Source organism: Abrus precatorius, unplaced genomic scaffold, assembly GCF_003935025.1.
Source record: "Abrus precatorius isolate BTA unplaced genomic scaffold, Abrus_2018 Scaffold5, whole genome shotgun sequence".
Lineage (NCBI taxonomy): Eukaryota > Viridiplantae > Streptophyta > Magnoliopsida > Fabales > Fabaceae > Abrus > Abrus precatorius.
Genome location: NW_020874395.1, coordinates 4,971,805 through 5,043,175, shown reverse-complemented (window position 1 = coordinate 5,043,175; position 71,371 = coordinate 4,971,805). Strand labels below are relative to the sequence as shown.

General features: G+C 31.3%; 8 protein-coding genes across 10 annotated transcripts in view; 6 read left to right on the top strand and 2 right to left on the bottom strand.

Annotated features, from left to right (window-relative positions):
- LOC113867059 (AUGMIN subunit 6) overlaps positions 1–12,777 on the top strand; it is a 14,352-nt gene extending 1,575 nt beyond the window's left edge. Inside the window, exons 4-13 of the mRNA XM_027502013.1 lie at positions 175–325; positions 698–823; positions 969–1,125; positions 1,529–1,589; positions 1,673–1,940; positions 4,021–4,146; positions 10,054–10,212; positions 10,322–10,568; positions 10,942–11,415; positions 12,042–12,777. Coding sequence (XP_027357814.1) covers positions 175–325; positions 698–823; positions 969–1,125; positions 1,529–1,589; positions 1,673–1,940; positions 4,021–4,146; positions 10,054–10,212; positions 10,322–10,568; positions 10,942–11,415; positions 12,042–12,082 — 1,810 coding nt within the window. The 3' untranslated portion in view covers positions 12,083–12,777. The remainder of the gene's footprint in view (positions 1–174; positions 326–697; positions 824–968; positions 1,126–1,528; positions 1,590–1,672; positions 1,941–4,020; positions 4,147–10,053; positions 10,213–10,321; positions 10,569–10,941; positions 11,416–12,041) is intronic.
- A 2,910-nt stretch (positions 12,778–15,687) lies between these two features.
- LOC113866544 lies at positions 15,688–16,167 on the bottom strand. The gene has a single exon (XM_027501371.1). The coding sequence runs from the start codon at positions 16,165–16,167 to the stop codon at positions 15,688–15,690; it is 480 nt and encodes a 159-aa protein (XP_027357172.1).
- A 45-nt stretch (positions 16,168–16,212) lies between these two features.
- On the bottom strand, positions 16,213–18,266 carry LOC113866543. The gene is made up of 2 exons (XM_027501370.1): positions 17,529–18,266; positions 16,213–17,298 (listed from the first exon to the last, which is right to left on the bottom strand). The coding sequence occupies exons 1-2, from the start codon at positions 18,264–18,266 to the stop codon at positions 16,213–16,215; spliced, it is 1,824 nt and encodes a 607-aa protein (XP_027357171.1).
- Positions 18,267–31,979: 13,713 nt separating this feature from the next.
- Positions 31,980–37,816, top strand: LOC113867430 (serine/threonine protein phosphatase 2A 57 kDa regulatory subunit B' theta isoform-like). The gene is made up of 3 exons (XM_027502751.1): positions 31,980–32,388; positions 32,664–34,196; positions 37,067–37,816. Exons 2-3 carry the CDS (start codon positions 32,973–32,975, stop codon positions 37,442–37,444), a joined length of 1,602 nt encoding a protein of 533 aa, XP_027358552.1. The 5' UTR covers positions 31,980–32,388; positions 32,664–32,972; the 3' UTR covers positions 37,445–37,816.
- A 3,818-nt stretch (positions 37,817–41,634) lies between these two features.
- Positions 41,635–46,491, top strand: LOC113867642 (probable carboxylesterase 11). Of its 2 annotated transcripts, XM_027503054.1 has the most exons (3): positions 41,723–42,193; positions 42,281–42,721; positions 44,889–46,491. In XM_027503054.1, exons 1-3 carry the CDS (start codon positions 41,916–41,918, stop codon positions 45,424–45,426), a joined length of 1,257 nt encoding a protein of 418 aa, XP_027358855.1. In that variant the 5' UTR covers positions 41,723–41,915; the 3' UTR covers positions 45,427–46,491. The 2 variants fall into 2 exon arrangements, with proteins under 2 accessions (XP_027358854.1, XP_027358855.1); XM_027503053.1 differs by having other exon boundaries at positions 41,635–42,721.
- A 2,122-nt stretch (positions 46,492–48,613) lies between these two features.
- On the top strand, positions 48,614–51,837 carry LOC113867643 (glyceraldehyde-3-phosphate dehydrogenase, cytosolic-like). The gene is made up of 11 exons (XM_027503055.1): positions 48,614–48,644; positions 49,090–49,190; positions 49,563–49,678; positions 49,785–49,884; positions 49,981–50,127; positions 50,231–50,291; positions 50,376–50,473; positions 50,824–50,966; positions 51,076–51,159; positions 51,386–51,475; positions 51,795–51,837. The coding sequence occupies exons 1-11, from the start codon at positions 48,614–48,616 to the stop codon at positions 51,835–51,837; spliced, it is 1,014 nt and encodes a 337-aa protein (XP_027358856.1).
- A 3,609-nt stretch (positions 51,838–55,446) lies between these two features.
- On the top strand, positions 55,447–56,511 carry LOC113866542 (myb-related protein 315-like). Its single transcript, XM_027501369.1, has 3 exons — positions 55,447–55,579; positions 55,665–55,794; positions 55,953–56,511. The coding sequence occupies exons 1-3, from the start codon at positions 55,447–55,449 to the stop codon at positions 56,509–56,511; spliced, it is 822 nt and encodes a 273-aa protein (XP_027357170.1).
- A 3,037-nt stretch (positions 56,512–59,548) lies between these two features.
- Positions 59,549–68,672, top strand: LOC113867472 (peptidyl serine alpha-galactosyltransferase-like). 2 transcript variants are annotated; one of them, XM_027502829.1, is made up of 9 exons: positions 59,593–59,636; positions 59,938–60,358; positions 60,583–60,753; positions 61,151–61,394; positions 61,583–61,783; positions 62,087–62,562; positions 63,250–63,414; positions 63,586–63,829; positions 67,482–68,655. In XM_027502829.1, exons 2-9 carry the CDS (start codon positions 60,060–60,062, stop codon positions 68,154–68,156), a joined length of 2,475 nt encoding a protein of 824 aa, XP_027358630.1. In that variant the 5' UTR covers positions 59,593–59,636; positions 59,938–60,059; the 3' UTR covers positions 68,157–68,655. The 2 variants fall into 2 exon arrangements, with proteins under 2 accessions (XP_027358629.1, XP_027358630.1); XM_027502828.1 differs by having other exon boundaries at positions 59,549–60,358; positions 67,482–68,672.
- Positions 68,673–71,371: the final 2,699 nt, after the last annotated feature.

The window sequence follows — 71,371 nt, the reverse complement described above, 5'->3', positions numbered from 1 at the left end:
GTTTTGACTATTTGATCCTTAGAGAGGAGACACTGCGGCCAAGTGGGAAAAGGCTTTCGTTGCTATGTTGTTATAATAGTCTTATATGCTAAGATGGTAATGGGAGCTCACTGTTAGTGTTTGGATTCTGTTAAAGACAGTTCTAAAGTTATTTAAATGTACATGTTGATGTAGGTTTGTTGAGCTTCTATGGCAACTTTCACTGCATGCTTTACGAGAGGTTCATCGACGGACATTTACTGCTGACATATCTTCTAACCCATTGCCTGCGCCATTGACTGATGTAGCATTCTCACATGCCGCTACTCTACTTCCTGTTACAAAGGTATTAGTGAAACTCCATACAAAGTTTTGGAAAGGATGAATTGACTGTCATTGTGTGCTTATGTGACTGTAATTGCTACAATTATGACTAGTTTGACATGTTTGCTGTAGAATGAAACATTGTCATTCCAAATATTTACAAAAGACTGTTGTCCTTTTGGTGTAACTGTTCTTGAATCTGATGTCCTTTAAAGTGCCAAAAGAATACCAATATTACTCTTTGTCTGTTTCCTTTGAATTCTGTAATTCATTGTCTTTTGCTCATACTGAAAAAAATGTTATATATATATATTATTATTTTTTTCCTTGTGTTCTTATGTCGATAATGTTACTTGGTCTTAATTAATGCAATTGAGTCTTTGGTCTTAAACAGGCAAGAATAGCCCTTGAAAGAAGAAAATTTCTGAAAAATGCAGAAATGGCTGTACAACGGCAAGCTATGTGGTCGAATTTGGCTCATGAAATGACTGCTGAATTTCGTGGCTTATGCGCTGAAGAGGTATATAATATAATATCTATAAGTGAAGGCTGTGTACAAAATATTGCATAGACATGTTCTTATAGTACATACCTCCTCTTCCCATCAAGAGAATTCCTTATTGATTTGTCTTTTAAGCAATTATAATGAGAAACCTGAATTTCAGGCTTATTTGCAACAAGAGCTGGAAAAACTCCATGACTTGAGGAATAAAGTGAAGCTGGAAGGAGAGCTCTGGGATGATCTCGTATCCAGTTCAAGTCAGAATTCCCATTTAGTATCAAAGGCTACACGCCTTTGGGAGTCTTTATTAGCTCGTAAAAGTAAGTGCAAAGGTTAATACTTTGCTTAGTCTTTGCATTTGTCTAATTGTTGGGGATATATTTTTACAATTGTATTCCTGTATTAATAAATTGAATAATAATAAATTTTTTCTTTCCTCATTATAGTCTAGCCTGCTCATGCCATTTGTCTGTGGTATAGCTGGGCAGAATTGCAGGCTTTCAATTTTTTTCCCTTTATCATTTATGATATGCCCCTTATGTTTTTGTTCCTAATGTGCGATGGTGATAAACCATTGGTATTGGAATCCTTTCACTTAAGGATATTAAGGTTCCACACTTTATCTCCCTACCACCTACAATTCTCATTTTTCTTTTCTTTTGTTTTTTTTTAAACTATTATATAAAAAAGATTAGCTGATAATGAATTGAGTTTTATGTACAGGTCAACATGAAGTTCTTGCATCTGGCCCTATTGAGGACTTGATAGCTCATCGAGAGCATAGGTAATGTAGTGATGTAGCTTGCCTTGCCTTTCCAATACCTTTAGACCAAATTTACTGCTTACTTGTTGATACAAAAATTGCAGGTATCGAATCTCTGGATCATCTTTGCTTGCGGCAATGGACCAGAGTTCTCAGGCTCCTTATTCAGATATATTATCTGGTCAGCCTGGGGATTTGCCTTCAATGCAAGTGGATAGCACAGAAGAGAATGATGGCTCACATTTTAGCAATGAGACATTGACTAGAGTGGATGACAGAACTGGGAGAGTCCACCAAACTGTTGACGTAGCAGAGGTTATACGGCGATGGACCCATGCCTTGCAACGTATCCACAAACAATCACTTCATCTGGTATGCTCTTCACAAGCTTTCCTTTATAGATGGTACCCTCTGCTCTTATGGTTCCTTTCTTTCATTGTTGTATAGAGTTTATGGTTGCTAATGGCAGAAAACATTCAAACTGCCAAAGAAACATGTTACTTTTTAAAAAAATCAAATTTATTAAAATGAATACATGAAATGTGAACAAGATGTATTGATATCTTAATTCATGAAAAATCATCAGAAAACTGTAATAAATTTCAGCTGAAACAAAGAGATGCACGAAGAAAGTCGTCAACAACGAACTCTATTTTACCAATAGTTAACTAACATTTCCTCAATTCAGATTAGTGCTTAACTTGACTGTGGCTAAACATCCCACTTTCTCCACATTCACACTATTCAGTCATTCTCTTAATAATTTTCAAATTGAGCTAAGCTGAGGCTTGAGCATTGTTTTTCTCGGTAAGACAAGGGTTCAATTTGAATTTGGTATTTTCTTGTTGAAGCCAAATCTGAACCCTGAAGCTGAGATTATTTTGGGTGTGTTAAATTGAATGAAATGAATCAATAAAACCACCCTGTTTACCCCCCCTCCCCCTCAGCATTATATTTTTTTTTGCTGATATGATACCTAAATGATCCTTAAAATGTCAAGCCCAGTGGTTGACTGAAAAAAATGGGGTAATCTTGTGGATTCCATTGTAGTACTAAAATTGTTGGCTGCCGTAGTCATGGTGGACACTGATGCTACCTGCCAGCCTGAAGACCCTGTATCATGCAGGTTTTAAGGCAGGGAATCAGGGATCCTCTTCACTGCTGTGCGTGTCATTCTACCATGGTGGATGACAACGGTTTTTGTATCCTGTCTGTTTTCTCTATATTTTGGTTCTTCCAGAGAAGAGAGAGTTAGGTTTAAATGTCTTGAGTTTAAAGTACTTCATCACATCTTGCTAATTGCCGCTATGTGTATTTTAAGAAACACTGTTACTGCATGCATACATTTATTTATTAATTTAAGTTGAGGCTTGACTCTTGAGGGTTTCATAAACTGCTTTTATGAGCAGTAAATCACTAGGTAATTTGAACTTTCTGAGTATGACTCCAAAACAAAAAACAGAACTTCTACAACTAAAATCAGATTAACATCTAGCTCTTCATAGTTGTATACTACTTTTCTTTTACATTTTTTTCCAGTTAACCTCTGAATATTTTGATACTGTGATATGTTTTGTTTGATAAATTAGATATCAACTTCATTTGATGAAATTTATTGATGTTACTTATGATCATTGTCTGTGTCTGACACCTCTATATGTACCTACCTATATCCTACAAGTTTTGCATTAACCAAGTGGCTTTATTTTTGGGATAAGAAGCCAAACAGCTTTGGCTATGTTCTTTGTTAAATATCTTCATTGATATTTGTAAATTCTTGGGTGCTGATCTTATATTATCAGTTAGCAATCTAGTATTTTACTTTGGTGAATGTTATATTTTGGTAATAATACAGACCTAGAGTAGAATTATAAAGCTATAAAATCATGATAAACTTCTTTTCTTTGCATGAGTTTGGTTTATGTTGAGTTATTCCTTGATATGATTTTGTAATAAAATCTGCATCAGAATCAGGTTGTAATCAAATCTGATTACTGCTCAGATTATAGCAAATTAGGTTTTTTTTTTTATTATTATGGATTCTATTCCTTATTTACAGCAGATTGGTTTACTTTTTAAAGACCAACTCTGCCTTTAAATTAGTACTTGTATTGCATGATTCAATCATCGAAGAATAATAAAATTATCTTTTCTGTTCTAGGTTAATAAGTGTGTTTGCCCCATTTTTAATGCATTTTAATACTGTATAATTGATGCCTGTTGTTTATAGTCCAAACTTTTGATAATTGACTTTTGTTGCTCCAAATACTTAGTGATTAAGTTTATTGATGCAATTATGTTTTAATTCTAATTTCTCTGCAATCATGCTTATTTTTATTATATTTTATTGAGAATCATAATGCGTAGTAGCAGTAAGTTGATTCATGTCATACGAATTATTCTCTCTTTTACATTACGTGTAGAAACTTCTAACCTTTACTATAATCTATAGGCAAAAGCTAATGATGGAGAAGGTCCAGATATATTGCGCAGTGCACAGGAAGGGGGTTCTAGTGGTCATGCCGAGTCATTAGCAGCAACCCTTGCTGAGCATCAGCAACATTTGGCTAGCTTCCAGGTAATGCAGTAATACATGTTTTAAAATGTGCAAGATTCCACCAAGATAGAAGTGCTTCCAAAGCTTCATTTTAGATATACCTTATGCTTTAAGGCCAAATGAAAAATAATGTCCTTCATGATTTTTGACTCTACTCAGTTGATTGACCTTTCTGGAACTTATTTTATGCAGAATGTTAGTATGTTACCATGATTTACTGGAAATTTTACTTTGCTTGGGGAGAATTGTTTGAGAGTGGGCAAATATTTCTGTTTTGAGATCTTTTTAGCACAGTAGTCGATAGCAGCAATAGCGGTTGCTATTGCGGAGGAGCGGAGTGGAGCAGCTCCTTGCTGCGAATCCAGGTTCATTGCATCGCGTTTCCTGTAGCAGCTGTCATGCTGGGAGCCTGGGAACAGTGTAAATTGCAGCCATCGCAGCCCCTATATCACACAGGGAAAAAAGTCAAGTTTTCCCTCTTTTTCTGAATGTTGGAATGCTTTTAAGGAGGCAATTTTGGGATTTCAACCCCCCCTTTTATGTTGCTGTTATCCGTGCTTCTCCTGTCTTTGACAAATCAAATCAAACCCTCGTGATTTCGCTTCGTCCTCCTGCTTGATTGCCTTGTCCTTCTCCTTTGTCCTCCATCTCTGACATTGTTTTCTGGTGCAAGTCACCATTTCTGTCCAAGTTCCAGTCGTCTTCTTTATCTCCAGCAAAACCCAAACTATTTCTAACATGATCCAGACATTTTTTGGTGAGACCAGATGCATTAGAGTTTTTTTCAGTGATTGACCACTCTAATTTCTATTTTGATTTTCTTCTATGTTCTATTCTGTTTTTCTTCTTTGAACCAAAATTTGAATATCTGAAACAGAGACTTAAATTTGTTTGGTTCCTTTATTTTGTTGTTATTGACATTTGACTTGTGTTCAATGTTATCAATGGCGGATGGCGGCGGGAAACTCAAAAAACTGCCATAAAGTTATGGCGGCCGCCGTGGCGGGTTATGGCAGATATAATAAAATATATAAAAAAATACTATAGGTCACAGAAAATAATAGAAAATAATTAACTCAAAATATATGTAACATAACCTCCAATCTAAAGTATAATTCAATACAAAATATACAATTATCAAATGTCAAGTTAACAATAAAAATAAAGATTATCAATTTAGTCCTCTTCTTCAACTCTAACGTAATCATCCACTTTTTTATCCACCAAGGCATATCCCTCCTCCTCTTCTCCTTCAGACTGTGGAAGATTAAATTTTAATTCATCTTCTGTTTCTTCCAACATCTCTTCATTTTCTAATTCTTTATCATCATCTTCAAGAACTATTTTCTCTTTTCCTTTTGCTGTTGAACATGCCTTGATCTTGGAAACTTTTGCAGCTTTGATAGTGATTCTACTTGATGAACTCTATGTTGTAGGCTCTCCAATTCCAGAAGCTTCATAAACAGTCGCCCAATTTAAAGTGTTATCACCATAAAAAATTAAGTCATTTCTAGCATCCTCATCTAGAGCATCATCATCTATTTCTCCAACCAACCACTCATTACACTCATCAATATCATTGAGTGTAATTGGATCAATTACATCTTTAAGATTGTAACGTTCTTTGAGTTGTTGGTTGTATTTCACATAAACTAAGTCATGTAATTTTTTGTGATCAAGCCTATTTTTCTTCTTTGAATGAATCTGCAACGTGAGCTTAATTATAAGAATATTAATTAGTTTCTTTCTAAGTTCTAAAAGAAAGTAGTAGGCTCGAGAAATAAGAAATTACTTGCTCAAAAACACTTCAGTTGCGTTCACATCCGGATGCACTACATGTTATGAAGCACGGGTACTCCAATTTTGTCAAAGTACCGGTACGGGGTACGAGTACGGGTACGCCTGGGTACGTACCCAAAAGATTTTGCAAACAAAAAAAATGGATACGTTGGTGGGTACGTGGGGTACATTAATGGGTACGAGAAAGGGAAATTTTTTGCAAAAAACCAGTTAAGGTTAGGTTTTATTTTGGGCCCAAAATCAACCCGACTTTCTCCCAACGTTTTTGCAGTTCACCCTCCACTTTCAGCCTCCAAACCGTGCTTCCCAACTTTTGCAAAACTCCTCCCATCCTCCATCAATCTTCCAACTTCAAGCTCCTCCATCATCTTCAACCTACAACAACTCTTCAATCCAACATCCAGCGTACAACATCCAAGTATCCAACACATCCAGCAGCTGCAGCAGCGGTGTTCAGGGCGGCATCCAGCGACGGCGGCGGCAGCGGCGTCCAGTAGCTCGGTAGCGTGTCCAAATATATCATATGTTAAAATTTGTGTTGTAAGATTTTTTATCTGTGGATAAATATATGCTTTTTTTATGTTATATAATATATATGTTAAAATTTGTGTGCTTTTATTTTATATATAATTTTTTATATTTTTTTAATCGACGTACCCGTACCTTACTTTTTCAAAAATGCCGTATCCCGTATCCGTACCCGGTACCAGTACCGTACCCGTATCCATGCAACATAGACTACATGTCAAGCTCAAAATTTTGATAGCTAGTCTCTAAAGATGAAGTATAACCTTAAAATTGAAATATTGAAGAATTTGATGAATTACAGGGAGCAATGCTTTTTCTGTGATTTTGCAAAGTCGGATCCAAAGAGACCACCACCGCTCTTATAAATTGGTAATTCAAGTAATATGCTTTGTTGCACATCTCGATTTGGCATCAACCTCTTGATACAATCATACAAACCATTTGTAACTTTCAAATCAAATTCAATTTGAGGGTTGTCATAGTAAAATTCTAGGTTTAAAATGTAACCAGCTGCATGTAATGGACGGTAAAGATGACAAGTCCATCTGTTACCAATGATTGCAAACACATCTTTGTATTTACTTTCATTATTTTTGAATGACTTTATAATAGCTTCTTTACTTTTTTCCATTGCTTCATAAATATACCCCATAGCTGGTCTTCTTTTCCTATCAACCAAACATAACACTCAGACAAGAGGAGCCATGATTTTCAAAGTATACACCACATTATTCCAAAATACAGGATTTAATAAAATTTTGGTTGCTTGCTTCCCTTTAGCTTCCTTTGATCACTTGTTTTTACACCATTCCTCAGAAGTAAACATCTTTTTAAGATTTGCTTTTTCTTGGTGAAGCCTTTCTAATGATAGAAAAGAAGTTGCAAATCGAGTAACTGCATGTCTTACCAATTCCCTCTTGTTTGTAAAATTTTTCAACAAACTCAAGGCACTTGAATAACTGTAGATAAAGCCAACAACCGATATTCCCCTTTGAATTGTCTTCTTTATCAAAGGAAGCTTTCCAATATCTTCAAGCATAAGATCTATGCAATGAGCTGCACGAGGAGTCCAATAAAGATGTTGTCTTTTCGCTTCCAACATCTTACCAGCTAAGACATAATTGCTTCCATTATCCGTTATCACTTGCACAACTCTATCTTCTCCAATCTTTTCCACAAAAGCATCAAGCATCTCAAATAATTTTTCACCGGTCTTCACAAAATTAGATCCATCAATAGACCTCACAAACATAGTACCAGCAGAAGAGTTGACTAAAAAATTAATCAAGCATCTTTGCTTTCGATCAGTCCATGCATCTAATATGATGGAACAGCCATGTTTGTTCCATTGCTCCTTATGATCTTTCACGAGGGAATCAGTATATTCTAGCTCTTTCTTTAGAAGTGAAATTCGAATATCATGATAACTTGAAGTTGGTAAATTTGGACCGAAAGCACCAACAGCTGTAAGCATTTCTTGAAAGCTCTTCATTTTAATGAGGTTAAAGGAAAGACCAGCTTGATACCAAAATCGAGCTATGTATTGATGGACCTTTGTTTTGGTTTCTTTGTCACAAACTTCTCTTATATCTGCTTGTCTCAATTTTAACTTTTTCCTTTTCAAAATTGCATTTTTTGGCTTTCTACAAAACAAATCCATTGGCCCTTTCTGATTACCCATGGCAATAGTATGTTTGGGTATCCTCCTCATCCTCACTTTCATCATAGCATATACTTTCAAAGCTTCTCACGTTTGGCATTTCAAAGTTGTTTTGACTCTTTTTATCCTTTTGATATGCCTCAATCTCTTTTCTAACTTCTTCAGGACACTTGGGACAAGCTCTCACGTTACCTTTCCTTTCAATCAAATGTTGTTTCACTCTAGTGATTTCAGCACTCATAACTTTTCCATAAAAGTTACATACAATGTTGTTTGTATTACCCTCTTTCAACGAATGAGCGTATTTCCATCCCGGGTCGGATCGATTAGAAGCTCTTAATGACGAAGATTCTTGTTGAGCCATGTTAAGAGAAGCTGAAATAAAGATAATGGGCTTTTTTGAGGATAAACAGAGAAAAAATAGAAAGGTGGCAAAGGAAAAATTGAACCATGGAAAGAGAAAAACAGAAATGAAGAAATAAAAAAAAAAACTGCAACAGAGAGGGAAAAACAAAAAAAGATGTCAACCAGAAAAAAGGGGTCGCCGGAGATGGAGGTTCAGGTCGCCGGAAATGGAAGTTCAGGTCGCCGGAGATGGAGGAGATGTCGTGCCGGTGAACAGAACAGAGCGGAGTGGAGAAATAAGGGTAGATCTACTTCGGAGAAGACAGATCGGCGAACAGAAATAAAAAAAGATGATGTTTGAGAGAGGGATGATCGAGCGAAGATGGGAGACGATCAGAGAAATGGGAGATGAGAGATGAGGTAGAAGGGTTTGAGTGAAGGAGAAGTGAGACATACCTTAGTTATGCGCGGGTCAGCCTTGGACGGGTCAGCCTTAAACAGGTCGGGTTTGGGCCCAAATAATGAAAATCGCCATTTTTCACAAATTTTCACGCGAAACTGCCATTTAATGGAGGCGGTGTAACGGCAGGGTTGAAATCTGCCACCGCAAACCGCCATGGCGCCGCCAAACCCGCCATTTAATAACACTGCTTGTGTTATGTTCTCAAACTTCCACTTCTGATCATTAATTATGCATGTCTTTAATTTGGATATTAATCTTGTATTTTTCAGCATATATATATATATATATATATATTTATATTTGTAGCATAATTTATATTAGGCATATTTTCAAACTTCAGAATAGTGGCCATCTCGCTATCGGCTATGCTGCTATAGCATTTTTGGGTTTAGCCGCTTCGTGCTGCTATCTTGGATTGACTACTATGCTTTTTAGCATACAGTGTATGTACTAGGTATTAGATTTATGTAAATTTTTTTGCCAATTTTTTAATCAGTGTTGGCTTGTATCTTTTGGGTGCAATAATGTGAAAAATTAGGTAAGGCATCAGTATGTTAAAAATTGAGATAAGGAAAAATGAGTATGTTAAAAATTAAATGAGTAAGGCTTTTGAGTAGTTTTACCGAAATCTTGAAACAAAAATTGGAGAATGAAAGGTATATTAGCTTGCCAAAAATAGGGAAAGAAAATCAAGAGGTTTAAATAAAGTAAGATGCATCAAAGCTAATGAAGGAAAAGTTTTGGCTACACATCAAGATATCAAAGAGACATGAAGGAGATATTTTTACAAACTTTTGGATGATAGGCATGGATTAATTGATAATATAGAAGGTTTAGAAACTTAAGTAGAGGATAAAAACATGGCATGTATCATGTCTGACAGCACTGGCATTATATATAGAAAGCAAGAGTTTTTTATGCTATAGAAGAGATGCATTCCTTTTATCACCTAGCTGCTAATTCTATGCATAAATATTGATATACAATGTTTTGAATCTGTCTTTGCATTATCTCTTCCCATTTTTTGCAGTAGGAGTCGAATACCTTATATAGAGTTGACCCGTAATTGCTGTTCCTGTACTAGAAAGAATTCTCCCTAGGAATTTCACATTGTTGCATTTTCCATTTCCAGGTACTAATTAACCAACTCAAGGACGTTGCTCCAACCATACAGAAGTCCATATCTGAGTGTACAGAAAAGGTTAACTGCATAGCCTCCAATCTACCTCCAATGAATAGACATCATGGTCGGTCAACGTCACCTATCCAAACACAGAGTAGTGGGAGGATGGTATTCTACTATTTTAGTATAATGCAATTGCTGCTTCTTTTATGTCTTAATAACATATCTGATCTTACCTCTACTTTGAATATCACATTGATATTGAATCATTGATCAGGACAATAACATTGATGATGTTAATGAGGTGACTTCAAGAATATCTAATATTCAGCTTGACAAAGTTTCCATTAGTCCTCCAACTTTAAAGCTTCCTCAATTATTTAGCTTGACCCCATCTTCTGGAAAAGCTGGAAATGTGCAACGGCGGCATGGTAATGCACCTCAAACCAGCCAAACAGAGAACCTCCCAGATAGGAAGTCTTTGGATCCTCCTTCAAATAATGAAGTAGCAAGCTCAGCAGAAGGTATGTTTTGTCTTCTAAAGCTTTTGTCTAAATATTCTGTTAGAGCTATAAAATCACCCTGGAGCCTCCATCCGATAGCCCAGTTTTAGGAGAGTTGGTCCTTGACATGGCATCAAAGCCTCTATGACCAAGGGGTAAGGAGTTTGACCCTTGCCTTGCTGACCCCCATTCTTCATAATTCAATTAAATTTCAGCACTGTCCATTCTCTAGCCTAAAAGAATTCTTGCTTGAGCTTGGTTATTAAGAGATATAAAATCATTCTTGGGCAGGGCCCACCTAATAGCATAAGCTTTTATTGAAGCTTATGGTTTTCTTGTGGGGATTTCATCAATGGTTTAGAAACAAAGTGGCTGATAATGCTCTATTTTGTAGATAGTGACAGTTCCTATGTCCAGAATTTGAAGAGGTCAGTAAGAGAAGCAGCACTGTCATTACGGTCGTGCAATTCAGAGTCATCACGGGATAGTCAATCTGATGGAAGTTCGGAGCACTTCTTTGCCCCTCTTTCAGAAACTGGCTTTTCTCATTTAGATGCAGAAAAAAGGGCAGCTTCATTGAGGAGCAAAAGATTATTTGTATCCCAAATGGATGATTCCTTGCTCGAGAGTCATGCTTCTGGTGGGCATGGGGAGAGCAAGTTTGATGAATTTCCAGATATGTTGAATGATTTGGAAAGGCTTTCTGATTATGACAATGTAAATGGGTTTCTCTCTTATACTGGTTCTAATGCAACATCTGATGCACAGCGGTCAATTTTTGACTTTGAGGACGCACAGGATCAAGTCTTCTCACCACCTCTGTTAATGGACTCATCACTTTTGACAGATCCATTTGAAGACTTGCTGGGTACGTTGAATTTTTTTACGAACTGTTTTAGTTATAGTAATTAGGGTTTTGAGCTAATGAGTTTTAAATGCTTTGCTAACTTAAAATATAACAGTGCAATTGGGTTTTGAGGGGGGAGAAGGGGGACCGTTTTACTTCAGTATTTAGGATGAAGTCCATAGACCCATCCAGTGTTCTCAAGATGAGGGAATCCATTTTTTAAGTTTGTTTCTTTATTTACCCCTTTCTATAGGGTTGTCCTCTCCATCTTTTGCAGAAGAAATTACCTTTGCCTATTTTTTATTGAGTAGGATTAATAGACATTCTCCTGATGTGTACATTCAAGGGCTAAACAAGAATAAGAATATTGGGTGGACTAAAGCTATATTACTTTTGCATGACTTATAGTCTGATAAAATGGGATAGTGAGAGACGCAAAAGAACCTTAGATGAAGTTATTAAAAGAAACTTTTTAATAAATCAGATTTTTGAAAACTTGGTTTATGACTGATAAGACGTGGTTGTTGTCATTGTTTGATGTGTGGTGCCCCATTCATACATTTATACCAGAAGCTTCTAAACTTAGCAACTCTTTGCGACCTCTTACATGTTGGTTAATTGATGAGTTAGGAATTTTGTTGTTACAGCTCCCCTCTCAGAGACTGAAACAGCCATGATAGATCATTGAAATTTTTCTGGGCAACCTCCAAAACTTCATTGAAGAAACGGCATTATCAATGTGGTGGATTGCTATTCTTTTGTGGGGATACTTACTCCCTTCACCTTTTATAACACGAAACTTGTATGATTTATGTTGTTCTTGTTTGATATATTTTCACCATTCTATTTACTCTGCTAATGCCCTACTACCGGGAGGGAACCATGAATGGCCTGTGTTCTTCGTTGTTGAATGATGATTTACTTTGGAATGAAGATGCTAAAATCCAAAATGCAAGCTGGATTGGAGGGTGAGGTTGTCTTCAACCAACACTTGAATTTACCTTCACATTTTCATCCACTTGGGTAGACTGACATCCCAATGGGCCTGTTAAAAAAATTTGGTGGATATAACAAATGCGGTTCTGGGTTTTCTGCCGCAACTCTGCATCCCTCTGGCATTCGTTTTTAGTCAATCGTGATCTATCTTTGGATTGCAATTAATTTATGTATTTTTACAGTTGTGTATCATGATTTAGGTCTTGTATCTTGGCAATATCAGGAATGAAAACCCAGTTATTTTAATTTCAGTGACATACAGTGTACTTTTGTTTTGCTTTCTTTTCCTTTAAATATGGTTTTGTGATTTGCTATACTTTGTGCACATGCCGTATTAGTGGAATATGATTCTTTGATTTAATTTTACTTCATCATTTGTTTGTTTAGCATATAATAGAATTTACAAGTCCAAGAACTGCGATTAGATGGTTTTTTATTTGTTGACACGACAGGGTTAAGAGAGGGTCTAGGAATTTCACATTTTTGGAGCTGTTCATGTGGAAATTTAAAATAATTTTAATCGCTATATTAGTTCTATCCATCCTTACAATTTGTTGATTTTGCCCAGTCAGTTATTGTTAATGGGCTAAGGGTCTTTGGAGATGGGTTATTTGTTAATGGGCCTAAAATATTTTTTTTCTCTTACTGCATTCATTTCCATTGTTGATGGTATGATACCTTGAGGAGTTATAAAGTATGTAATGAATGATATTTCAAATATAAAGATTATTATAATCGTAATTTTCCATCAAATAGCATGACTGTAACTTACAATCACAACAGTATAAACCTATATATTGTATTTATAGTTTTTTTGGTTTAATGAAGTTTTATCTGATGTTTTTCTCTTTTTAGACATTATTTTAATTTATTGATTTATATAACTACATACAAAATTACGGGAGGTTAGTGTTTATCGAAAAGAATAAGTGGTGTTATATTATATTATTATTATTATATAAATCAAAGGAGGTTTGTATACGATAAAAAAGGAGGATATGCAAGACAAGATTAATGCTTTATTTGCACGAAGGATGAATTTTTTTTTAAAAAAGTAATAAAATAGGATGATGAGAAAACATAAAAAAGATGTAATATTTGGATGAGCAAAAATAAGAAATAAAGAAGTGAAAAAAATCTATTTATTTGTTTGAATGAATGAAAAGAGTGAAAAATATTGCATCTTTTTATAATAATAAAAAATTTAATCCTTATAATATAATAATTTTTTTATACAGAAAAAATATTTTAAGTTTTATAGTTTTGTGACATTAAAAAATGATTTAACAATAAAATAAATTAAAAGTAATAAAATAGGATGATGAGAAAACATAAAAAAGATGTAATATTTGGATGAGCAAAAATAAGAAATAAAGAAGTGAAAAAAATCTATTTATTTGTTTGAATGAATGAAAAAAGAGTGAAAAATATTGCATCTTTTTATAATAATAAATTTTTTTATCCTTATAATATAATAATTTTTTTATACAGAAAAAATATTTTAAGTTTTATAGTTTTGTGACATTAAAAAATGATTTAACAATAAAATAAATTAAAAGTGCACAACCAACACACCCCCCCCCTCCCCATCCCCCCCCCCCCCCCCCCCCCCCAAAAAGCCTCTCATTTCTCCAGCTTTGGAAGATTATTTTAAATGGATTCCAAAAAGTGATCTATGTCAACCAATTTATTCAAACTAATCACAATCAATTTAATAATAAAGCAATGTCCAATCCTGCGAATTTGATGGTCGCAGGTGGCTTTGTGGGTGAGCTATTTTTTGTAAGGTGGGGTTACCCTCACTTTCTTTTCTTTTTTTTTCACGACAGTGCCCTTGTTAACATGTGTGAATTATCGGTGGGCTAGAATTTAAAAAGAAAATTAATTATATTTTTAGTCTTTATATTTTAATATATCTCTTGATTTTAAGTATTTATATTCAATTTTTAAATTATTATATGCATGATTTTGATTTCTTTAATTTTAAGTATTTATATTTAATTTCTTTTGTCTTTTAAATCTATAATTTTAGGTCCCTTTAATTATTTAAATGTAAGATTTTAGTCTTTTTTATTTTAATTATTCACATTTAATCTCTTTAATTTTTTTAAAGGTTCAAACTAAGTTCTTGATCTTAAAATTGTATTCAATAATTAATAAAAAATATAATTAAAGTAAGACATTTTATTGATTTATACAAATAAGTAAAAAAAGTGTCTAAAATATTTAAATAAAATTTATAAATATATGATAAAATTCTTAATAGAAAACTTAATTTAAACATTTAAAAAATTATGAGACTAAATATGAAGAACTAAAATTAGAAAAACCAAAATCACATATTTGAAGCGTTAAGAGAGATTAAATGTGAACAATTAAAACTAGATGAACTAAAATAATATATTTTAAAAATTTAAAGGATTAAATATGAACAATTAAAATTAAATAGACCAAAATTATATATTTAAAAAATTAAAAGGAATAAATATGAGCAATTCAAATTAAGAGAATCAAAATCACATATTTTATTACGTAAAAAAATATTTTATTTTTAAAATTATAAACATAAAATATTTTTAAAATTTAAAAATTATTTTCATTTTTCTAAAGCTATTCATTTAATTCTTTTTATTTTCATTTTGTATAAAATTAACTAAAATAAGTACTATTTTATAATTAAATTAAAGTAAGATTTAATAAAATTAAATATTAAATTGAGGCTTTTTTACATGTATGCAGCTTTTTTATTGTTAAATTACACATGTGACCCTTTTTTTTTTTCCCTTTACATAAATGTCTTGAAATATAATAACAGAAATCGATTATATACAATTTTTAAATAACATTGTTGCTTTTGAAGAAGCTGATTGAAGTCGACTTCTATTTTTTAAAGGAGTCAATTTTAATCGACTTTGCGCTAGATTCAAATAAGTCGATTAGAATCGACTTTCATATTACAATAAAAACGGTTAAAATCAACTTTTGTTGACGTTATTTAAATGACTACTGTATACTCTGATATGTATCGTTTTAATGATACACTTTTATCTTCTTTTTTTTTTATTCAAGCATAGTGATGTAAGACATTTATGTTTAACTTGCTGTAAGTTTTAATGTAATTTAAAATTTATCATTTTTATATATGATTAGTTTAGCTTGGTTAAATAAATCGATTTGTGGTAGACAATAAGCCCATAAAAAATATATATTCATTAGGAATCAAGGCGATAAATAACAGATATACTACAACTCATTAAACTTAACACCAAAGATTCTTTTACAACATAACACAGTAAATCAATTATTTTGGCTAAAGGATGGAGCATGTGGGCATGTCCGTTTAGTGTGACCGTTACCTCTACACAATCCACATCGTTTTCCTTGTCTCAAATCATTTTCATCCATTTTATTGTGAAACCTCGTTGAAACCGACCGACCCTCAAGACTTCGCTTAAGTGTAGGATTTGGTCGTATAGGAAGGCCAATGTATGGTGACCACATATCTTCATTAGGAATTGAAGAGAATTGTGCTTTGTACACATTGAACACAGACTTCATGGTGTAAACATCGTGAACAAAAGAGGTCCAATCCCTTCGAGCGTCAGAGCACGCAGCGAGTGCATGACAACATGGATAATGTAACTTTTGAAATTCTCCACAGTCACACAATCGCTCTGTTAAATGCACCCTAAATTCCCATTGACCACGACTTTCCATGTTATCTCTTTTAAACACCAAGTATTCTAACGCATCTCGGGTCACTTGAGTGGTACTCATATTCCCAAAGTGTTTCCTATGCTCCTCAATTGCATTTAACAATGTCTATGAAATTTTTTTGCCACTAGTAAGTTGCGTCTTTGCCTTTGTTCCTTCTTTTATGAACAACTCAATAAGACGATAATATGTTGACTTAACTATGGCTGTAATGAGAAGATTATGAGTACCTTTCATGACCGCATTCATACACTCTGATAGATTAGTAGTCATGTGCCTAAAGCGATGACCCTCATCAGCATATTGAGCCCACTTTGCATGCGGTATGTTGTTAGCCCATGCACACATCGCGGGATCTACTTCACTCAATGCTCTAAACCAATACAAGAAATAATGTTCAGTCTTTGCATATGTTGCATTCAACAACAATCGCTTTGCATCTTTGTTCTTGAACTTTACTGCAAAATTTGATACAATGTGTCGCGAACAATATGCATGATAGGCTGAAGGAGGATGCCACCCACTATCTGTTGCTTCTAGAGCTGCTTTGATAGCATGATGCCTATCAGATATGACAAGTATGCCCTCTTGTGGTGTCACATGCTGACAAACATTTCTTAGAAAAAAAGACCATGCTTCTTTTGTCTCTCCCTCCACCACTGCAAATGCTATTGGCAAGATATTTGAGTTGCCATCTTCGGCAATTGCCATCAATAATGTTCCACTATACTTGCCATACAAGTGTGTCCCATCAATTGAAATCAATTTTTTGCAATATTTGAATGCCTCTATGCATGGTGGATAAGTCCAGAAAAGACGATGAAACATAAAGCAACCATAATCTACAAAATCACCAATATGGTATGGTTCACTTTGCACTTGGACAATAGTACCTGACATATAAGACTGCAAGCCACCCAACCATCTTGAAAGTTCATTATACGATTCTTTCCAATCTCCATATTTCATAGCAATAGCTTTCTGTTTGGCGAGCCACACTTTTCTATATGTTGTCTTGAACCTCAACTCTGACTCGACTGATACTTGTAAAGCTTTGATTGGCGTCGTCGGATCTGCTTGGATCATCGAGTATATGTAAGCACAGATAATATTATAATCCATCTGAGCATGTTGATTCATAGACTCTGGAAAGACACATTTGTGTGGTCCTGTCAATTTTCGCACTTCCCATAACTGCAATTTCTAGCAAAAAGTGATACGTGTACTCCAATTATAGTCAATGTCAAACTTAACACACTTGCAATAAAATTTTATATGGTCAGATTCATAAACTTTATACTGAACACCTCTTCGGATGTTGTAATTTTTAATAGCAAACATCACTTCATTTTTAGAGCGAAATACTTGACAAGTGACAAATCACTATCTCGCCCTATGCTCGAACTTAAACTAGACTCACTCACGTTATAGTGCATTGCAGCTAAATCAATTATTGAGTAGTGACTAGGATGATGTCGACCTTGAGATTGGGATTGGAATTGAGATTGCGATATCAAATGTTCATCCAAATTCTGCACATTACGCAACTGTTCATCTTCATCATCATCAATGTCCTCTTCTTCATCATTCTCAGTATCCTGTTGTGTCACAACAAAATCAAAATCTCTGACCAAGCTACCTTGTCTCATTTCCTGTGAATTAAGAGATAATGGATTTTCAATGTCTCTAACAAAGTACTCAAAACTTGGAGAATCAACCTCATCATGTGAATTGTACATGTCATGGTGGGACATCTCAACTAATGGACTAGCATTTGATATAGAAGGTGATGGATCTGGGACTGAGCCTCCAGAGCTAAAATGATCACCTTGTAATTTGACAAAAAACTCTATTGTACGAGCTTCAGCAAATGAGTTAAAATAATTAAACAAGTGATCAATGTGCTCATATTTTCGTATTCGCCACCTTTTATATCGAATACCATGTGGCACAATATCAACCGACATCTTATAGAAAACCTTTGAGACTTTTATATTGTTTCCCTCATACTCCTCCAGTATTTGGCTCTCCAACTGTAGCAAAGTAATTGGGGGGCGGACAACTAACCAAGCCTGATAGTTGCTATGAAACGTCTCTCCCTCCACCATGTTTACAATCTCACCATTATAATATATAAGCACATGAACATCATTCTCTCCCATTTTACTGAAAATACACTCAATTGGTTGATTTTTTGAATAATTTGATGCGAACTCTGGAACCTCTGTGTTATTATAAGCGAAGACGAATGGAATTATAATGGAAAGTGATTGTCAAAATTGAAATCTATTAAAATCAACTTCTGTGTTAAAGAGAAATCTATTAAAATCGACTTCTGTGTAAAGGAGAAATCTATTAAAATTGACTTCTATGTTAAAGAGAAATCTATTAAAATTGACTTCTGTGTAAAAGAGAAATCTATTAAAATCGACTTCTATATGAAAGATAAATATGTTAAAATCGACTTCTGCACATATTGACAGTCGATTTAAATCAACTTCTATACTAAGTCTGAGCTAAATTCACATAAATCGATTAAAGTCGACTTATTAATAAGTCGAAAGTCGATTAAAATTGACTTCTGATTAAAAAAAATTCTAAATTTTAACCAAAGTCAAATTTTAATCGACTTCAACTATAATATTTTTAGGACAAAATTGTAAACTTTTTTAAAAGAGGACATTTATATAATTAATTTTTAAAATTATTTTATTTACGTAAAAAATCTATTAAATTGATTGACACTTTTAATTTTAAAGACTAAAATAAATATTTACTTGAATTTGAATCATTATTGAGTTGCAGTATAGAGTAAAATGACTTCATTATAATGCCACAACAAATGGTGTGGGATGCTATCCAATTTAAGTAGCTAAATACAGAACCTTGGGTTCGAAATTTAGGCCTTTTTTTTCTTTTCCTTTTCCGAAAGCATTTCGGTTGTGGTTTAGTTTGTAATTGTAATTTATAACTGAAACTTCACTTTGAATTTGCAGTGGTCTATTGAGACTCATCAATGCTGTCCTTTATGTTCATGACAAATATTGTTTGGAAAAAATTTTAAGTGCAATTTTATATGTATTTTAAATTCTATTTTTTTCTGACTTTTAGTGTTAACTTTCGTTGTAAAAATTATTGAAATAAATTATAGTTTTAATTAAAGAATAATATCTTAAATACTTATAATATATGATAAAATTTATGATATCTCTTATAATTGAGAGGGTTTAATACCCTGATATATGAAACAATTGTCATCATTAATCTTATATTAATAGATAGTAAAATTAGTAATTTAATTAAAAAAGGTGTTAATATCTTTTAATTCTTGAAATATTAGAGAAATATCTTTTCGAATTTACAGATATTATATCAAGCATCATAATATATACTTAAAGTTTTGTATATAAAAGATTTCTAAGTTGAAATTTGTAATGCAAAGAATTTGATTTCTCTTAGGTGTTTGAAGAATGATTGATTTGTTAATGCTAGTGTCATCAACTAATATCCTATCACTATAGTCTTAAATTCTTTATATCTGAAAACACTTTCTATACATAACAATTGACTTTGGTGATTGACTCAAAATAGTATTTATATACTGAATTAATTAAATTAAAAAATTACAGCAACATGTGCAGTTTAAAATTTATATATATAGTTTGTGATTTTTTATATCTTGTACATAATAATAATATAAACTGTAATAATTTTTGCTTAAAAGTTTATAAAGTAGTGCAATAATTGAGTATTAGAATTCAAGTTTTTAATGATACTGTTTATCGTGTAATTTCTTCAAAATGAGATTGGCTCAACTTTCATTATTTTTTTCTTTTTCTGGTAATGCGTGTTAAGTGATGATTGGAATTATTCAACCACACATTTCAACGTTGGTGTGATTTTTATATGAAAAATTATTGTGAAAGTAACCTTTAGCAGTTGCTCTTTATATATATAGTATTTCTCTTCGTTCACTCCCTAAATTTTTTATTGATTGTATCTGAAGGTTAAATAAATTTTTAGTTGTTTAAAATGTGATTTTCTAATTTCATTATTGCAATTTTTATTGATTTTTAATTTTTGGTGAGAATTTAAAATTAGTTTTTTATTAAATGTAGGAACTAAAAATAAAGAATTTATAAGATTAAAACCATATTTATGTCATGCTTTATAACAACAAAATTTTTAAAATATAATAAATATCTTAAAAATACTATTAAAAGAAATTTATTTAGTGTTTCTTTTTTCAAAATTGATAAGAATGAATTGAACGATGATCAATAAAGAATACTTACTGCGATAGTATTTTTAAAATAAAAGATATAACATTTATTGGAAAGATTCTTTGAGTTTTATTTAAAAGTTAGAAGAGAAACGAAGGGAAGAACTTAAAAGGTAGAGGAAGAAGTAGATAATTAATACAAAACTTTAAATTAAAATAACTTAAAAATATGAGACTAAGAAAATTTTAAAATATTTATAAATTTTTTTTAATTTAAAAGCTCTTATATATAGCTAAATATTAAATAAAATTTTTTCTCTTATTTTCTTTTTTCAAAAAATTAACTTCTAAAAAAATTTAATTCTCAAATCAAGCATTTGTTTAAAATGTCTTAATTTTAATTTTTATTATTTTAAATATTTAAAAATTTAAAAAATTATACATTCAAACACACTATTGAAGTATGAGAGTGAAACTATATGGCATGCTAGCACGGTCTTTTAATTAAAAAAACGTGAAATTTAATTTATTATTATTATAAATTTTTTTAATTTTAAAAATTATTCATCCAAACACATGATAAAATTTGATGCTTCTCATCGATACTAATAATGCTATCCTGAGTATGTTTAACAAGATATTTTAAATGGTTTAAAACTTATTTTGTTTGTTAAAAAATTTGTTTAATAAAAATAGTTCTGTTTGATGAGGTAGTTAATTATATAATTATCAGTTTTTTTAATATTAATTTAATTATTTTTTAAAATAACATTTTTCGATTACTAGTTAAAAGTGATTTAAAGGAATAGTCCGTATTAATTTATAATAATTCTTTCTTTTATCTCATTAATTTGTAAAACTTTACAATTTTTTTCTTTCATGTTCAATTTTTTTAAAACCACTTTCATGTATTAGAGATGTCCATTGAATCAAATAAATCAATAAATCCTGAGATCTAAATCAATCCAAACTGACATTTAATGGGTCTAATCTGATCCAAACTGAGTAAATTTAACATGGTTTGATTTGAATAACATATTAGTACTGTGCCAACCTGTAAATTCAATGATATATCTAATGGCTTTTTTATTAAAATATTATAAATTAAAAAACTATTTCTTAAAATATATATTTTCTGAAACTAATTTCCTGTTTGAAGTAAATTTTCCACGTCGGTTACGAATTTCGCCAAAATGGCGGGTGAAAAGAATAAATTTAATTATTTTTAATAAAGGTTTCACCAAAATAATAGCAAAAGTGGAGTATTTCGCATTCCTAATGGCGAAAATGCAGACTTTCACCATTTGCAAGGCGAAACTGGTGGTTTCGTCATTTGGTTGGCAAAATTTGTATCAACTTTCGCCAATAGCAGGGTGAAACTTGCATTACTTTTCGCCATTTGCAGTGCGAAACTTGCACAGCTCCACCCCACCCCCTCCTATAAATATGCCCCGTCCTCATACTACATACACCCCCACTTTCAGCTTTCTAGTTTCTTGACAACTAACATTTAAAAAGAAACAGATCGGTTTTTTATTTGGTTTCTTCATTTCATATAAATTTATGAATGTAGTTTTTTTTTTTTTGTAAATATAATTTCCTTGTATATTTTTTTTATGAGTGCGTATATTTTTATTTTATTGATATTAATTTAGAAAAAAATAGATATTAAATAAAATTTATTTGAAAAAATGCAGGATGAGTGGACATGTTATAATGATCTATTGGAATTGTAGAATCTATGAAGGGAATGAAGGTGTGAGTTTTGAAGGAAGAAAGAAAATGATTCCGATAAAGCGAGGAATAAGTTTTGAAGTCTTAAAAAGAAAAATTCATTTGAAACTCAATCTTAATCGTAATGAAGTTATTTCTAGATTAATTTCACGTTTTTTGATTGATAGAAATAATAGACAGTATACAGCCTTGGATATTTGTGATGATGAAGATATTGATTGTATGATTAGTACATTTCAACAACAATCTGGTAAAAGTGTTATAGAGTTGTATGTAGATATTGCTATTGGTGAAAGTTCCGTCGCAGATGATGAATTTAAATTTATCACTTTCACAGCAAAATAATGGGACGATTTCGAGTCATGATTACTATGTAGGTAATATGAATTACTTTATAATGAAATTTATTAATATATGTATTTGTTAGATAAAAATTAATATATTTGTTGCAATAAAGGAAATAGGATTGAAGTTGATAAAGTTGACGAAGATAATGAAGACCCAGATTATGATAGTTACAATGATGAAAGTGATGAAGGAGAAATTTTAATAGACAGTTCTTCTTCTACTGATATTGAAGGCGAGTTTGATTCTAACTTAAATATACAAAATAACAGATATGGTAGAAAATTTTTTGTTTTTCATGAGTAAATGTTGATAATAATTTTTCAAATTTTTGCAAATTATGATGCAGGAGATACTATAATTCCTTTTTGGAATACTACTCCACAATATAAGTATATTAATTGGGAACATGAAGAGATGACTGAAGAAAACTCTCAGGATGTAAATTCATGGGTTGAAGGAGATCCCTTATTCGTTGACTTGTTATTTGATGGTAAAGAAGATGTGAAAAATGCATTAAAACATTAGGCAATGAAAATTCATTAAAATTATTTTGTGGCTGAGTCTAAATCAATGTGTTTGTATGTGAAATGCTTGAACCATACTTCTGGTTGTCCATGGAGAGTGAGGGCTTCATTGTTAAAGAATTCAAACAAGTGAAAAATTACTAGATGGGACTGTTCACATACATGTGTGAATCTTAGAATTTCTCAAGATCATCAAAAGTTAGATTCAGACTTGATATGTTCATGCATTAAGACAAATGTTTTTTATATGTTCATAATTTTATGTTTGATTATCTATACAATTTGAATTGTTTTTAAGTAAATCAAATTAATTTGATGTAGGAATGGTGAACGAAGAAATGTCGGTACATATTTCATTCATATAAGAGCGAATAAGTGCACAGTTTGGATACAAAATTTCATATAAAAAAGCTTGGAAGGCGAAGCAAAAAGCCATTGTTAAAGTTTTTGGTGACTGGGATGAATCGTACGGTACGTTGCCACATTGGTTAGAATACATGCAATTACATGCTCCTAGATCTGTTTATAAATTTGAAACGAAAGAGTATGTGGTTGGTCATCAAATGGATAACAGGTTTAGAGTATTTGAAATGTTGTTTTGGTCTTTCAAACAATGTCATGAAGCCTTTAAATTCTGTAAACCTATTTTACAAGTAGATGGGACGTTCTTATATGGTAAGTATCGTCACACGTTGCTCATTGCAACAACTCAAGATGGAAACAATTATGTCCTTCCAGTAGCATTTACAATTATTGAAGGAGAAACTTTGTCAGCTTGAGAATGATTTTTGGCATTGATTCGTTTAGATGTTACTGATAGAACAGAAATTTGTTTGATATCAGATAGGCATCAAAGTATAAAAGCGGCAGTGTCAAATCCACACATTGGGTGGCAACCTCCAAATGCATATCATGTATATTGCATTCGTCATATTGCCAGCAACTTTAATCATCGATTTAAAAATATAGCATTGAAAAAAGAGCTGGTCAAATTGGGTATATATTATTATGTTAATATTTAGCTTATTTGAATTACAATCTTTAATGTGGTTGATGAATTGAATGTTGTGTATGTAGGTTATACACCATCGAAGGTCATATTTCAGCAACAACTCACTAAATTTCGTAATCATTCTAAAGATATACAAAGGTGGATTGATTGCATATCAAAAGAGAAATGGGCATTATCTTATGATGAGGAAGGGCGACGTTATGGACACATGATCACAAATCTTTCTGAAGCTATGAATAAGGTATTGAAAGGTGCTAGAAATTTACCCATAACTACACTGGTAAAAGCCACGTATGGACGGTTGGTTGAATATTTTGTTAAGCGTGGAGAAGAGGCTATGTCTGAGCTTCATAATGGAAGCATGTTTACTCGTAACGTTATGATACAGATGCAAAAAAATCAACAAGAAGCTTCATCACATATAGTTCGTCAGTATGACATACAAAGAACTAGTTTTGAAGTGGAAGAAGCGTTTAATCCAATAATACAAAGGGGTAGACAGAAATGGACAGTTATATTGTCTAGAAGATATTGTGAATGTGGACGATTTCAATCATATCGATTTCCTTGCTCGTATGTGATAGCTGCCTGTATAGCTATGAGTATTATTTTTGGCAATATGTTGACCCAGTTTATTCAATGGAATATGTAGTAAATGCATATTCTCCACAGTGGAACCCACTTGGAAATGATTGCAATATCGTTACGAATAGTGGATGGAAGTTGATGCCTGATGTCGAATGAGCAAGAGGTAAGGGACGACCAGAGTCAACTCGCATTAGGAATGAAATGGACTGCGTTGAGTCACAAAGTAGGCAAAGGTGTACCAAATGTAATGAAGTAGGTCATAATCGACGTCATTGTCCTCAACTTAATCATGGTAATTAAACATCCATTATGCTCCTGGAATGTACCCTTAGATTAGTAAATGTTTAACATTTGCATTTGGATTTGTGTTTATTTGCCATTGTTAATTAGAGGTGGAAGTTTATTTACCAACTGGGTCCAAGGTGTAAATGGTATAAAGCTCGTAATAAAAACATATAAGATACCATGATGTACAATACTAAATTAGAGGTGGAAGTATAAGTGATCTATAACTAAAATGTTTAATCAAAACATAACATATAGCACTAAGTCATTGTTGATCCCCCCTATGTGGTTGATGATCGTGATATGATGGAGTCAAGATGCATTGCCTCAGCCTATCTCGAGCTCCTCGATGAGGGTTACGACGAACCTCTCCTACATCTACGACATTACCAAAATCGGCGTTAAGATCAATACCTGACTCAATGGGATGCATGAATGAAGGTATAGGATGGGGCTGGATGTATGGGGCTGGAGGTGTCAAAAGGGAATGACTGTCATGAGGAGGTGTCATAAAAAAATCAGGTTGTGGGCTGTATGCTTCAGACCCTGTAAATGGTGAGGTGGGGGGTTGTGCCTGCTCTTAGGTACTCTGGGATGAATGGAAATAAGTGGGGCCTGCAAGCAAATGAGATGGATGAAATGGGAACTATGATGGTACAGGGAGTACACCATCAGGGTGCTCTGGCATAGCCGGGACAACCCACTCTATTGTCTGCACTTGTCTTCGTTGACGTGTTAAACTTCTACCCTCCCTTCGTTGTCTGGGCTGATCAAACTATAAGTTTGGATCTTCAGGATTACCATTTTGCACTGGAGGATCAGAGGCTGAAATCGGCTCTAATATGCGATCTTGCTCCTTCTTTAGTGATAGCATCATCTCAGATAAGTCCTTTAATTCGTCAAAGGTAAATGAGTCCTGACCATTAGTGCTTAAGTAGTTGACTCTCTTAAGTGCATCACCCTAAACAGACGAAAATGATAACATCAAAATTTATTGCCATTAACTAAGGTTCACAATATTCATTATGGAATTATAACAACATACCAATAATGTCGCAACAGTTGCGTCCTTGGTCATCCAACGACGAGTTTGACTAACATACCAACGCATGTACTCTGAATTTAAATTCAATAAACCATACTGGGGCTCATTAGTCATCACTCATAGTCTTTTATTCTCCCAGATTTCTAATATAGCACTAAATTTGGCTGACCAATTTTCTCCAGCCTTTCCTCTAAGTGTAAGGTCATGTAGCTGGTCAGGTTGGTAAGGAACCTTAGGTATATGCTGCATCATACCAAATTGACGCATCACTAGACCAGGTTGGTGCCATTCACATACCTGAAAACATACCAGGGGCACCACTGCCCTCCATAAGTCCATACTGTCTCTACAGATAGGTGGCAACATGTTGATGAGCTCCATGCTATATGGCACCCATACAATATGTAAAAAAACATTCACAACAATTAATTAAAATATGGTGTACCAATAAGTGTTTAATAACTTAAGTTTTTTTAATACTAAATATATGTGCCCTAGCTGAAAATTATTTATTACCTCATCACGTGTTAAACAATCTAATATATATCTGTATGACTGGACATCCTTCTTTCCTTTCCTTGTACCATGTGATAACCATCTGCAAGAGAAGTTTTAATACAAACATATATTATTAACACAACATAGGTTGAAGGGTAAAATCATAATAAATGCGTACAAAATGAATTCTAACTTACCTCACACCATATGGAAGATTGAGACGTGTATGAGGGGGATTACTAGGTGTTAGATGGGGAAATCTATCCCAAGCCCACATCACAATCAACGCAGCAAGTTCTCCAATAGCAACACGATCAATATTGGTGGCCATGCATAGCTCTCGGTACAAATAACTTAGAGCTGCAGATCCCCAACTATATTGACCCGTCAACTCAAAGTCATCAAGTAAAGTTAAGTACCTCACAGAGACTCTACTGATAGAATGATCAGGAAGCATGAACCCTCCAATCAGCCTCAATATATATGCCATAGCAAACCAAGTAATCTGTAGAGCATTCTCATTATGCATCCCAATATGATTAAAGTGCTCATCCAACCAGCTCATCTTCAAAAAACTCCCAACAAAAGCCTCTGGCCCTGGTCTGATACCTAGGTGGTCTTCAATAATCTGAGCCCAATCACCTACAGTAGGTGCTATAACTGGTCTCTCATCTATGCGTAACCCAAATAGGATAGCAACATCCTGAAGAGTAATAGTACACTCTCCAGGAGGCAAGTGGAAAGTGTGCGTCTCAAGCCTCCACCTCTCAACTAGTGCATTAATCAATCCCACGTCCAGAGGAAATTGGGATAAGTTAGCCACTTCAATAAAACTGGCTAACTTTAAATGCGGAATAATTTTCTGAGGAACACTTTCTAAACCACCAGGAATATTTTGACCCTTTCTGACCCTTAACATTGGGTGATCACGTCTATCCCAAATATGTTCAGAGACATGAAAACTCTGAAATCGAAGGAGTGATGGATCCTCTGGCCCGGGATTAATAACCCTATTATGTCCCGAAGATGATGCCATCTATAAAAAAAATAAAAATAAAAACAACATATAAATAGAAATATCAACTTCATTCGTTAATAAAATTATTAGTATTTCTTGTTTAATGAAAATATGAACCTAACATAATTCTATAAAATGCTTATTATTATGCACAAATCATTATCACATTTAACAAAAATACCTAACATGTCTAATTAGAACTTTTTTTAATTTATTATAAAATTTTAATCACATTCTAATTAGACAAAAATTCTAACAAATATGTCCTACCTTTGTATAAGCATAATTTTATTCTAACAAATATGTACATACAAATATTTAAATTACAACAACTTAATTAAAAGCATAAATTTAACTAACATAACTAACAGTAATTATTTCTATCATTACATATCAAATATAATTTTATTCAAATTAAAATTTAAACATATAACTAACGTAATATCATAATTTATTTTTTATATTCACATACAAATTAGTAACTTAATTATAATATATTTAATTAATCTTATTTAATTTTAATAATTTAATCAAACATAATTTCATTTATATTTAAAAATTAAATTAAATTAAATATTTTACGTAATATAATAATTTTTTGTTTACATACAAATTACTAACATATTTATCATAATGTATAAAAAATATTTTATTAGGTTTAAAAATTCCCATAATTGAAATTTATTTAGGTATCAAAAATATTTTTTACAATTAAACCAAATATTTCTTATTATTGTTATTAAATTATTTTATTTAACTAATTTTGTATTATTCTCTAAATAAATATATAACAAATATATTATACAACATCATATTAATAATCTTTTACAAACATTTAATTAACAAATATTATTATATTATTCTTTGACTACAAAAAATATTTATAATTTAACATAATCAGTCAAACTTTATTTTTTAACCTATTAATCTAAACATAAATTAATGAAATATAATTAAAAATTAACTAAATCAATTTTACTAACCTTTGTTAAGCTTCTCTTAATTCTTTTACTACTCCCTAAACTTATAATAACCTGCAAAATAAAAGACGTTTTAAATCTTTCAGCATTTTAAAATAATAAACATAATATATAATTATATATAAATATAAATAATATCATTATCTTAAAATAAATATTTAAAAACTATAAAATCTTACTCAAAATTATGAACACCTTGCAAGCTTTTAGCAATGGAGGAGAGGAGAGACGTCGGAGGGAAGAAGAAGAAATGAAAGAACAAAGGGAAACCAAAGAGGAAGAAGGGGCAGGGACGATTACTGTGCTGCCTGCCATGTGTCTCTGCCACTGATAATGCGCAACACATACAATCTCGCCACGTGTCTCTGTCACTCCCCATCTGTTCATTTTAAATTTTATTTATTTTTATTTTGCATTTTTCGCGTTTTTAGTGGCTAAACAATTGAGTCAGATCCACGTGTCAATTCTCCATTAGTTGCGCGGCGGTGGTGGCGAAACTTCACATTTATTTCACCATTTAAATGGCAAAACCGTTGATGCTCTGACACGTGCTGCAATCTGATTAATTTTGCGTCATCAGTGACAAAAATTATTATTTAAAAAATTGAAAAAATTAATTTTGCCAACTGTTTTAGTAAAATTCGTAGTCGACGTGGCAAATTTACCCCAGACAGAGAATTAGTTTTAAAAAATATATAATGTAAGAAATAATTTTTTAATTTACAATATTTTAATAAAAAAGCCATATCCAATTAACCATGCGTTGATTGATTTTTTTTTTTTTTATATATATAAAAACACCTTCACATGCAGAGAAGTGTATTGAGACCTTCCACTCAGTATACGAAATTTGTTTTGAATTTGTATATTTATGTTAAAATGATATGTAATTATGTTAAAATTATGTATAAAAAAATATTTGAATATTTTTTTTTATCTTATACATTTTTTATTTTAAGTTATTTAATCAGATAATCCAATAATTCAAGCCCACTAACCTATTCATCTTTGGTTCAAAATTTCAAATTTTTTGCACAAATACAAATCAAATTGGCCCATTGAAACCTCTAATTAATATTGGATGAAAAAAAATTAGGAGAGAGGAAAGGAAATGGAAGAAAAATTACTATTTTTTTTTTGTAGTTTAGATGACTTGAAAGAGAAAAGAGGGAATTTTTTTTTAAGAATATTAAAATAATAAAAATAAAAATTAACTTTTTAAAGATAAAACATTATAATAAAAATAAAATTTTTTAGAATCGTTTTATTGTTTCATGATTTTTTTTTTACTTTTTTCTTATTTTTCTATTTTTTTATTCTTTATTTCATCACTCATATAAATAAAGCCTAAATTTTTTTAAAATGTAACTAAATTAAGTAAAATATATAGTTATTAAATTTTAAATATGTCCTTTTGGGCTTCCACAGAACTCAAACTGAAATCATGTTATAATTTGAGCTACACTCTTAATATAATTTAATTAAATATATTTTAAATAATAATTTTTTATTATTCAATTTTAATTAATATTTGAGAACATTCGTAAATAAGAAAAATTTATGAATAATAAAAGGTGTTGACGACGATATGAAATTATTATCGAAAATAGGGCTTATCCCAATCACACTTAAACTCATTTTCATGGCATCTTTTTCAAAGTATCTTAATCTTAAGGTTTGAGATGGGACCCACCAACTTATGGCCCACAAATGTCTGCTGCCGAACCCCAACTGAGAATTCTTTTTAACTTTTCGTAAAATTCAATTGTCTCTGTTAATAAACCATTTTTTAAAATTAATTATATTTCGAAGATAACATTTTTATTCAAACATTAATTGAGACTCGAAATAAATAAAATTTAAGTGTAATTAGTTTTAAAGTATAAAATATGCTTTTGACAATTTAATATAATAATAATAATATAATAATAAAAATAATAATAATAACTTTTTACTTTAAAATTATAAAATTTTTATTTATTAAAATTAATTCTAGTCGTTAAAAAAATAAATTTTTAATCCAGAAAGTTTATACAATTTAAATTTTGCTACGTAAAGCGTGACCTTAGTCATATTCTTTTAAGTTTTAATTGTCCCCAAGGAAAACAACGTTTTTTTTTTATTACTATTTATTCGTCATTTGGTAATCAAGAGATTTGATTTAGGTGACATTTGGTGTTTTTTTTATTTTAATTATATCACTTTCTAAAATATGGTTTTCAAGAATAAGATTCTTGAAAATTTTTATAAAATATATTTCATTGTCATTTAAGTTCTTTAAAAATATATGTTTGTTTATAACAAACTTTTATCTTTATATTTGATTTAAATAAAACATTCATATGAATATAATTTTGCTTTTATAAATACCTTCATTTATAATAAAAATTTAAATAAATGAGTTATCAAGGTAATGCCATGCAATGACAACTAAGGTGATAGTAATGATCTATGAAAATTGAATAATAATAATAATAATAATAATAATAATAATAATAATAATAATAATAATAATAGCTTTAGTAGTAGAATTAAAGATAACAAATTCTGTATGGAGTTAAAATTAAATAATGGAAGTATAATAACTTTTTAGTTTATTCGAATGAAAAAATTTTAATCGTGAAGATGAAAATAAAACTTTTAACTTTTATTCAAGAAAATCTTATGCATTATTTTATTTGCAAGTGGAAACAGAACGAACATATTTTAACGGAGAAAAAAAAGAAAAACAAATTCAATAAAAAAGAATAATATTTTGTTTGATTTATTATACTTAAAATGATTACATAAAATTATGAATAATAATTTGTTTATTTAACAAAATTTACATATTTTTAGTTTCTTTTGGTTAAATAAAACCTGTGACACATATATTAAAATTAACCTTTGTATTAAGTAATATTATTTTGTTATAGGTAGTTACACTTCTTAATTATTTTTTATAAAATATAAAATTAGTCAATTTAATTATTAATTTGAAATTTTTTATCAAATAAATTAATTTTATAAAATTTTATATAAAAATAAAAATAGTAGGTATTTTATCACATTATTTTATTTTAATGTGTATTATATTTTTAAAATATAAATAAATATTAAATTTTAAATAATATATTTATAAATTTTAAAATTATATAAAATTATTCAGTATTTAAATTAATTAAGTTTATATTTTATAAAAAATTATTACGAAATGTAAGTATTGAAGTTTAATCTTTAGTGTTAACTTATGTAAAATAAATATAGTTAATAAAAAATGAAATAAAAATTCAGTTATCAATTTACTAATATTTTAAATTTCCTTTCATGATATGTAATGTTTTATGCAATTTGTTTGAATTTAAATTTAAAAATAATAAATTTTATTTTAAAATATTTATTATATTAAAATATAAAGTATAATAAATATTTTATTTTATCATTAAAATTATTATTTTAAATGCTTAAACATAAAATAAAGTTAACAAAATCATATTTTGTACTATGTGAATGAATGATAACGGAAATTAACTTCGTTCTTTGATGACAAATTACAAAAGAAAAAGAAATGTGATAAAGAGAAAAGTGAAATAAATAAAAAATAAAAATAACATATCGAGAACACTTCAATTTTTTGGGGCTAAACCATAATAATAAACCGTAATAACAACTACAACTTCAGCCAGTGATTGCTTTGCCTTCTCACTTTATTCTCTCTCCCTTCGAAGATGGAGTTCAATTTTCTCTTTTGGAAAAGACCAGCATCCTTAATTCTTAAAAATTCTTTTACTTTCTAACTCCAGAAGAGAAAAAAAAAAAAAAAAAACAAATCTTCTGCTTTTTTTCTGCTTTTCCTCTGCACCCATTTTTTCTTAACGGAAAATTTCGATTGTTAAGGTTGTTCTATCATTGTTGCTCAACACTTTTGAGGGAAAATTTCATCTGGGGTTTTGGTGGATCAGACCCAGATCCTGTTTCTGCTTGATCCAGCTATATTGTTATTTGGTGGTGTAAAAATCCTGATAAAGAAGCAAGAGGCAAGGAGGAGCAGGTATCTTTTTTTTTTTCTTTTTTTTTTACTGTAGTTGAATAAACAGGTCAAAGTTTTTCATAATTAGGTGTTAAACAAGTGTAGAAATTTGTTGGTTGGTACAAATCAACAAGGGAATTTGCAATCTTTTACTTTTTTTTTCCTTTAAATTTAGAATATTTATTTGTTTCTCAGAATAACTGAAAATCTGGGATATGTATATTGTTATTTTGCTTGATTCCTGTTGTTTTTTATATTTGTATAATTTATGTGCTTGGTATGCTTTTGTGTTTCAGATTTGTGAATAAGAAGCACCATGGATGTTGATAAGGATTTTTTTACTGGATCCTCTGGCTTCCTTCAATTCGAGTTTTTTGTTGATAAATTTAGTAAATATGACGCAGTCTTATGATGGCTGAGACAGAAGTGATGATGAAGAGAGATTATTGTTTCATTGGATGTTGTTTCTGTCTGGGATTCAGTTAGTGCAATTGCTTGGCTAATTTGCTGATTGAGGTTGTTGCATTGTTTGATTTGAGGAGTTTGAGTAAGAAGTGTGTTTTGAAGTGCATAATATAAATCTTTTGTTGAACCAATTTGAAGTTATGATCAAGCAGATATTAAATAGGCTCCCTAGGAAGCCTTCCAAATCGGGGGATAACCGTGAAGGAGGGGGAATATCAACGTCTTCTTTAAGTGCATCAACAAGTGCTAGGAGTGGTGATTTAGCGGGCTACCGTTATGGAAATTCAACTGCTTCACCTCTTTCAGGTGTTGATTCTAATTTGAATCCTGGACTAAATCATGGTGACAAGATTGTCCAAGCTATGAATTCAAAACTGACTCTTAATGGAAGTTTGCCAGCTTCCTCCTATGAAGCTTTGCCAAGTTTTCGAGACGTTCCAAATTCAGAGAAGCAGAATTTGTTTATAAGGAAGCTGCAAATGTGTTGTGTTCTATTTGACTTCACTGACCCTACAAAGAACCTCAAAGAAAAGGAGATTAAGCGACAGACACTAGCAGAACTTGTGGATTATGTTTCTTCAGCTACTGGAAAGTTTACAGATGTGATGATGCAAGAAATCATAAAGATGGTGTCTATAAATTTGTTTCGGACATTGACTTCTCCGCCCCGAGAGAACAAAATTCTAGAAGCATTTGATGTGGATGAGGAAGAACCTTCAATGGACCCTGCATGGCCGTACTTGCAAATTGTGTATGAACTTCTTCTAAGGTTTGTCACATCACCGGAGACTGATGCAAAGTTGGCAAAAAGGTATATTGATCATTCATTTGTTCTCAGACTGTTAGACCTTTTTGATTCAGAGGACCCCAGGGAACGAGATTACTTGAAGACCGTTCTTCACCGTATATATGGAAAATTTATGGTACACCGACCATACATCAGAAAAGCAATCAACAATATATTCTACCGTTTCATTTTTGAAACAGAGAAACACAATGGGATTGCAGAACTCTTAGAAATTTTGGGAAGTATAATCAATGGGTTTGCTTTGCCGCTGAAAGAAGAGCACAAACTTTTTCTTGTGCGAGCTCTTATTCCTCTTCATAAACCAAAATTCATACCAATGTACCACCAGCAGTTATCTTACTGCATCGCACAGTTTGTGGAAAAAGACTGCAAGCTTGCTGATACTATTATACGGGGATTATTAAAATACTGGCCCATTACAAATAGTTCTAAGGAGGTTATGTTCATAGGGGAGCTAGAGGAAGTCTTGGAAGCAACTCAACCTGCAGAGTTTCAACGATGTATGGTGCCCTTGTTCCGCCAAATAAGCCGTTGCTTGAGCAGTTCACATTTCCAGGTTTGATAATTATAGTAGTTTACGCATGCTTCCACTTTCTTTTTTCTGTGATAATTTTTCAGCCCTACAAAAAGATGAAACATAAAGTTTGCTTGTTGGCTGTGCCTGACTTGACACTTAGGATGGTAGAAATTCAATGAAGACAATCACTTTCCAAATTCAATTAGTATAATATTTTTTTTTCATGCTTCACTGAGTATATGACGGATACAGGGAGCAATAGCAAAATTGTTTTCAAAGTTTTCTTAAATCTGTGTTTATAGATGCTCTCAATTTTAATTCATAATATGTACTTTAATTTTGTGACATTTACTTATGAAAATTGATGGAGGATAATGGTTAGCATGGCATTCTTGTGCTGTTTCCAATGTTTATTGCTTTCTCTTATACTGTATTTTGTTGTTCTGGTAGATTTTCAGAATGCTTGGGCAAATATTTTGATGAAAGATTTGTGATCTGTTATTTCTATGACAATTTGTTGTCTTGATGATGCTATATATGTGGTTATTTGGATAATCTGTCACAAAATTGAGTGTAATTGCGTTAAATTTTTCTGTGGGGTTTTTGTGGATTTTCATATACCGCTCTGGAAACTCGATTCTGCAGTTGACGTGACTCTTGAAAATGCAACTCATGAAAATGTTATTGTTTAGGCTGTGGAGCACTATGTTGCACATATTTCTCCACATTGGGATATTTGTTGAGAAAGAAATTATTCTCTATCTTTTGCTTTCACCTATGTTTTCAAACTTCCTAGATAAAGTGCTGTACCTAGAATACATTCATTATCCAGATATATGATAGCCATAATTGTTCTACTCAGTGTTTGTTTATGGCTTATCAAGCTTCTTGGTATAGTTTATCAAAACAATATGTTTTCAACTTATCTCAATAAGTTTCATTGTTAAATTTATGACATTAGTCATTACAACAACAACCAAGCCTTATTCCGCTGGATGAAGTTGGCTACATGGATCATATGACGTCATTGAAGTATTGAACTCGGTCAAAAATCAAATTTTCAGAAATTTAGTTAATCAAATTGTCTCTTTTAATGACTTTGTCTAAGGTTCTTTTAGGTCTCTCTTGAGCACAGTGCATATCATGTTGGAGGAACTTGTTCCTGCCACTGCTTGCACATTCTGCTGCTAAATTGTAATACGTTCAGAGAATAAACTTCTTGAATCTGTTATTGAATTCTCAGTATATGACTAAACTTGCATTTAGATAATTAGTAGTGTGAATTAGTCACTTGAGATTCCTGAATTGTGAGGCAAGATGACACTAATAATATACTGAATGCACTTTGAGTAAGTATAATTGAAAATTATACTAAAGCTGAACGAACTGGGAAATTCATGCGGTAAAACACTGTCCCCCTCCCCCCCTTGAAAGGAGAGGAGGGGAGGAGGACGTAATCACAATGGAGAAATCACGTGAGCAATGACTAGCAAATTTTAACTTATTATAGAAATTAGAAAATATGTACTTAAGTTTAAAAGATTTCAAGATATTGTTGAGAAAAAAAAGGTTGAAGTTTGTGATAGGAACCTGGCATTTTTATTAGGACTGGGGGAAGAACGCCAGTTGATAGAAACTGGATCAGAAACTAGAAAAGAAATTAATTTTATTGAATGTTCAGGGTATTCAGGAGACCTTGTTCTCTCCCCACTCTCCAGGAGTACAATCCTTGCTCAAAATGACAGATAGATCTCTCTCTCAACCTCCCTTCTTTAAATTATTTCAGCCCACTAACTAAAACTAATATATTGTAACCACTACTAATGGGTAACTAAATAATAGTCATAGCGAACTACTAATGAGGATTACCTAACAGTTTACTTTATTGATAGGATAACAAAACTTCCCTAATTTTGGGGCTTTGACAAATGGACTGCAAAATTTTATTTTGGTAATCATATTGCTCTTATATTTTAGATAATGTCTCCATAGCTTGTGTGGGGTCTTACTGGATGGTCAAGCTTAACAAGGTTTCTAAGCTGCAATGTCCTAGCGACCTTTTGATTTCATTGGTTGTTAAAAAGAAACATTATTATCCATACTTGAACATGTAGGTTTAAGGTTATCATGTAAATGTACATGATTTGCAACTGGAATCCAGAGTGTTGAAACAAATTCAAATGTTTATGCTGTTCAACCCTCTAGTTTGGATACTTTGTTAAACCTTAAGTTATATTGAAGAGTAATCCTGTGGATTCATTTTTCAGTTGAACATTTTATCTTAAGTATGAGTCTCTGGTGTTAAGCAATTGACAACATGATGTGCTATATTCTTATTTTTGGATGAAAATTTCTAAGAAATTGAAAGAGTGGTAAATGTTGGGCCATTGTTGATAACCAAAATGACTGTGCAAAAGTAAAAATTTTACTTATTAATTCTGAAAACTTCTAAGGTTGCACCCACTTCTTGCTCTGATATGCACTGCTGCATACATGCTCACAAATTTTCACTCCTCTTCCACCATAGCTTAGAATTTGGATTTTTACTCTACCAAGGGTCCATAATTTAGGGAGTTTCTAGGAATATTATGCTTATACCAAACCTAAGAATGTTGTATTCCCAACTTCACTTTCCTAAAAATAAATTGACAATCCTTGAAACAGACGCATCTTTAGACATTGTAAAATTGGAAGTAATCTTAGTAGTACACTCATTGTAGATGTCTTAAGGAAAAAGTAGTAAATGTTATGTTATGTTATGTTATACAGAATTAGCTCCTTATTTCCTGGTAGGATTACATAATAACGAAATTGGTGACATTGTGATGCATTATTCTGGATAGTGAGTAGTTTTCCTTCACTTTATTCTTATGCTCTTTCGTATGATTTGATTGCTTCTTGATTTGCAGGTTGCAGAGAGGGCTTTGTTCTTATGGAATAATGATCACATTGAGACCCTAATCAAGCAGAACCACAAGATTATACTTCCCATCGTCTTACCTGCGCTAGAGCAAAATGCACGAAACCACTGGAACCAGGCCGTCCAGAGTTTGACTATAAATGTTCGAAAAATATTCTCTGACACTGACCCTGAGTTCTATGAAGAGTGCATGATCAAATTTCGGGAAAATGAGGCACAAGAGAAGGATATAAAGTCAAAGCGTGAAGCCAGATGGAAGCGTTTGGAAGAAATGGGAGGCATGAAAGCTGCAACAAATGAACCAGTTCTGGTTTCTCCAAGAACTGGTGCCTCCCATGCCACTTCTGGCAAGGCAAGTAGAGAATGATCCTTGATTTTTGGCATTGAAGGGTTGAAAAGCAAGAGAATACAAGGGTGATTATGTGTTGCTTTTTGTTGTTACCCTTGGCCAATGCTAAAAACCAACTTGGTTTTGCAAGCATGGAATGTGTGTATATATTGGATTGCATGGACATAAATTGATGCCTCAAGCCAGAGTGTATCTGGGAATTTGCTTTCAAAAGCTGCTCTTTACAGTTTGAAGTCTTAAAAAATCTCAATTGGCTTGAGTTCAACGTTTAATCTGCTTTCATACTTCAACTTTGATGGAAGCCTGCTCCATTTTTTGTTGCCAATGTTTAGTGTTAATTTTGGTTTTTCTTCTTTTTGGTGTAGGTGAGTTGGTTGTTTTTTAAGGAAATTGGCCAGTTAGAACTTATAATGAACTGTGGTCAATGTTGTATTTGTTTCATATATGATGTGAAGGCAAATTTAGTTCATGCATTATTACTGACAAAAGTATTCAATTGATCTTTATGTTTTTTAATTATAGAACGTGGTTTTTATTCATGTAATCGTTTATATTATTGATTTTAGTTTTAGTGCTATCAACCAATTAAAATACACTGTAGATGTTATTTTTATATTAAATATTACAAATGACGATTCATGATTAAATGCATTATTGTTAATGTATTTAAATTAAAATTTATTTTATTCAAAAAATTTCATGCGAGTAATTGATAAAAAAAAAAAAATACTACAGAGGATTGATAATTTCACTACGAAAGTGGATCAATTTTAAATTATATGAAATAAGGATATATAGTTTCAAATTTTAGTTAAAATTATTAAATCAATAATAATTAACTTCCTTAATCAAATTCTTAACTTTTTTTAATAAAAACCTTTATGCATTAAATGCTTGCTTGCCGTTCTTTTAAAGCCTTTTATAGAGATTCAACTTAAACTAGTGTGTGTGGAACACTTTGAAAAGTTTATAAACATAAATTTAACTTAAAGTTACAATTAATAACGATGAAATATATGCGAATTTGTGACCATTTAAATGTGAATTCAGTCAAGGAGAAGGATTATCTTAAATAAAAATTGGATAATTAACTTGTATAAATTAGGTGAATATATAATTTTTTCACTAACTTTTCTTCTTTTTCATTACACATCATTTATGCTTCTTCTTTTAACATATTTTCAACTATCTAATTCTAGTCACAAAAAATTCTTGAAAAGCATTTACATTGGCTATGTTTTTTTTTTTTTTCTATTACATTGACTGTGTTTTAATTGATTTAAAAAGTAAATTTTACATAAGTTAATTAATAACTAATCTAAAAACTTGTCTTTTAAATGTTAAAATTGTCACTGCACTCTTTTTACATCAGTTATCTTTAAAACTTGTCTTTTTCTTGTAAAGTCTAGAGAATAAGCTTTGATTCTTCTTCCTTTTAGAGTGTACATGTTTGAAAAACACCTAAAAATAATAATGAATATTTGAAGCTGAAATGAGAGACTAAGTACTAAAGAAACTAAATCTTAAGGTTATATTTGGAAAAAAAAAATTCAAAGTTTATAAAATATTAAATTAACGAGAAATGCTTAAAGTGATAGTTAAGTATGATAAGAAAATTTATGAATTTTCATTTAAAATTATTTTTATTTAACATAAAACCTATTTAATTAAAATTATATTGTATTTTAAGAACACTCTCTTTAGTATCCAAATATATGTAATATAGTAATTTTGAATTACTTTATCCAAATACAACTTAAGGTAAGTTTGATTTTCTTTGAACCTAATTTTTTATTCTCTAATTCTATATATTTTATTCATTAAGGAATTTTTAGAAAGATAATTTAGTTTAAAGTGACTAAAGAGCAATAGTTAGACATGAAAGTTAGGGAGTGAAATTTATTGACATTGAGTAGAACTCAAGTTATGCCAAATGATAAGTTTTGTAATCAAAGTATCATATAGCAATGCATTACTAATTTACAAACTAGGTGTATAAATGAAGTGTTTGTGAAATGCTTTTGGAATTATAAAGTATAGAGATATTAAGGAATTAATTATTAAATATAAATGTGATAAATGACTTTTTGTCAAGGGAAGTAAGAATTTCTTTCAATTTGTATTGAAATGATTTAAGAATCAACTCTCAATTATTAAAGTAAATTAAGAAAGTGGACAACTCAAGTAAAAAGTGATGAATTGAAAATTTGTTTTCATAAAATTAAAATTCATGATTAATGATTTTGAATAAGTATATATTGTCATACATAAATATTAAATTTATGTTACGTAATGATTATGAGAATTGGATTTGTGATGTATTATGATAAGGCTAGAAAAATATTTGAAAAAGTCTAATATGAAACCTGATGGTCAATGTTAATGTGATAAGGTTAATAAGACTTAATGCACGTCTGATCCAATCAAATATAAATTATAAAAATTGAATTTAAAAAATTTAAATCTGAAAAAATCGAAAATTGAATAAATTAAAAATCACAAAAACTATTTTTCATTAAATTAAATTGGATTTAAGATATATTTATAAGTCAATCTAATCCAATTTGAACTGAATTTATATGTGTATAATTAATATCTCACTAATACTTTTAAGATCATATATGAAATATATATATATATATATATATATATATAATATTTAATTACTTTTTTATGATTTTATTTTAAAATTATATTATATAATTTTCATGATTGTATATTCAAAATAATTTTTATACAAATGAAATTTGTATAAAAATAATTAGAAAAAATATTAAATAATTTATTTATTATTTTAATTAAATTAAAAGTAAAATTATACAAACAAATTATCTAATTTATTTTAAATCGCTTTTCATTGAATAGATCGGATTTATTTATTTTTCTAATCGATGCAAACGAAACTATACTGTAAGTTTATGATAAGATTGAATGACTTTTTGTCAAAAAGTTAATCTAATCTAATATCCAACTACTCATACGTGTGAGAAAGAGAAATGCTAAAAATACATATATAACATTTTTTTTATATATTTTTTCTAGTCTTTTTTTATAAGGTATCTTCTAGAAATTTTTTATAATTCTTTTTAAGGCACTTTATAGTTTTTATATAGTATTTATTATTATTATTATTTACCTTCAATAAATGAAGTTAGTGATCTAAATTTAAATTAAAAAGATAAATATGCATAGAAATGGATAAATGAGAAATTTTATTGATAGGCTAATAAACATATTGGTGCCAACAATATGATTAGACAATATTAAGCAATTAGAAATTTGGTGTAAGGAGAAAGGCCAAGCAGGTTTTTGATATTAAATTTTAAATAGCAAAAACATTGAGAGAAGCAGAGAACAAAAATAAAAAATAAAATAGATGGCAATATAAAATAAATTAAAATATTTCATTAGCATTATATATATATATATATATATATATATATATATTTTATTTTATTTTTTGTTCATATACTTGTTACTCAGCACTTATGTACATATTTTAAAATATAATTAGTTTGATTAATTATTATGATAAAAATTAATTTTATTAAAATGTTCCTATTAAAAATGTTAGATTTATTACAATGATTAGTTTTAAAATTATTTTAGTTGTTAGTTAAAAATTATCCTTGATAAATAAAGATATTATTAAAAAATACATATTTTTTGATAATTTAAAGTAACAAATAATTTAAAATAAAATAATATTCAAGTGACAATTAATATAAAAAATGAGAACATTTATTTTAATTTTTTATTAATAATGAATTAATATTATTAAAATAAGTAAATTTCTTAGAATAATTTAAAATATATTATATGACTATTTTAAATTTAATAAATTTTAAAATAGTAAATGTTATATTATCAAAATAGATATATAATGTAAAAATATATAATTAAAAAATACTTGAGAGGATATATAAATAAATTATAAAATACTTTAGTTTAAAAATATTTAAAAAATCAGTGTTATTAAAAATCGAAAATACTTGGCACCCACAAAGAAATATGAAAAATTGAAAATGTCCTCGAAATGGATGTACGACACCTGCCCGCACAGGATCACAACTCTGACGCCACGACACTTCCACGTGGCACAGATAGGTAGATCCCCGACACACATGCAAATAATGCTAACAACAACACCACCACACCCGAAAACTCACATTCAAATAATTAAAAAATAATAATAATAATAATAAAAAAGAGAATGTAATTTGTTTAAAAAAAAAAAAGAAAAAGAAAAAGAAAAATGAAAGCCCCTCTCGCTTTCTCTTTCTCCTCCTTCTCCTCTCTTGGCTCTCACAAACATCGTCGAAACACAAACGAAGCTTCAAATTAAAACCATTATCTGAAGCCTACCAACCAAACAATTAAAAACCCTAATTCATGTAATTATCAGCTTAATCCCAATCCAATTTCCAGTTAAGCAATGAAATTATCGCAATTCGCGGTTACCGCTCGAGTTTTCTAGAAAGAGAGAGCGATGCCGAGCGTCACCGTGAAGCTCTACAGCGTGTTCTTCAAGTTTCTCTTGAAAAACCGTTTGCAGAACCGGATTCAAGCCCCAGCCGAAGTATCCCACCCGTTTGGCGTCACCACCCGACCCGACGAATCCGTAACCGCTGCTAACCCTTCTTTCTCCGACGGCGTTGCCACTAAAGATATCCACATCGACCCCTTCACCTCTCTCTCCGTTCGAATTTTCCTTCCCGAATCAGCACTCGCCCCTCCCGAACCTGACTTCAAACCTCCCCCTCCCAAGCCTAACTCCAAACCTCACAGACCGCCGCACCTCGATACGACGCCGCAGCGGAGAAACAGTTACGGTCCCTCGGTTTTGTCGCCGAGAGAAGAGAAATCGCGGAGGAACAGTGTCGGTGACGCCGCGGGTTTGAATTCGATGGCCAACGGCGCGTACCGGGGCTACGCGCCAGCGATGGATAATCGTCGGAGAAAATTGCCGGTGATTTTGCAGTTTCACGGCGGTGGTTGGGTGAGTGGGAGCAACGATTCCGTCGCCAATGATTTCTTCTGCCGGCGGATCGCAAAGCTCTGTGACGCGATTGTCGTCGCCGTCGGGTACCGGCTCGCGCCGGAGAGTCGGTACCCGGCGGCGATGGAGGACGGTTTGAAGGTGTTGAATTGGTTGGCGAAACAGGCGAATTTGGCGGAGTGTGGTAAATCGTTGGGGGTGAAGAAATTGGAGAGTCTTCGGAAGGATATTGTTGTTGATTGCTTTGGAGCTTCGATGGTTGAGCCTTGGTTAGCTGCTCATGGAAATCCATCAAGGTTGCAATTTGAATTTGTTTTTGGCATCTCTTTTTGTTTGATTTATGTCCTAGTCTTGCTGTTGTAGATTGATTTGTTCATGCAGTTGGTAATGTAGATATTGATTAGATATTGATTTGTTTCATTTTTTCCTTTGTTGTCTGTTTAAAATGTAGATATTGATTAGAGTGTAGAGTAATGTAGTGATTAGTGAATTGGTCAAGGGATCCCTGAGTTAAGGAGGAGTGGAGTTTTTGAACTTGATGGAAGCGAGTTCGAGTTGGGACTTTGATCTGATGTTGATTGCAATGAAGTAGTGATTGACTAAGTGTGGTTTAGCATTCTGTCTAGAGTCATTCTTGCACTTTGTTTTACATATTTGATTAGAGCAAGTTTTGGATTTGAAGCGAAAAATATGTATTCAGCCTCATTTTACTGGTTAACATGTACCCCTTCTGGAGTGTTCTCTAATAAAATCACATCTTCATGTGTTGAACATATAGATTCAGTTCATATAATATGATTTGGGATTCTCAGTTGCTGCAGAGACTAGTGAGAGCGTTCTGTTATGTCATATGTGTGATGAAATTCATTTTTTTTTTTAATGTTTTTGTGTAGAAGTTACGGTATGTTATAATTGATGTGGTAGTCAAAATGCATCATGATCGCTTGCCTTTGTCCTTTCGTGCTTATTAAATTATTTAGGTTTTAATGAAATTAAACTTCTTACTTGTGTATAGTTGTTTTGCTATTCTTTCCTTGGTAGAAGAACACATTTGCCCATCTCCATGTCAAACTGGGTTGATTGGTGTCTATAGGTGTAAGCTTCATTTTTCATTTTATCTAAAGAGATTATGCCCAATGACGTGAGTTCTTTCACTTTAAGATTGTGTCTTTGGCTAATTAGCCCAGTTCTTATAACTTAACATTCTAGATGTGCTGAAAAACATGGAGGCGTTGAGAGAGAGGAGGTACAGTGATGATGGCATGCAGAAAATTCTTCTTGGGGATGTCAGTTGATGGAAGCAGACGTCATCCTGATCTATAGGATGGAAAATTTAGAGGGTTGTGATGATAAAGGAAAATGTCTTGTGGACCTAAGGTGCTTGAACAATAGTTTATGTGAACCTTTTTCTCCTTGGACTCAATCGTTTTTGGTTTTGGTTTTGGTCAATGATTTCTTTATAATTTGCCCGATATTTATTGTCAATATCAGATTTTTTCAATTTCCAAATTTTCATTTTGCTGTATTTGCTAGATTTTTTTTATTTTTAGTTCCTGTGCTTTCATATATGTACATTAATTAATAACATCCTATTCATTCCCTTGGTTCTTTCGAGTTTCTATTTTTTTTTTTGTTAAAAGACATATTTGAAAGCTACAGAAATTTGTGTGAATCCTAGGTGATACCAGTTTAATCCAATTTATGCATAAAGGGATAAAACTAACAATCCCACATTACTATCAATTAGTCTACATGGGCTTATAATGAAGCCTAATATATTGCTTCACAGCCTTCACTTGAAGCTTCTGCCATGTTCTCATTTGGAGGAATCTCTACTAACCATTTTGGAAATTAGAATCATGTCTTTCTGGGTCTTTTTTACTTGCGGTTGTAGTGCTCAGTTTCTCCTTCTTGGTTTTGGCTGAGAATCTCATATCTTGTATAATCATTTCTAGTATGTCTGCAAACATACCTCAATTTTCTCTTCCTAAATAAATAGATTGCTTGATTGACTTGCTTTAACAACCCCAACTTTTATACCATGAAACTTTGTTTGAGAATCATTCTTATTCTGGTTAATTTACGTGTTCTTAATATTCTATTTTTGTTCAAATTTTTCTGGAATTTCAAATAGTAAATTAATTTTGAAGCAATTATTAGGCAATTGGCATCAAAGTGATTCGGATCAGTTAAGAGGACACCTCTTTTGTTTGATTATTGCATGATCTGTGATTTTGCAAGATTTTACATACCTCCTTTGGATGTGGACACATTATGAGATGATAGGCCTTTTCAAAACTCATCTTGTTTGAAAGCCAAAAATAAATGTTGACAGCTTAAGTTGAAGGGTAACGCTTTTGTAGATAACATGTATTGTCTGGTACCTTGATTTTTTCTTGTCAAGACTATGCACTCCACTAGTTCAGTGATTAATCTTTTCATTTTTTCTTGATATTGAATCAGGTGTGTTCTTCTTGGTGTGAGTTGTGGTGCAAATATTGCAGACTATGTGGCTAGGAAAGCTGTAGAAGCAGGCAAACTTCTGGACCCTGTCAAGGTGGTGGCGCAGGTCCTGATGTATCCATTTTTTGTAGGAAGTGTGCCCACTCGTTCTGAAATAAAGTTGTCAAACTCTTACTTTTATGACAAAGCTATGTGTATGCTAGCATGGAAAATATTCCTACCTGAGGAAGAGTTTAACCTGGACCATCCAGCCGCCAATCCTCTAGTCCCAGGTCAGGGTCCTCCTTTAAAGCTGATGCCTCCAACATTGACAGTGGTGGCTGAACATGACTGGATGAGGGACCGGGCCATTGCATACTCAGAGGAGCTTAGGAAGGTGAATGTTGATGCACCTGTTTATGAGTATAAGGATGCAGTCCATGAATTTGCAACACTTGACATACTACTCAAAAGCCCTCAGGCCCAGGCTTGTGCAGAGGACATTGCCATCTGGGTCAAGAAATATATTTCGCTTCGGGGTCATGAATTCTCATATTGAGTAGGACATTCCAGGGATTAAGATGGTCAGTGAGAAAATCTTTCGCCATTTTTGAAATTATCTTAAGGTCACCTTCTGCTACCAGTAGACCTGGGGGATATGTGATTATATTACACGATTTATGTTGATGCTTGACAAGGTCTTGCTGTCCTAGTTGTTGACCGGTTCCATCACTTCCCTGTTCCCTCCACCTGTCAGTTCTTGTTGTAAGATAGAGTTGTTTGAGATCGGGATTAGTTGAGTCAGTGAGATGCATTTACCTCATGCACACCACATTTGGGGGTCCCTGTTCCATTTTTTCTTGTGTATTATGATGTACTATTTCTCATGAAAAGATATAAAATTTAGTGCTCTATTCTTTTAGCATTAGGATCACTATGAGTTCATAGTTAAATTTTGTACAAGAGACGAGTTGTTGCTTCTTCGATAAGATTAAGATTTCAGATTAAAAAAAAGAATTCCCCATGAGATACCTCTTAGGGATGATCTAGGATGGAGATATGTAGTTTCTTTAATAATATTTACCAAAAGCTAAGGCCAACTTTGCTTAGTTTACTTTGTTGGCCACAATGTTTGGCTTCAATTAAGGACAATTGTTTCATCATTATCTTCTTGTTGATTGCTAACTTTTAGTCGCACAATCCCACTATAAATATGCCATGATCTTCACAGAATTGCCTCGGCTATTATCACAAATATTGAGGTAATTGCCCGCACATTCCTCCCCTTGAATTTCTTGGGGTAGGGAACCATGTAGAGGTTCAGTCCAGATAGAGAACCTCTCATGAAACAAAAAGATGGGATCAGCTGTTTTTTGTGGTTATAACTTGAAACCATCTTCATACCCGAGCCGAGCCGAACTGCTTTGGCTTGTTGGTCTCAATATTGGAAGCACTTTGAGGGAAGGGAGCCACTCTGACCCATTGGGGTATTGTCAGATTGATAAATCTGTCATATCTTCTGGGCTTGTTTGCATAGGTGGCATCTCTGCTAACTGTCTTGTAACCATGAGTTCACTTTGACGTGACTATGGTTGCGGTTAGGTCTTATGTTACTTTCAAATGTCAAGCAATGTTGTGAAACAATTGAAGATAGATGGGTGTACATTATTTATCGTGTATCACATTTTACACCTTGTTTGAGGAAGGGGCAGAAATATGATGTATTGAAATGTATGTTTATATTGCTCTATTATCCGTATGTGTGTGCATAATGGAACAAGTTCCTCTAGAATGGTATTATTTCTAATCTCTAAAGATTATATTCACTTGAAGTTTTAGTAATATCTGTACCAGCGCTTAAGATAGCACAATGAAAATGAATATATTTACACCAAACTTAAATATTTATATTATTTAATATTTTTTAATAAAATACAAGATTATTAATTTAATATCGAATCATCTTATATTATTTTCTTAATTTTATATATTTAATTTAGACAATTATAGTTATATTATTCAAAATTTGATATTTGTTTATATTTTAAAAATATATTATTTGTTAAAATAAAACAATGTGATGAAATATTTAATAATTTTTTTATAAAATTGATATATATTATAAGAATATTAATGATTGGATTGATTAATCTTACATTTTATAAAAAATAAAAAAATCATTAGGTAGTATAAGTGTAGAAACTTGACACCTAGTGTTGACGTATTCTAATTTATATATAATTAAGTAGGTGTCGAAACTTTAATACTTATATCATTTAATAACATTTATTAATAATAAATGTGATCAATCTAACTATTAAATCATCCTATGTTATCTTGGTAATCATGTATATCAAAATTCACATATTTTAGATATTTATTGGTATGTTATCTAAAATTTGATGTTTATTTGTATTTTAAAAATTTATTATTTGTTAAAATAAAGTAATGTGATGAAAGATTTTTTATTTTTGCTTTTATATGAAATTTTATAATGGTTGAATTAGTTAATTTTAAATTCAATGAAAATTTATTTTAAAAACACATTATTCATTAAAACAAAATAATGTGAGAGTACTTATTAGTTTTGCTTTTATATAAAATTTTTATAACTGTTAGATTAATTAATGTTGTATTATATGAAAAGTTATTAAGTGGTGTAAGGATTGAAATTTGATACCTAATGTCAAGATCTACACTCATATATAATTTAAGAAAGTTCAAATTTAATAAAAAATTAATATAAAAATTGATATAATAAATTTTACTATTAAATTTATTGAAATAAGTTAGATATATTTCATATTAAAAAATTATTAAAAAAAAAAACTTATACAAGTTATAAATTATTTTTATAAACTCTTTTAAATATTATTATAAACGAACACGATGGAGGAGTAGATGAATATAAACAAATTATATTTTTTCACTGCCTCCTTAATTGGTTAAACTCCAATCCATGGATGTAGAAAGCATGTGATTGAAGAGAAATTCGATAAGAGTTTAATCAAACTAAAGACATTTGACAATGCCTCATATAAATAGCGTACAAGTATCAAACTAAACTAGTGAATTCATATACTCATTATTCACTGAAAGTAAAATCAATCTTAACTATATATATGTTTCACCAAGAATCGCAGTGAATCCATTCATAGAAAATATATGTTTGTGAAAAGTAAATGTATATATTTAATTATTTTTAAATGTATTTAGGGTTAATTTAATATAATTTTAGATTCAAATATTAATTAAGTGTAGCATTACGAACTTGGTATTAAGTGGCACCATCATGGTCACGCACGAAAAGCTATAACAACTCAGAAATTTTAATATTGTTTTATAATCCTACAATGTTTTTAATAAGAGATAGTCATGTTCAACATATTTATTATGATAATTAAAATTATAAATAAATTGATTTTTACCAATTCCACGTGAATGCTATTATGTTGTGAGAGTTGACTTTTAGTTTTTTACCAATTCCACATGAATGCGATCATCCCGTGAGAGTTGTTGTTTGATTATATGAGTCCTTGAAATTCTCCCTAAAGCAATGGAATTTTTTGGTCCATGACACACAAAAACTACAACTATTTCGCTTCACAAACATTCACTCAACTTCCATTATATCCTATATATATATATATCCACGTTATCATTTCACATTCATCCTCTGCATTCATATTCACTGCCATCTATTGCCCTCTTTTCTTCATATCTCATAAACTAGAGTAACAGAGATCATGGGTCAGAAGATCAAGATTGGCATCAATGGTACTCTAATAAAGCCATTTCCTTTTTTTTTTTTTGTTGGATTTGTGTCTCAACTTTGTTCAATGTACACAGCTTAATTAGTGTCTATCTAGTTTAAAGTTTAATAAAATTGATTTTTAACCATTGAATATTTTTTAAATATATGTGCAGGCTGAATCACATTTTTGTTGAAATGTGTGTTTATTTTGAAAAGTGTACGAATTGATTCTCCAACTATAAAACAAGCAAGCCCTTAAATGTTTATTTAATAACCTTTTTTATGTAAATGTTTATGCTAGAAATGTGTGTTTTTTTATTAAAAGTTACGATGCATCAGTGTCTCTAAATGCCAAAAAATGAATATCTCCTTTGTCACTTTACAATGTAAAAAACAAACTCTGATGTTTTATATCTTGGTAATAATAACATGTAACATGTGTGTGCGTGCTTACTTGTGATGATGAAGGATTTGGAAGAATTGGGCGTTTGGTCGCCAGGGTGGCATTGCAGAGAGATGACGTGGAGCTTGTTGCCATTAATGATCCTTTCATCACAACTGATTACATGGTAAATAAAGTGATGATGTATAGTTCTGCATTGTAGTGGTTGAACATGCATGGATCTTGCAAACAGAGTGTTTAATTGCATTATGTTAATTTGATAATTGGAATTTTAACTTTGGTCAAATAAAAAGGCAAATGTAACATGATAATGGACTGAAGATATTATCTTATTTTGTTTGATAAGTGTTGATAAAAATGCATGGGTGAATATACGATAATACCAACTTAATTGCCTATTTTGTTGGGTATGCAAATTGCAACAAAGAAATATTCATGTTTCAAATTTGGCTTTTATAATATATCCATTATGTATTCATTCTAGTAACCAAACGTTAGTGAGTTTTTTCCATTAGTAATTTGGAAATGTTTCTTGCAGACATACATGTTCAAGTATGATACTGTTCATGGGCAATGGAAAAACCGTGAGATTAAGATTAAGGACAGCAACACCCTTCTATTTGGTGAAACTCCTGTGACTGTTTTTGGTATGAGGTAATATTTCTAATTCTATATATTAAGTAATATGGATCATGTGGATACAATTTGACTCACACAAGAAGCAATTTCTGAGGCTAAAATTGTTTTCATATTTTATTAGGAACCCAGAGGAGATTCCATGGGGTAAGGCTGGAGCTGAATTTGTTGTGGAGTCTACTGGAGTCTTCACTGATAAAGACAAAGCAGCTGCTCATTTGAAGGTTTGTTATTAAGATTTCATATCACAGGGCGTTGTTAGTCAATTATAAATGTGATTGCCAATAACTACATTTTGTGGTCATGTTCTTTGATATTAGGGTGGTGCAAAGAAGGTTATTATTTCTGCCCCAAGCAAGGATGCCCCAATGTTTGTTGTTGGTGTCAATGAGAAGGAATACAAGTCTGATATTAATATTGTCTCCAATGCTAGCTGCACAACCAACTGTCTTGCTCCACTTGCAAAGGTAATTAGACCCTTTGTCCTATAATTGCTTAAAGTTGGAAAGAAAATTTCACATTATATAAAGAAAAACAAAATCTCAAGTTATCTCTTTGAAATATTTTCAGGTTATCCATGACAAATTTGGTATTGTTGAAGGCCTCATGAGCACTGTTCACTCCATGACTGGTAAGTTAGTAATGTTATGGATTCTTATTAGTTTCATTTCACATGATTCATTGTTTAATCGACTTGTCTTTCTATGCTACATAGCTACTCAAAAGACTGTTGATGGACCATCAATGAAGGACTGGAGAGGAGGAAGAGCTGCTTCAGTGAACATCATTCCTAGTAGCACTGGGGCTGCTAAGGTATCTAACATATATGAATTTATATGCACACCCCTTTTTCTCTCTTTGTTCAGATGATTTCTAGGTCTAATTGCATTAATCTATAGTTGACCTTGGAGCAAATAGGTCCTGTGAATGCAAGTCATCTTATTTGATCAGTGGATTTGTTATATTGAAAGTCTTTATTTGGAAACACACGTCACAAAACTTGTAAACGTGGTTCTAATGCAGATGTTAGAACTAATAGCATTGAAGTAAATGTGGATCCATATGCACTTTTCTAGTTTTTATTATCTTTAGATATATATTATTTTGCATCTAAACAAGTCCTTTCTGGCAAATAACTCAGTCTTTGTTGTGTAACTGTGTAGGCTGTTGGTAAGGTGCTGCCAGCACTGAACAATAAGTTGACAGGAATGTCTTTCAGAGTTCCAACTGTAGATGTTTCAGTGGTCGATCTCACTGTTAGACTTGAGAAGGGAGCTAGCTATGATGAGATTAAAGCTGCTATCAAGTGAGAATAAACATTTTTTCCCCTAAGGAATAAGGGTGTCTTTTTTTTACTTTTTCAGGTTGTAATTGCTATGATGAGTCTTCATCTCATGTCTTCAAATTTTTCACAGGGAAGCATCTGAGGGAAGTTTGAAAGGAATCCTTGGTTACACTGAGGATGATGTTGTGTCTACTGATTTTGTGGGTGACAGCAGGTGATGATGGTTATATAGTAATTAAATTTGCATGCCATCATCATGCATTATGCACCTAAGATGGTCAATTATTTAGTTTTAGATTAGGTAGTGAAATTTAGCAAAGGATTGACAATTAGATGTGTCTTGGTCTATTGGTACCTTGGTTAGATTATATTGCGTCATTTTCCATCAATAAGGCTTTAGTGTAGTGTTGCTTACCATGTGATCCAATATATGTTGGCAGGTCAAGCATTTTTGATGCAAAGGCTGGAATTTCGTTGAATAACAATTTTGTGAAACTTGTCTCTTGGTATGACAATGAATGGGGCTACAGGTAAGACAAATCTCTATCTATACCTTTCCATTTTATTTTTACAAGTGATTAGTGTTTCATTTTTCCAAAATCTATGTGCTACAAGAAGCAAAACTAAACTTACTAAGATATGTCAACAAAAAAGTTGATACTGGAATTATTAATGGCACCCTTTTTACATTTGAGTCATTTAATACATTATTGAATCTTGTGCAAAAAAATAAAATGACACATCCCAGCAGCAATTGGACTATAACTCTAAGATGTGCCATCAAGTTCTCATAGTAAAAATGGGTTTTAACTCATAATTTCAATTGCAATGTTGTTTTCTTGATTGCAGCACACGTGTGGTTGACTTGATCCGACACATGGCCTCAGTTTAAGTGAGCTTCAAGGAGTTTGGTCCAAACTCAGCTTCTATATTTTGCATTAGCATCAATTAGTATTTGGAATAATGTTCCCTTTTTGGAGGCTGCACTCAAAATACAGGAACTTATTTATTTTTGTTGAGGAAAGTGTTAAATGGTAACTGTTAAGTCACCATTTTCTTTAATTGTATCAAATTTTGAGAGATTTTACTTGGTGTTACTATTATTAATAATAAGATCATTATTTCTTGCTTTTTGTTATTTGTGATGCATTTTTTTTGTTGTTCTTTGTTATAAAACATTTTCTATTTTAGGAGATAAAAACTAAAGAACTTAATAAAATTATCAAAGTAAAGAAAGAAAAGAGATCAAAGTTACCATCTCATCTTCCTTGTGGCCGTTTTGTAGATATTCGTATGATCCCTTTTTCATCATATAAGGGATTTCGAACCCTCAGAAAACTAATATCATAATAAGGATTGTATTAATATATGCACTAAAAAATCCAATTTGGCGACATTTTATAGTCTTGAGATAATTTCAATGCTTTACAACATTGTGACAACAGGAATATTATTATTATTATTAAAGTTTTGACTACCAAACTAGATCCAACCTATCCTTGATTAGAGTGGTTCAATTCAGGTTATAAATTTAAAATTAACTAAATCAAAGTCAATTCAACCCATTTTATTTTAATTAATTTGGAAGGTTTTTTCCTAAACACAATCCAACTGAGCATGAGGCATGAACACCCTACCCTTAATGGCTTGAATCAAACTAGAAGACACTACTTAGGGCAAAAACAATGACAGCTCTGTAACCCTTGAAATCTATGGCTTAATAAAATTATTTTTTATTGCAGGTAATTTTAAAATAATTTAATAAAATTAAAAGTAAATTCAAAAGTCCTAATAAATATTAAATTAAAACATCAATTATATTGAAATTGGGGTTTTCAATAAACATTAAAGTGTTGATCGATTGCCATTCCTACCCAAATGTAAAAGATGGCCAACGAATGAATAAGATTAAGGGAATATTTGTGTGCATGAACCAAACAAATTTCGGAGCTTTTTTTTTTTAATAAATCTCTTTACGTAATTGTGCTGGGGGAGGATTCATGTATGTTCATACAAATGAAGTCCTAGAAAATGGAAATTGATATCTTACAATCTATTATTATTATTATTATTATTATTATTATTATTATTATTATTATTTTATTACCATCCATTTATTGAGCATTCGACTTAACTTGTATAATACAAAATGAAATTTATGTGAATTATAATATAATATTTAAATTTTCATCTCTATCAAATTTTTTTAAAGATTTTAATTTAAAAACTGTAACATGATAACTTAAAATGCTATTTAAAAATACCAAAGATATAACGCTATTAATGACATGTCTTGTCCATATTATATTTTAGTTGAATCATATCAGTAAAGTTAGATTTATATAAATAAATAATAAAATAAATTAATAAATTACTAATAAAAATAAGATAAAAAAATAGTTTTTGAAAAATCAAAATAAAAATGTTATAAGACAAAAACTTTATTTAATCTTATCATAAGCCAGAGCACCATTTTTGTGGTTTCACTTATCTTTAGATGTTTTAAAACACGACGTAGGCACAGTTTGAACCATTCAAATTGTCGTAAGATGTTGAATTTTGAATTTAACAAAGTCAACTAACAAAATTGACCTTAATAATGTGATGAATGATGAACCTTTCCAGCCATTGAGGGTCAGAGTTTTATAATTAGTAAAGAGTGAAATTTTACTAATTATGTGCCCAGCAATCACTAGTATAAGATCATAGTCGTAAAGAGTGCATCTTATGGATGCAACTCCAAGCAAAGCTGTCGATGCACTCAAGAACATATATATATATATATATATATATATATATATATATATATATATATATCATATTATGTTTATAAAAACTTATAATATCTATATTAATAGTTTAATCTTGGTTGAATAACATAGTATAAGGGCATTCATTAACATTTTTCTTAGTTTAATAACGTGGTTAATTTGTTTTCAAATGTTTGTGACACTAATGTCTCCTACTGAGGAGAATGGTGGGTTCTGAATTAGTCAGTTCTTTCTGCGCAGTTTATTAATCTTTGCTTTTTCTCCTCATTTTAGGGTCTTTATTGGCATTTAATCATTTGGTCAAAAGCTCTTAAGATTAACAATTTACTAACACTTTGGCTAATCCTACGCTCTAGTTTTCACTTTTTACAATGTTGTCATGCGTGCAAAATCGTACATCAAGTACGTTATCTCATTCCTCAACATTTTTTATTACTTGTGAAAAAAATCACAAGTGAAATGCATGGTACGGGCAATAAAGATATCATAGTGATAGCACATAGATATTTACTATACCACCTTTACTTTCTTAACGATTAAAATAAAGAATAACAATAGATATATAAAAGTGATAATATTCATTTCTTAAGACTTTTTATCACTTAAAATATATATTGTTTCTTCATAAATTTGATTGTAAACGAGGAAGAAGAGATGTTATGGTTTGTAACTTAAGAATACAACGATTATTCATAAAATTTATTATGAAAAGAAAAAAAATAAGAGATAGTAATAGTTTTTGTAATAAACCTTTGTTAAAAGAAAAAAAAAACATTTTAAAAATTTTAATAACATGTCTTAGAAAATAGAAATTCAAAAAGTTGGAAGTAGTAACACTAAGGGCAATCTTTAACGAGGTTGTATAGCCAATTCCTTGTCTTGATCTTTGGAAAGGTGAAAACTATGTGTAGCGATGTCTACACTACAAAATGAGTTACATACTAAACATACCTTTCCAGCTAACATATTTAATGTGTTAAAAATTATATATTAAATAGTAATTTTTCATTAAAAAATTATAACATTTAATCAGATCAACATATTAAATCTTATAATATTTTGTAATTTTTAATAAATATTTAAGATATATATAAATTCTTATTTAGAAAAACTGTTTAGATATTACTATAAACAAATATGTTTTGATTGCATTGTATAGTTTTGTAGTGTGTTATTGATTACCAATTTTCTTAATTATGAAGGTTCCGGTTCCCTAGTGAATCCATGGAAGAATTTGAGGAAACTACAATATAATGGTGAAGGCATCTATGTACCTAAAGATAAAATGAGGGTTGCATACAAGGACAAAGCATGCCAGCCTTTTAGGGACCAGGGAATCCCATCAAACTCAATATTTTTTAATGGTGCTTACATGGAATGCTATGAATAAGAGAAGATTTTGGCACTAAATAATGGAATTTGTCAACAAGGTGGATTCACATCTAGTTCTTTCTTGCCCTCGAAAAATTTCCTTGTTGAGCACAAACTCTTTCTCTTGTCTCAATAAGGGTGGTGATGACCATCATTTTATAATGACAATCCCTTCATGCTTTTATATCTTTCAACTAAAGTGCTTTCCCTCCAATCATTTATCACCCCTCTCAAAGGACACCTTGCATTTATTTAAATGTGTGAATGAACTGGCAGCATCTTTGCTTGAACCTTAAGCTCCTTTTTAAAGTGTTCTCCTTTTGTGTTACACTTAATTTGGCAAAGGTAAAGGTTCCAAAATGGGAAGACAACCTTGTTGTGATAAGGTTGGTTTGAAGAGAGGTCCATGGACTATTGAGGAAGATCACAAGCTTATGAATTTCATTCTCAACAATGGTATCCATTGTTGGAGAACAGTTCCCAAGCTAGCAGGTATTTTGTGAAAATTTTGTTCACAAATTATATGACTTTGCTTTAAAGGTGTGTATTTGAATTAGTGCATATTTTTTTGGTGAAGGCCTATTAAGATGTGGAAAGAGCTGCAGATTGAGATGGATTAATTATCTTAGGCCAGACCTCAAGAGAGGTGGCTTTACTGAAATGGAAGAGGATCAAATTATACAGCTACATTCATGTCTTGGTAACAGGTATATTATGACATGCTTATGAATTTTCTTTGCACCAAAAAAAAAAAACTGAAAATGGTATGGTTTTTGGATAGTGTGTATGTGAAGAAAAAGCCTTTGAAATGATTATGGTTCTAAAAGGACGTAGTTTCTTCTAACACAAAGAAACACATTTTCAGGTGGTCTAAGATAGCTGCACATTTTCCAGGGAGGACAGACAATGAAATCAAGAACCATTGGAACACAAAAATCAAGAAGAGGTTGAAGCTCCTTGGTTTGGACCCTGTGACCCTGAAGCCAATTGAGCATAAGGAACTGTTTGTTGATGACAAAAATAAGACAAGCCTTCAGCCAAACACATCAAAAGGTTCTGAACAAGGTGTGGAGAATAAGTCGTTGGACATGCATGACACAATAAAAATGCCAAAAACAGAAGGAAAAATGGAAGAAAACAAGGTGAATTGGGATGATGATACCATTGGAATTTTTAACAATTATGAAATGCTGTGCTCACAATTGGACTTGGGATTATGGATGAGTCAAGAAACCAAAACCAGTACTAGTTCTTATAGTAGTTCTTCTTTCTCACTTGATGATTCTAGCAACATTTTGGTGGGTGAATCTCCTTGCCTTCAGGAAAATTCTTTACAACAATGGGTTGGTGGTTTTGATTCTCTCTCATGGGATAGCTTCAGTCCTCTTGAGAAAGATATTCTCTTCTTGGAAAATAGGCATTAAGCATAACCACCTCTTAAAATTTACCCTTTTTTACAATCTCTCAAGCAATACAATGTCATAAAATTTATGCTTTTGTGAATTTGATTCTATGTTTAATGTGAATTGGATATTTAGTTTAGTTATGTATTTGTTCCTTCACCTCACCTTGGATTGAACTCCTGTAAGATACCCCAAAATCCTACCACATGTGGGGCTGAAGAATGTAGAGTTGATAAGATCATCACTTTTTCTTGTCTCCTATGTAACTGACGGTTTTATTAAAGTCGTCACACACATCATCATGAAATGTCCAAGGTTTTCCTTGCTTGGTCACTTTTTGCTCCTTGTCATGGTCAATAATTTTTGTTCTTCCCTTGGTTTCCTTTGAGTTGAGAAAGTAGTAATCTTTATTCTTCTAACCTTCATAATTAAAAATTTGTTGGGAAAAGTTGATGACTAGGGCAACATCATAGGTGCCTTATACTTTGCACTAGGACATGATGAAACATGTCATTGTTCTTCATATTTTGGCCACTTTTGTAGCTTTATTTTTCATATTTTCGCCAGTGCTTGATTTCGATTTCTTTTACTGATGTAATTTAAAAACAAAAAAATTGAACAAACTCTTAATTAATTATATCATCATTTACTAGTTATCAAAAATCAAAAGTGATGAATTTAGAGAAATTAAAGACCAAGACTAATAAAAAATTGGAAAGATTACAAAAAAATTCTCAAAAATGTCAAAACATATTCATGTTCATAAGACAAGATAGCTACCTGAATCCCTATATGGCATATGAACACAGATTTTCACTGCCAAGACTGAAGAAGAAATTGAAACTAACAATGTATCTGAATTTAATTAAATGTGTATATCTGAAATTGAAACCATTTTTTAAAATTTTTATTAAAAACTGAATCTAACATTTCCACCATGAGTTTAGATGTGTGAACACTATTGAGAAGAAACAAAATTTAATGTTTGATAGCAGGGCTGATAACACTATCATACTAGTTTTTCTTTTTTGTTCTGAGTTCTATGATCACCAGATACACTTTTATATTTATAGTTGAGTATAGAAGATATTTTGACTTGCAAAATAATTATTAGTTAATTTTTTATGATAAAAAAATAAAAATCAATGTTCACAAAATTTATCTCAAGACTAAAATAGGTTCATAAAATAACTATACTTATTATAACCAAGAAAATGGAAATAAGAAACATGAAAAAAGATATGCAGAACTAGCTATTGCAGTATTGAGAGGAATTTCATCAAACAAAAGATATTTCAAGCTGTTCTATTTTTTATTTACGGTTTAGAAAGTAAGGAAATTCATCTTATCAGCACAAAAATAAAATAAAATAAAATTCTATGATGCATTGTGGTCCAATTTTGTTTGCATAATCTATATATCAAACAAATTATAAAATTATTTAAATCTCAGTTATTAATTTTTAATCAATATTTATAAAATTAAATTAAAAGGGTAAACATAATTTACACTCGTATTATTTGGAATCAAGTCCTATGTCATTGACATATACCAAAATTACAATTAATTCATTTGATGGTTCACCAATTTAGTGGGCAAGATTAATTGCCTTAAGAAAATTCGTGAGGTTAGTTTTTTATTTATAGTTAAAAATGATTCAACATCAAATTTTGTTTTTCATAATTCAATTTCAAAAGTTAACTCATAAGGTATTGTTTTAATAAACTCTAATGTTACATGGGATCTTAACAATTTTCTTAATAAATATGTATTAACATTATAATCTCAGTTTTCAATTTTTTAAAACTTCAGTTAAGAAACATACACCAATTGGCATTCAACACATTACTCATGGAGTATTTAGCCTTTGATAACTGCCTAGTGCACACCCTCTTTCCATTTTCCAATAGCCTTTCAACACAAACCATATTACAATGATTATTGATTAGAATTTTCACAGCCCAAACTTGAATCCAAGTGATCAAACAACAACTTTAATAAAAATCTTATCATTAGATTACATGATTTCACTGGGTTACATGTATCACATGAATCCAAATGATGAAAATTACCCAAAAAACCCAACAACTATATGAAAATTCCACTTATAAGGAGTATTTTGTCTCACATGTTTATTCCAAATCAACCGTTGTTAATCAATCTGTGGTGCAAGATGGGTAAGTGTAGAGTGAGACATTGAATTTTTGTATTTGTGGTTCCAATTTTGAGCTTTTTGCATATTTTAATATCGATAACTACAAAGCAAGGCCCAAGCCTAAATGCGAGGAACTGATGTCCAACAACACAATAATACTAAACGATACCTAATGATTATGACTCATTTTTTAGGTATTGGGATAATGAGCTAACAAAATAGGTCCAATATGCTAATTTAAATTTCTTCAGAGCAATATTTAAAGTTTACATTTTTTTTATTTAAATTTCACCAAAACTCATATATTTGAATTTTATATAAAATTTAAATTGTACCAAGTATTTATTTATTTATTTATTTATTTTGTTATTGTATGTAATTCAACAAAGGACTCTTTGTTAGACTAGTGACTCCTTAACTCAATACTTTGGCTAAATCAATAACTCAAGTTTAATAATTATGGTTAAAGTTTATTTCAGACTCAATAAATAATAAGGAGTAGGATGTTTAAATATAAGTGAGATTTGTATTGTATCTTACATGAATTTTCTTTAGTAATATCAAATTTAATAAAGATTATGTTATTAACAAAATGAGTATTATTTTTAAAATAATAATTTATTTGTTTATTTAATTGATGTAATTTTACATCAATTTAAAATAATAATAATAATAATAGTAATTCATGTTATTCTTGAATAACTTTAATAAAAATGATTTTACTTAAAAACCTTTTAGAAATATTGAATTTCATCATCTCATCGTTAAATTAATTTTTAAAAATAAATAAGAAAAATATTATACAAATAAAAAATGTAATTAATAATAACAGGGAAATGTGAAGCTAATGTTAAACGAGGATGCTTCGTTGGTTAACAAGAAGGTGACAGCGAATGAGGTACAGAAGCGAGTGGTGGAAGAAAGATACTAAAAATGCCTTTTCCTTTGCGCAACAAACCGAAATTTTTCAAAGCGTTGAACATTGACATTGGTAATGGTTCAGTGCAACCCTTGCCAACTACACTCGCACTTCCAAGATTCGTCCCCATATTGATCATTACTTTATTCAATTATTGAACTCAATAATTATTATTTATTTTATTTAATCTGACAAAACATAGAACAGTACCTTCCTCTTCTCGCATCCCATCTCATGTATTATTGTATTTTTGTTACCAAATCTTATCAAGTGTGATAATAGATTAATAAATCTTTTATTTTTATTTCTTAACTAATGTTTTTAGAGTTAATTAATTAGCATTTAATTATTTTTTTTATCTTATAATATAAAGCTTCCAATGTTGACTTGAGCACAGCAAGCTCTGCCTCTGTGTGGAGAGATAAGAGGCAGGAAATGAAATTCAGATCTTTGAGGCAATACCCATTTGAAATCTAACCTTGAAATTGAGTTTGAATGGCGAAAGTTTGGATTTTGATGGTGATGGTGGTTGTGGGTGTGATTGGCATTGGGAGTACTGAAGGGGCAAGGAAGCATCCATGGAGGATCCACACTCTCTTCTCCGTGGAATGTCAGAACTACTTCGATTGGCAAACGGTGGGGCTTATGAACAGTTATAGGAAGGCCAAGCAACCTGGACCCATCACTCGTCTCCTTAGTTGCACTGATGAAGAGAAGAAGAATTACAAAGGCATGCATTTGGCACCAACCTTTGAGGTTCCCTCAATGAGTAGACACCCCAAAACTGGTGACTGGTAAAATTAATAATGTGAATAATTATAATCAGTGTTGCAATTTGCGAAGTTAATTTTTTTTCTTTTAAGAATTTGGACTGTGAAATGTAGATTGGTTTGTGTGGATTTTTTGTGAAGTGATGTTGATGACCACATTGGCTTTGGTTTTGTTTGTACAGTGTTAGTTAGTAGTTACCTACTGGCTCATTTTCTATTCCTGAGAAATTAATATATCTACTATGCAGGTACCCTGCTATAAACAAACCTGCTGGGGTTGTACACTGGCTCAAACATAGTAGGGATGCAAAAAATGTTGATTGGGTTGTCATTCTGGATGCAGACATGATAATCCGGGGCCCAATTTTACCTTGGGAACTTGGTGCTGAGAAAGGAAGACCTGTTGCAGCATACTATGGGTATTCATTGATTTCTTCTTTGTTTCTTATTCACTTTATTCACTCCCTTTCCTTTAGTGATTAGTGTGAAAATCTAGATTTTTACCCATCACTTCCATTTCAGCTATTTTTGTTAGGATGCTAATGGACTAGAACATTTTACATTTGGGAATTAACAATTTGTGAAAATATGGAACTTCTGGATGCCTAAACCTTTTATATTTACCTTGGCCTTAATGTATTCACTTTACGATACAAATCAGTGAATAGGGCTTTGTTAAAGCACAAGCTAGAGAGCTTTGCTTGAACTTATGAAACTTAATTAGATCTTTTAAATACGACATGTAGTGTTTTATATTAGTGTTTCTTTCGATTGCTCACCATTGAAACTTGCTATATATCTAAATTCATTCCCTAGGTACTTAATAGGTTGTGACAATATTTTGGCTCAACTGCACACAAAACACCCAGAACTGTGTGACAAAGTTGGTGGGCTTTTGGCCTTTCATATAGATGACCTGCGAGCTTTTGCGCCCTTGTGGCTTTCGAAAACAGAAGAAGTACGGGAAGATAGGGCGCACTGGTCAACAAACATAACTGGTGACATCTATGGGAAAGGATGGATCAGTGAGATGTATGGATACTCTTTTGGTGCTGCAGAAGTGAGTTCAATGCCTTAACATTACTTTTTATTTCAGGCATTATAAACTATTTTCTTCCTATAGCTCTGCACCCCAAACACCTAGCATTTCCTTAGAGTGGTGCTTAACTATTTAACTTTCACTAATTGTAGTGCATTTTTCCTTCTTCTTTCTATCTTCCCCTTTGGGTTCTCCCCATTTGTTCACAGATTGGACTTCGGCACAAGATCAATGATAACTTAATGATCTACCCAGGTTATGTTCCTCGAGAGGGAATCGAGCCTGTTCTTCTTCACTATGGGCTGCCATTTAGTGTTGGGAATTGGTCATTTAATAAACTGGCTCACCATGATGATGGAATTGTTTATGAATGTAACCGGCTCTTTCCAGAACCTCCTTATCCCAGAGAGGTATGTAAACAAGTATACTTAAACAAGGAAACTTGTGTGGTGGTACAAAAAACAGGTTCTTTTTCCCATGGTGTACTCATCTTGTGCTAGAACAAATTCCTATGTTGTAGAAAGGCATGTGTATTTATAGTACACTAATACTTTGTCATTTGTTAATAAGAAAACATATATTCCCACGGCTTACACATTTATAATACTCAGCAATTTAACTTGATGTTTTAGTCTAAATAATGAATTTATGCACATAAATATGGCATCAGGTTTTTCCAAGTTTAGCTGCAATTTGAAAGTATCTTATTGCAGGTAAGGCAGTTAGAACTTGATCCTAATCGAAGGCGAGGACTGTTTCTAAGCATAGAGTGCATAAACATTATAAATGAAGGTCTTTTATTACAACATGCAGTAAATGGTTGCCCTAAACCAACATGGTCTAAATACTTGAGCTTTTTGAAAAGCAAAGCTTTTGCTGAACTAACACAGCCAAAGTATGTGACTCCTGCTACTTTACAAATGATGGAGGATATCAAAGAAGAACATGTTGATCATGATGCTGGAAAGCCACACCCCAAAATTCACACAGTTTTTTCCACAGAATGCTCAACATATTTTGATTGGCAGACTGTAGGATTGATGCACAGTTTCCGTATGAGTAGACAGCCTGGAAATATCACTAGACTTCTCAGCTGTTCTGATGAAGACTTAAGGCAATATAAGGGCCATGATCTGGCTCCCACGCATTATGTCCCTTCTATGAGTCGACATCCATTAACAGGAGATTGGTAATTGTATTTTTGTCTATGTTTCAATTTCAGTTGCATTATGTTTATTTTTAGCTTAGTTGGTTGTCATTTCTGCACTGACATTTAATTATCGATTGGAACAAAGTGGTTAACATTATTAGTAGTTGCAAAATCAATCATGGAACATGCAAAGGACTAACATTTGAAGCATCATTCATTTGAAGATAACTAAAGCTAATTTATATAAGAGCACTCTTGATGAGCTCATCCCCGTGATTAATGATGATCTATCAGTTGTATCTGAAAGTATGTTTATCATGGTCAAACTAGTTATCTACATTGGGTTTTTTTTCTTTTTTTTCTTTTTTTTTAATTGCTTTTATTTCCTTTGATTTCATTTCTGCTTAACCTCTGATTTTTAATTTTGAAACCAAGTGACTTGTATTTATCAATATTTTGGCATGCTTTCTGACCTTTTAATACCAGACATATCCCATTAAAATTATTATTTAAACAGTTGAAGTGCTTAACCAACTCTACCTATGGCCTCATAGCCAGTCCCAAGCCCAGGTAAAAGATGAGGGTTGTGTTAGGCCTTTGGCAGTTAATGTAAAACTTGTCAAAACCTTTTACATGGAGTTGAAGTGCCTACCGCTTTCCACTGCTTCATGTGGCTGAGTTATTTAGACTAGGTTAAAAAATGATATTCCGTGTGTTCTATTTTAGGTATCCAGCTATTAATAAACCAGCTGCCATCCTTCACTGGCTCAATCATGCAAATATTGATGCTGAGTTCATAGTGATTCTTGATGCTGATATGATCTTGAGAGGCCCAATCACACCATGGGAATTCAAAGCTGCTCGTGGCCATCCAATTTCAACTCCCTATGAGTAAGCCTGATGAATTTGATATATGTTCATGAGGCCTGTTATTGTTGACTTAAATGCAATGTTGTGACTGCAGTTTGCATGGGCAGTATATACATATTTCTGCTGATGTCTCTTATCTTGCATACTCAGTATGATGACTCATTTGTATTTATTTTAATCTTTGTATGCTAGCTACCTTATTGGCTGTGACAATGAGCTTGCGAAATTACATACTAGTCATCCTGAGGCTTGTGACAAGGTTGGTGGTGTAATCATTATGCATATTGATGATCTCCGGAAATTTGCTTTGCTATGGCTGCATAAAACTGAGGAGGTTCGAGCAGATAGAGCTCACTATGCAAGAAATATAACAGGAGACATATATGAATCTGGTTGGATTAGTGAGATGTATGGTTACTCTTTCGGTGCAGCAGAGGTATTGTTTTTACATTCTTTTCATGTATATCACCTAACGAGTTGATATATGATTATGGGTGACTACTAGTGTAGAGATATAACCTATTTCCATTCCAGAACTTGCCTTTGCAGCATTTTCAATTGATCTTGGCACAAACCAAGAAAATCCCAATATTCAATTATAGCTTTTTGAATTTCTCTACTTAGTTCGTTTCACTTTTATGAATTTTTTTCCTTTTTCACACACTAGTGAAGCACACTCCTGTGAAACAAACACACAAATTGAACTTGGGTTTGGTGTTTTGGATGGCTTAAAAAAGAATTCACGTAGGATATATTGGAAGGATACGAGTAGATCTCCACCAAAGAAAGCCTTAAAACTAAACACAAACTGTTGTGGGTAAATGGACCTTTTATTTTAATCTTGTAGGAAGAGCTAAAACCTGTTTATTTAGGTAAAGGTTGGCTACAGCATCTATCCACAGCAAGCTCCTCCAACTCAAGGAGGAGGGCCTTGCTTTTTGGATCACATATGCCTTCCAAGAGTAGGGGCATGGCTGCAGCCATGACCGCTAGATTGATAGAAGACAAAAAGACTACTAGGATTCCTTGCTGTTGTGCCTTCTTAGTTTTTAGTATCAATATGTTGAATTCCTGACACACTTTGATAATGTTCTGTCAGGAATAGTTAGATCTATCTCCCATTCTCCCTTTGCTTGGTCAAATGGAGAGAGAAGCATACTATTTAATGGCATAGGGTAAATAAAGCAGGAGATGAAAAACTAAAGTTTCAGCTCATTTAATTTATTTAATTCTCATTCCACCAAGTGTAATTGGCAAAAGGCAGTTTACCTTAGAAAAATATTCTTCCATTCTAGTTTACCTTGATCCTGTTAAGCACAGGCACCATTTCTGTCCCATGTTCTTGGGTTAGTTGCATGTCTGATGTGCCTCCACACAATGTCCAATTTGTTATGTTCTGGGTTCCAATATAGCAAGACACAACACTGAAATGTCTTGGACCAGCAACCATTTAAAAGTTGAGAATAAGAAAATGAAAAACACATACAGGTTGGTCTGTTTTAAACTGCTCGGCAGTTTTTAATTATAGAAAGGAGAATCAGGCAGGATTGTTTGAGCAATTTTTGTATGAGCATAGTACCTACAGGCACAACCAATCAAAAGCTTAAGATGTATTAACTAATATTAAGAGAAATTCATGTTAAGTTATTTTAATATTATCTTGATCTTTTGATTGGTTGTGCCTATAGGCACTATGTTAACATAGGAATTGCTTGAAGCTTATATATCTATTATATTAAAGCATAAGCCAGTAAAAAGTAAAATCCAAAGTAGTCAGGTATGACAAAGCATGCCTGGTACATAAGCAAATACAAACCACGTAAGGTTGAACCGATCTGTTATCAAGTGACAATTGTTCCATCTATTACGAAAGGAAATTTGGATTTAGGGCCTTATTTATTTATATAGGAAGTATTTTCTCCTTTATGTGCATTCTATTATTGTCTAGTATTCTCGAGAGAGTGAATGAAATTAAATCTTGTGGCAAATTCTGCAAAAAAATCTGTGCATATATATTGCTTTATGGATCCTTGCACCTATAAATAAAATGCTTCTTTCTCTATATGGTGAAGCAAAGGAAGATGAATCTAACTATCACAAAAAAATCTGTGCATATATATTGCTTTATGGATCCTTGCACCTATAAATAAAATGCTTCTTTCTCTATACGGTGAAGCAAAGGGAGATGAATCTAACTATCACAGAAAAAAGATTTTCTCATATTCCCTTAGAAATTCAAAACAATGATATTCAGAAACTTGAATGGTTGGGAAACCCCGGCTTCCTTTTGGTAACACCTGGCCCTCTGTTGATCTAACTATGGTTGCATCATCTCCCGGTTGCTCTTAAAAATCAAAGAAAGAAATAAGCATTAGCTCTTTGTACAAGATATTAAGATTAAAATAAATTGTCTAAATTGCTTTAGTTGTGTACTTGCATGTATATTGTTTCTTATGTTTAAATTATAATGTTATACTATTGTTTTGTAAAACAAATGTGCTAACTAGAGATTTGGCCAAAATCAAACCATAGGTTCAGTTCGATTGATTTACATGCACTTCACTAATGTGTATAGTAAGAAAAGAAAGGATCCTAATCATAGTTCATATAAGTGAGATCATTTAAATAGAGATGTTTGAAGAATCTATGATTGATGCCTTAGATTTGTTTGGTTTATGTCCATAGAAGATCTCCAAGGAGCTATACATTTCTGCTTTAGTTGATCTTTAACATAGTATTAGAGCCTCTTCACCATTATGGGCTCAATATCTGTTGCCTTTATTCTTGATTATTAAATAGTATTTCATTATAGGCTAATTGGATTGTTAATTCTTTCTTCCTAAACAACTCTTGCATCAGGGTCATATTCAATAGTTGACCCAGAAATTTTGCTTAGTGGAGGTAATTTTAATACTAATTATGAAACAACAAAAAAGAAAAACTAATTCTTTTAGGTAAAATTTTTGGTACCTTTTGCAACGGAGAGGGTATAGTACCCTCTTTTATACGTAGAACAATCCTCATTGTTAATTTTATGTTAATAAGTAGTGCGGTTAGTGGTTTAGCTAAAAAAAGACGTTAATACCCTCTAATCTTTAAGATATTAAAAGAATTATAACCATTAATACCCTCTTAAGTTCACGGGGTACCATAGCAAGCACCATTCTTTTATTGCATACATATAAACATATAATTATTAAAATTATATTTACAAATTATAATTACTTCTTGACACATCTTTATGTTTTAAAAATGTTAATTTTCTTTCTATAAGAAATTTATCAATCATCAGGACATAATAACAAATATACCTTATTATTTGTCTATTCTAGTAAAAGCTACATTTTTCTATTAAAGATCATTATATTTAAACATACTACATAATATCCTGAAAAAAAATCTTATGACCTTGGATTTAAACAAATACTTCCTTCGTCTAAAATGTATTTAAATAAATGCATAAAATTAAAGATTTGGACTATGAAAAATTTGCAGTGCTACATCAATAAAATATCTAATTACAATGCATAATAACAAATGTATAATATAAATGGTAAGTATCATAAATTACTAGTCTTTGACTTTATTATAATTACAATTTTTAGAGCTTTTCGTATGGGAGAGCAAGCTTTTAAGTATACTATTTGCTTTCTATGCAGACTAATCTGAGAAATGAAATGAGACATTTAGAGCAATTATTATTATGAGTTAGTGTGAAGGAGCTAATTGATCCTGTATAGATGCAGGGGTATAGTATCTCTTGAATATAAAATCATTAGAGTATTCACCTAATAGCTTATGCTTTTAGGAGAGTTAGTCTTTGACATGGTAATAGAACCTCTATGACCAACTGGTGTATAGAGGTATATTAGAGATATTATAACAAATTTTGGGCTTCACTTTTGGGTTGAGTTGTTCTAGACACACAGAATTGTGGACTAGAGTGAGCATCAATTTTCATTCCCTAATCATTATCATGCTGCTTTGTGTTTTTGTATTTCATGGTGTATCACGCTACAGAATTTCTTATCTCCACTTTAAAGTATGAAAAAAATTTCTCTGCTTAACAAGTAATGTTATTGATGCAGTTGAAATTAAAGCATACTATAAACAATGAGATACTGATATACCCTGGATATGTTCCTGTACCGGGTGTCAAATATAGAGTTTTTCATTATGGATTGAGATTCAGCGTTGGGAATTGGAGCTTTGACAAAGCAGACTGGCGCAATGTTGACATGGTAAACCAATGCTGGGCCAAGTTTCCAGATCCACCAGACTCCTCAACACTTGATCCATCTAATGAGGAGAATTTACAGCGCGACCTACTAAGCATAGAATGTGCTATGACGTTGAATGAGGCACTGAATCTGCATCACCAGAAAAAGTGTTCAAGTCATAATTCCTTGTTGACATCAAAAGATGAGGAGAGAATAGAGGAAAGTGGAGTTTCAAGGGAAGTTGACAACATAGATGGAAATATTGATTCAATAAGCAATAACATCTCAACCAATCGATCGGAGGAATCGGCAAGGGTTCATAAAGATCCGAATGAGATGCCTAGTTCTTTCAGGTTTTGGGTGATATTCTTGTGGGCATTTTCTGGACTAGGTTTCTTGGTTGTGATTTTTTTGGTTTATTCAGGTCATAAAAGAAGAGGAACAAGGTCAAAACATAGTAGAAGGAGAAGAAGCTTGCATTCAGGATTCATGGAAACGAATGGCCGTGACCGGCATAGCCGTGGTCTTGATGTTCCTCTGTAACCATTGTGCTCCTTTTCAATTTCTTGGTGTAAAGCTAGTTGCTCAGAATTTCAAGACTACCATGCAAAGATCACAAAATTGAAGGTTCTTAGAAGTCATATTTCTTGAGGGAGCCTATGTGACTTCATTCATGCAAAGGAAGCCATCATGACACCCTTCAAGAGGCCTCCCATTTTTTCATATTGTCTATGAATATTAATGACACAGAAATTTGCGGAGGGAAAATAATCTTCAGTTCTTTTATTTGAGATTGCTTGTACTATTTTGTGCCCATAAATCAGAAGATCTTAGTAATGTAGAACAAGAAATTGGATTATTATCCTGCAGAATAGGCGAGTGAAATTTTGTATACTTTTAATTTTCTTTTTTGCCTTGTGATGACGAAGGAATTTTTCTTACTGCTGACATATTATGTCTTTGATGTAACATTTTTAACGATCTTAACCCTCAACACTTGCTGTAAAGACACTTACATAATAAAATGGGGTTACTTGCCAGCATATATTCATTCCCTTGGTACTTCTAAGTATGTTTCAGATATTTTGCCTGAATAATGTTTTTGATTTTACTAGACATCATATAAGAATTAGATCATTTAATAGAATTGATTGGATTGTATGGCTAACGGTGTTAGCCCTGAATCCTTATGTAATTTTGTATCCGCAAATTCATTATTGTTATAGGATTTTTTAGTTAATAATACAAAAGAAAAAATAATGCAAGAAAAAATTTTGAACTATAATGAAATAATTGTTTTTGACAAATAAAAAACTAAATTTACATGAAATTATGAAGTTTTGTTTGGGTTACTTCAATAATAGTTTTTATTTTTGTTCTTGAGATGGTTAATGTTGTGTAGGCGTATTTTAATTTTTGAAAATTAAAAACTTTAAGTTAGTCTTTGACTTTCATCTCTATCAGATATTTTAGTTCATAGACCCGACACTGTTAACAGATATAATATAGTAGATACAATATCATTTTGCTCAATTCATATTTTTTATCTATTGCATTTTCTATCTCATCAATGAATTGATCTAATTCTTCCTTATCACTATTAACAAAAGTTTTTGACTTTTTCAAACCTTTAGTAAGTTCTATTATTGATTGTTTGCCTTCACATAATACATAAAGACTTCCTTCTTTCTTGTTAATGACATTGAAGAATGTGGAAGCAATTCTCTGGATGCTAGCCATGGCAACTGGATCTTTAGGATTTACTCCCATGTGTTAAAGTTGCTATTCTATTTTCTTGATGTTTAACTTATGAGATTCAAGAGCTTTCTCAAATCTTGCCTTGAATAGAACCTTATACAACAACATGAACAAATATATTACTTCCAATAGTATCAAGTTCTTTGTATAGTAGGTACATAACCATGAAGCAAATTGATGATTTTTTCAAAGGAGTTAGTAGATTTGGGCAGTCAAGCCTGAAATAGCTATATTTTCACAGAGGTTATCAAATTGATTTTAGGGTTCATTGTGAGAGAAAATGGAAATTACTATAGTTATCACTTAGAGTTCTTCAAAGTCTTTTCTCATAACATTTAACGTGAATTGTTAGTGTTTTGTTATTGTTTATTAATGATTTTAAGGTTTAGGAACTAAAATGTCTGTCAGAAGTAGAAGAAGTCAAGGATTAACGTGAAATTTTTAATATTTTAAGGACTAAAACACTTAATGCTAACAATATCAAAGACAAAAATGAGAGTTTGATTATAGTTCTTTTCATTTTCCTTTTTCTCTAATATGGAAAAGAAGATGATTTTACAATAAAAGATTAATGAAATCAGTGGTGTTAGCTAATAACTTGGTCAAGGAACTAATTATTAAGTCACTACATGAATAAGTGGGTTTACTTTGAATCTCATCCATCAACTACTTTTTTTTATATATAATTCATAATTTGTGTTCTAGCATTATTTTTTTATACATTAATTGGCATTGTATATATTAGGAGGTAAATGAGAAGAAGTGGCAAAGAATGTGAAGAGCAATTTTGGAGAGGAAGAGTCAATTCTTATCTTATCTAAATTTGAAGATTCAAAAATTAATATCCGAAATTAGTTTGATTTGAGTCAGTTCACTAACTTTTTTTTTTTTTTTTTTTTATCGATTCTCATATAGAAATATAGAAATAGTTGGTATTATAAACGTCATTAATCCAATTTTCAGTCTGACTAATCAGTCATGAAACCAAAACCAAAAAAATAAAAAATAAAAAAGGACAAAATTAAAACAAAACAAAGAGTTAAGAGACCAGTCTACTAATTTAGCTTATTACTATTATTAGTATAAAAGTGAAAATTAATTTATAATTTTTTTATAATCTTCATCTATTTTACTTATTGTTTAATGCTTTAATAAAATATTATTAAATAACATATATATATATATATATATATATATACATATATTTAAAAGTCAAATAAATTCTATAAATTTATATTTGTGGTTACACTAAATTAGCAAATTGAACAACAATAATCCGTATTTTATTCATTTTAATTTAGAAAAATTTATTAAACATTGTTATGGATTAATATATTTAATATAGTAAGTTTATAATTATCTAGTATGTATATCCATTTATGGTATGTTATTTTATGTGTAATATCTTTTATTAATTTTGTCAATTTAATCTTTAAATAAAGTTATATGTTGATGTTAATTATGTATATCAAGTTTTGAAATATGTAATTTTATAATTAATCTTTAATCATATCAAGTTACATGTAATATTTTAAAATAAATATTAAAATAAAGTTACTTAATAAATTATTGATTAATTTTTTAATTGTATAATTTTTAATAAACTTAATATATTAAAAAAGAACTATAAATTCAATAGTTGAATTTAAAAATAAATATTTTAAATAATTATTAAACTATTGAAGTATTCATGAAATAATTTGATTCTCGTTCTTTAAATATTATTATTTTTATGTAAAGATTTTTATTTTTGTGTGATGTAAACTATTGATAAAATGATATGATATTTTAAGAATAAATTACATTTAATATAAAAAAAATTATTAGCAAAGTCAAATGTACGTAAGTAATTAATGAAATAATTTCATTTGAATTACAATTAACTATGATTATTGTGATTTGTGACTTAAGTTGAAGAATAAACTTTTAAATAATAAAAATTCTATAATTTTATAACATCTATGGATTGTACTAATTTTCAATACTAATGTCTAATTTAT

Excerpts from the sequence above, each read along its gene's own strand:
- LOC113866544 (XM_027501371.1), bottom strand. The coding sequence starts at position 16,167 with ATGAGTACCACTCAAGTGACCCGAGATGCGTTAGAATACTTGGTGTTT.
- LOC113866543 (XM_027501370.1), bottom strand. The coding sequence starts at position 18,266 with ATGGGAGAGAATGATGTTCATGTGCTTATATATTATAATGGTGAGATT. Across the intron at positions 17,299-17,528 it reads TAGCTGCAATGCACTATAAC|TTATGGGAAGTGCGAAAATT; the intron begins GTGAGTGAGTCT and ends TAGAAATTGCAG.
- LOC113867430 (XM_027502751.1), top strand. The coding sequence starts at position 32,973 with ATGATCAAGCAGATATTAAATAGGCTCCCTAGGAAGCCTTCCAAATCG. Across the intron at positions 34,197-37,066 it reads TGAGCAGTTCACATTTCCAG|GTTGCAGAGAGGGCTTTGTT; the intron begins GTTTGATAATTA and ends CTTGATTTGCAG.
- LOC113867642 (XM_027503053.1), top strand. The coding sequence starts at position 41,916 with ATGCCGAGCGTCACCGTGAAGCTCTACAGCGTGTTCTTCAAGTTTCTC. Across the intron at positions 42,722-44,888 it reads GCTCATGGAAATCCATCAAG|GTGTGTTCTTCTTGGTGTGA; the intron begins GTTGCAATTTGA and ends ATATTGAATCAG.
- LOC113867643 (XM_027503055.1), top strand. The coding sequence starts at position 48,614 with ATGGGTCAGAAGATCAAGATTGGCATCAATG. Across the intron at positions 50,128-50,230 it reads GTCTTGCTCCACTTGCAAAG|GTTATCCATGACAAATTTGG; the intron begins GTAATTAGACCC and ends AAATATTTTCAG. Across the intron at positions 51,476-51,794 it reads GACAATGAATGGGGCTACAG|CACACGTGTGGTTGACTTGA; the intron begins GTAAGACAAATC and ends TCTTGATTGCAG.
- LOC113866542 (XM_027501369.1), top strand. The coding sequence starts at position 55,447 with ATGGGAAGACAACCTTGTTGTGATAAGGTTGGTTTGAAGAGAGGTCCA. Across the intron at positions 55,580-55,664 it reads AACAGTTCCCAAGCTAGCAG|GCCTATTAAGATGTGGAAAG; the intron begins GTATTTTGTGAA and ends TTTTTGGTGAAG. Across the intron at positions 55,795-55,952 it reads CATTCATGTCTTGGTAACAG|GTGGTCTAAGATAGCTGCAC; the intron begins GTATATTATGAC and ends ACACATTTTCAG.
- LOC113867472 (XM_027502828.1), top strand. The coding sequence starts at position 60,060 with ATGGCGAAAGTTTGGATTTTGATGGTGATGGTGGTTGTGGGTGTGATT. Across the intron at positions 60,754-61,150 it reads CCTGTTGCAGCATACTATGG|GTACTTAATAGGTTGTGACA; the intron begins GTATTCATTGAT and ends TTCATTCCCTAG. Across the intron at positions 61,395-61,582 it reads ACTCTTTTGGTGCTGCAGAA|ATTGGACTTCGGCACAAGAT; the intron begins GTGAGTTCAATG and ends ATTTGTTCACAG.